This window comes from Peromyscus maniculatus, chromosome 3 (genome assembly GCF_049852395.1).
Source record: "Peromyscus maniculatus bairdii isolate BWxNUB_F1_BW_parent chromosome 3, HU_Pman_BW_mat_3.1, whole genome shotgun sequence".
Taxonomy (NCBI): Eukaryota; Metazoa; Chordata; class Mammalia; order Rodentia; family Cricetidae; genus Peromyscus; species Peromyscus maniculatus.
Genome location: NC_134854.1, coordinates 139,795,830 through 139,867,918, shown reverse-complemented (window position 1 = coordinate 139,867,918; position 72,089 = coordinate 139,795,830).

The following is a 72,089-nucleotide window of genomic DNA, read 5'->3' as shown; positions in this document are numbered from 1 at the left end:
TATAACCCAGGATAAACGAGGGTACCATAACAAACCAAACTGAGATTTAGAAGATAGTAAAGACCATAAATCATGATGAAGACCTTTATGACAACAAGTCCAAAATCAAGTAAAGGAAAAATATTAATAGAAAACAAATGAACAAGAAAAAAAAATCAAGACCGTATCAACCTATGTTTATGGAGAAACATGAACCCTTTGTTAAAAGAAAATCTAACCTTAAGGAAAACAGTTAATTTTATTAGCCAGTTTGATTGGCTGCTGAAGGGATTGAGAATTCTGATTTTATAAAAACTCTGAGAAGGTTCTTAAGAAGAGAAAACTAAGATGTATAACAAAATCAACTCAAAATGGATTAAAATCCAAATTTAAGACCTGCAACAGTAAAATTGCTGAAAGAAAACACCTTGGCAATAATTTTTTCCCCTGGGAAATCTCAGGTGCCAAAAGGCAAAGTTGGGCAAATGGTCAGACTAGACGCTGTGCACGGCAAAGAGGACAATCCACAGAGCCAAGAGGTGCCGTGCATCTACAGAACCACGGCAGAGAACAGGAGGAGCCACAAGATGTCCATCTCATGTCCCACAAGATGTGAGGGACCCAAACAACTCCACACCAGGAAGGCAGCCTGCCTTGAAAAAGACTTTGTTGAGGAAGTTACACAAATATCAGTGGGATGTGAAAAAGTGCATCTGGTAATGGGTTTCATTGTGAAATTTCATGCACAGATCATTGTGTTTTATTCACACACACAGAACTTCTAGAAGGACCTGTGCAGGAGAATATGTTTATGACTTCTGGGGCTGGGGAAACGTTCTCCTGTCTGTAGACTGTCTTTACTCTCCTGTTGGTTTCTTTGATATGTCGAAGCTTTTAAGTTTCATACAAACAATCCCATTGGTCAATTCTTGGAGGTCATTTCCAGTGCTGTTGGAGTCATCTTTAATAGTTCTGGCCTGTGCCCATATCTTAGTGTTTTGCCATGTTTCCTTCTAGCAGTTTTAGTACTTCAGGTCTTACATGAAGGTTTGGGATCCATTCTGTGTTGATTTTTGTGCACTGTGAGCTATTGGATCTGGTTTTATTTTTTTCTGCATGTAGATATCCAGTTTTCCCAGCACCCTTGTTACAGAGGCATCTCTATCTATCTATCTATCTATCTATCTATCTATCTATCTATCTATCTATCTATCTATCTATCTATCTATCTATCTTTCCAATGCGTATATTTGACACCTTTGTCAAAGATGAAGTAGCTGTGTGTGTGTCGGTTTATTTCTGGGACACTTTTCTCTTGTTGCTGTGATGAAACACTGAACAAAAGCAATTCAAGAGTGGAGAGCATAAGACCAGGCACGGTAGTGCACACCTCTAATCCCAGTGCTTGGGAGGTAGAGGCAGGCGGATCTCTGTGAGTTTGAGGGAAACTAGTCTCCATAGTGAGTTCCAGGATAGCCAGAGCTATGTAGGGAAACCCTGTCCCAACCAACCAACCAACCAACCAACCAACCAACCAACCAACCAACCAACCAACCAACAATAACAAACAAGCAAACAAAAGGGAAGTGTATGTTTGACTCACAAGTTGAAGATAGTCTTTCACTATAGGGAATTGAGTCATGGTGGCAAGAGGGTGAGGCAGCCAGTCAGAAAGCTGAGAGGCGAGACCTGGTGCTTAGCTATTTTCTCTTCTGGACTGGGTGCCAGTTACCTGTGCCCAAGATGAGGGATGTCCTCCATGTGTTAAGTTTTAGGGACAACCACAGCATCTTTGGGTAATTGAGACCATCAGAGGCTGATGCAGACAGTGGCATAGAACACAACACTGGCTGAATCGACACAGTGTGCCTCAGAACCACATCATTTCCAGGCCGAGACTCATCCCCCACCACAGCAATGGGAACCTTTACAACTTTCCAAGCTCCCACAGGGCTGGAGGCTCTTGAATGTCACAGCAAGACAGCTTGTCACTGAAGTCCTCAAGGGCAGAGCTGTTGAGAGCTGACCTTAGGGCCATCTGGCCTCATGAGGTTGAGACAGGGGTTCATCCATACTGAAGAACACCCGGACACAGAGAACTTGGCTTTGGTCATGGGTTCAAGCAAAAGGCAGGGCTGTAAGCCTTTGTTTTCAGGACCTGCTTTGTGTAAGTTCAGTCGAACTCTGGGCTGCTGTTGGCTCCGACCAAACTCTGCTGTTCTTGTTTTGTTTTTTTCCTGTGCTCTATGTCAACGATTGCAGCATACACTAAGGAGAGCCCACATGGCGATGGTAATGAAAGCCAGACCCGAGCCGACTAAAGGAAGGGGCGAAAAGATGAACGCTCCGTGTTGCATAAGCAGACAGGTCCTGATGTGCTGGCCCACAGTGCATGCTGGCGGTGGAATTCCTCATGAGGGAGCGTGTCCCTTCGTATCTGCATTCAATAAAGATAGTTCTCCACATCAGTGTGATCTTCAGCATTCTGTGGCTTCTTTCCCAAGATCTTTCACCTACTTTTTAAATGTAAGCAAGTGTGGATTTAGGGCTGGGCTGGGAGACATGAGGGAAAGTTTGTGATTTGGAGTTCCACACTCAAACACCATCTGTACCACACCAAGACAGGCTTCTGAAATCATGTTTTTAGTCATTAAAAAAAATAATACAATTCTATGACCCAACAGAACCACAAGCCCCCATGCATCAGAGAGCCGGGTCCCCCAGGTGGGTGGGTTAACGTGCTCTGCTGTGTATGCAGTAGTCCACCTGTGAGGCTGAGCACTGTCTACAGGAAGCAGAAAGAGGACTCCAATTTGTCATTCCATTTTAAAGTCATCAGGGAAACATTTGAGAGGGTCTCCCTTGACACTCGAACAGAGGACAGAAACGTAAATTTCTGACTGCTCAGAGCCTGTATGATGTCTACAGTAGAGCAACTATCAGCACAGAGGCCGTTGCTTCTCAGGGGGCTCAGAGGGGAATGCTCTTGGGTAATAGAATGCCTCCTCCAAAACAAAGCAGGACAAACAGTGGAATTCTCCTGCATAGCTTCTTTAATTGTTCTAAACTATTAATCCATGTATACATGCAATCATTCAATTATATTCTGCTAGATAATTGCCAGTCCCTAAGAGATTTTCCCCAGACTCTCCCAAATCTATGTTCTAGTCATAAACATGGCACTTGGAAGATAGTAGATTTATATAATTCATGTAGTCATTTATTCTCTGAGCCAATATTTATTGGGTGCCTTCTGTATATTGAAGAATATCAAATGCTCAAAAGAACAAAAGTTCCTTGCTCCTGAAACATACATTCAATAAAATGTATATGAGAGATGATCTCCTCCCTGCAAAGGGACATTTGTAGGCTATGAGACTGCATGTGTTGGGAGTGTCGGAGTTCAGAGCAGTGGCCTGGTCAGAGAGGCTTCACTGAGATTTTGTTTGTGTGAGTTTGAGAAGGTATAAGTTTATGGGGGAAAGCACTGCAGTGAGAGGAAACTCTAAGTCCCCAGATCAAATGTCAGTGCCAGGGCTCAAGAATGGAGACACCAGGGGCTGAGGCCAAGGAGGAGTTGGAACCAGCTCGTGGAGTGTGTGTGGGGTTGTGGCCACTATACATCATTTGCTTTTTTCTTGGTGGGAGCTGTGGGTGGGTTTTGAGCTGGAAAGAAACATGATCTGACTCAAATTTTGCTTCAGTTGATAAGCCGAAAATACATTAGAAGGCTTATGGCATTTGTGTAAGCAGATAGGTAGTAAAAGGCCATTCCAGTGGTCCAGGGGGGAAGCGATGGAAGCTTAGACCAGAGGCATTGGTAAAGTCCCGAGATGTGTACCAATTCTGGATGTTTTTTGGCAATAGCCTTTCTGAGTTGTTGGTCTTGGTGCATAAGAAACAGAGGTGGTAAAGCACCCAGCCTCTGGTATTCTGTTATAATAAGACAGAGTGGACTAACACAGTGTGAAAGGGATATTGTAGAGTTGTTTCACAGATTGTATTTATTTCCTCGATTGTCCATGATGTTGAACACAGTTTATACATTCATTGAGTTTTGGGTTGGCTCTTCTTTGAATCATTGTTCATATTCTTTGCTCCTATTTTATATTCGATTATCTTTTTCTCATTTCTAGTAGACCTTTACAAAGTCTATACATGGATATTATATACACTGTAAATATATCCTCTCAGTCTTTAGTTTGACTTTAAATCCAAAGGCTAGTCATGCTACCTTTCAACATAGAGATTTTTTAACTTTAATAGAGTCAAATTATTATTTAAAATATTTTTTGAGATTTTATTTTATATGTGTAGGCATTTGGCCTGCATAGATGTCTGTGCACCATGCCCACACAGGGCTAGTAGAGGCCAGAAGAGGTCATCAGATCCTCTGGACTGGAGTTACAGACAGTTAGTAGATGTGTGGATGCTGGGGACCAAATCCTGGTCCTCTGAATAAGCAGCCAGTGTTCTTAACTGTTGAGTCATCTTTCTAGCCCCAAGTCATTATTTGTGTTTTCAATTATGTTCATGACCTTGGCATCTAGTTTAAAAAGTTCTCATCTTTCTTGATGTCACAGAGAAACTTGGCATATATGTTCAGTTGAGTCAATAACATTGATTTTAGCTTGTTTATTGACCAAACACATTAGTATATATCAGATGTTGTTCTGAGTAACATACAAAAAATCTTTTTAAATTATTTTATTCTTCCTGATGTGTAAGGAATTTTGTGTTATTATTTGCCTTAGTGTTTCTATTGCTGTGAAGAGACATCATGACCACAGCAACTCATATAAAGGAAAATATTTAATTAGGGTGGCTTACATTTTCAGAAGTTTAGTCCATTATCATCATGGTGTGACATGGTGGTGTGTAGGCAGACTTGGTGCTGGAGCAGTAGCTGAGAGTTCTATATCTTGACCCATAGGCAACAGGAAGTGGTCTGAGACACTGGGTGTGACTTGAGCCTCCACAGTGACACACTTCCTCCAATAAGGCCATACCTACTTCAACAAAGCCACCTCTCCTAATATTGCTACTCCCTATGAGCTTATTGGGGCCATTACATTAAAACTACCATATTATTGTTCTATTTTGTAGATGAGGAGATTAGGGAATGATGGTTATTTGCTAAATATCATAGTTTCTGTAAGTGATAGTAGTGCTTTTAATCCATCTGAAATTAATTGGTGCAACATGGGGTAATTTTTCATCTTGCCTTGTGAAGAGCCTGGTGTCATGGTGCTGTTTATGAAACCACTCCTTCTCCTTCGCTGATTTCTGGGCCATCATGGTCATGGTTCAACTTTCTATGAATGTGTCACCACTTCTGGGTTCTCTAGTGTTAAGTTGGCCATTTGCCTGCTCAGAGCCACTCTCGTTTGGTCACGGGAGCTTTGTGTAAATCTAGGCGTTTGATGCATTGCACCCCCCTTTTGTTTTGTCCTTTGGTGCCAGAACTGCCTGAGCGATTTTGATCTTTGCTCCTTCAGATGTCGTTTGAGATCACCCCAACATGATCTTGGGTGTGTTGACTTGAATTGCACTTACTGTGACGTCGGGGAAAGAGCATCTGTCTGTCACTGTGACTCACTGCCAGTCCAACTTCCCGGGTTTCTTGCACTTTCAAAACAAGTTAAAGATACTTTTCCATCATGATGGTTTTATACATTTTGAGTTTCTCTTTGGTCTCATTATTATAAACACAATCATATTTCTCTGGCCATGCTTTCTAATTTGTTGGCTATACTGTGCATTTCTCTCTGTTGGCCTTGTAGCTGACAGCCTTTCTCTCATCTTGGCCCTGAGCGCTGGCTCAGTGTTTGGGGGAACTGCTCTCTATTCCAAGATGATGTTGTCTTCCATGGCTCCGTGTGTTTCCTATTCCTCCCTGTAAACTCCCGTCTCTTGCAGCTTCTTTCCTTCCTCTGGGTCTTGAGTTCACCATTGTTTTGCTAGCAAACCCTTCCCAACCTTCCCAGCACAATCTTACCAGCTTTGGGGAATTTACTTTTGTGGCTTGGAGAAAGAGACATATGAGCATGAAGTTGGTGGGTCAACCCCAGCCTGACCTGATGCAGTTATAAAATAAGAATTCAAAATTATGCATCCTTCCAACAGAAGAGCATGGTGACAATATGAGGAGATAGAATGGAGTTTCTGAAATGACAGTTTGCAAGCTCTGAGCTGAAGACACAATTACCAGATGCTGATGTGGGTTCCACAAAGCTTTAAAACTATGTTATTTAAAGATTTATTTTATTTTGAATTATACGTGTGTGTGTGTGTGTGTGTGTGTGTGTGTGTGTGTGTGTGTGTGTAAGGAGTAAGTGTACTATGAATGCCTGAGCTTGTGGAGGCCAGAGTGGGCAATGCATTCCTTGGAGCTAGAGTTTTAGGTGGTTGTGAACTGCCTAATGTGGGTGCTGGGGACCAAAGTCAGGCTCTCTGCAGGAACAGCAAGAACTCTGAACTGCTGAGGTCTCTGTTCAGCTCCTAACTGTTATTTTAAGCAAATCACCCTCTTCATTGGTCAGGAAGACTTGGATTTTCTTTGCGTCTTAGGATTTCAGGATATCAGCAGAAACCTTCATGTTTCTGTTCAGTCTTTGGTTACCCAGGTCATCTGCCTTTGTGGTACCCAGGAATAAACACACGTCGCACAACAGCCGCATAACAGTCAGTTAGAGGATGCTAGGAGGAAGACCTGTGTGCATCTGGACTGGAGTTACAAAAGCAACCGACACAAAGAGGGAGGGAAATTGTCCAGAGGCATTCTAGCGAAACATTCGACAGCTCTCCACTTCACTATAGGGTCAGTACAAAAGCGAGATGAGAAATGCATTGGATCACACCCTGGGCTTGGAAAGGCTTATCTGTGGCTGCTCCTGTGAAAAATGAACCATATCTCATGGAAACAGGGGCCAATATGTAGAAGGAAGAACTAATTAGGTATTGGAATTGAAATAATATGATTGTTGTGACTTATATATGGTCTGAAAATTCATGTGTTGGGGTTATGGCCTCTCTGGTACTGGGTGTAGAACCTAGGACTCCATTTTGATATAGCTACCCAAACAGTCTACCCCTAGACATATCCCCAGACCTCTTCTTTATTATTTTTCATTTTGAGACAGAATATTACCAAGTTGCTTAGACTATTAAGTTTACTGTAGCTAGGGCAGGCTTTGGATTTGTGATTCTTTTGCCTTAGTCTCAGGAGTAGCAACAATTATGATTATAGGTCTGGGCCACCAGATTCAGAAGTGTATTAGAAACTTGAACCCCAGTGCAGTAATATTGAGTGGCTGGTGTTGGGGGAGTGAAGTCTAGAGGGCTCTGTCCTCAAGAATGGGCTCCTGCTGTGATGGTGAGAGGGGGTCCTGACAACCTTCTTCCACAAGCTGACACAGCCAGAGGGCCCTCACCAGATGCTGAACAGATGCCAGTGCTCTGTTCTTAGACTTCCAGCCTCCAGAACCACGAGCCAAACACATCTGCTTACAGATTACTTCCCCGTGGTATTGTTATAGCAAACAAGATTGGTAAAGGTAACAGCTATTTTGCTTGCAAAGTGGTACTTTTATTGTGAAGAGGGTTGTTCATGGCAAGGCCGAAACATTATTTGGCAGATAAGGTGAAATCTAATGCCCTTTTAGCCACTAAATCCCTTCATAGAGAGACGATTGCAAATGAACCCATGCAAAATTAAACCTTGACTCAATACCAGCCCTGTTTTCATAGGTCTATGTTACCTGCTGCATAATAAATACCCTTCAGGTAAAAGAATTTGATTTGGTGTGAATGAAGAATTTTTTTCTTACTCTTAATACTAATTACTCTAATTTAGAGCAGGTTTGGGTTTAGAATAAGAGTAGATGGTGCAGAGATTTTCTATATCCTTTCTACTCCCACAAATGTAGCCCATCTTCCAATTATTAGCCTCCCATCAGGGCCGGGGTTTGTTAACACCAATGAGACAATAACGGCAGTTCTTCACCATCACTAAGAACCCGTAGTTTGGGCTACACTGGTGATATGACACCATCTCTCAGATTGGAAATGTGTATAAGAGGATGAGCGCACCGTTATGCTACCACTCACTTACAGCCCTCAGATTCATCATGCTCTGCTTATTCATCAGCCTGATTCTCTGTTCCCTGACAATGGCTGAGCTTTTTCCTGGGCTTAGATTTTTGTCTTCTCAGACTATAAATGTGCAGCATGGAACCCTTTAAGGTTGGCTTCACCTACTTACAAACATGCATTTCTGTTTCTTCCATATCTATCCATGGCTATCCAACTCATCTTTTTTCTTTCTTTCTTTTTTTTTTTTTTTTTTTTTCTTCAAGACAGGGTTTCTCTGTGTAGCTTTGTGCCTTTCCTGGAACTCACTTGGTAGCCCAGGCTGGCCTCGAACTCGCAGAGATCCGCCTGGCTCTGCCTCCCGAGTGCTGGGATTAAAGGCGTGTGCCACCACCGCCCGGCTCATCTTTTTTCATGCAATGGAAAAGTACAGAATTAGCAGACTTCAGCAATTAGAATTTCCCTCAAAATGTAAATAGATGAAATTTAATACAACCAGATAACAAAACAGGCTATTGTTGTTGTTGTTGTAATCCTTGATGAGTTTATTGTCAGTTTCCATGTGCATAAACAGTATAGCCTGTCCTTAGCATTATTGAGAGCACACCTTGAGATCACATACACAAAATCTATGGTGACAGTTATTCTAGACACAAGATGTGGCAATGTTTTAAGTAGCTTCCTTACCTAATAGCTGTTATTTATTTCAAGTTTTTGGAACTTCAACAGCCACATTGTCTTAGGGTTTCTACTGTAATGATAGAATCCATGACCAAAAAGCAACTTGCGGAAGAAATGGTTCATTTCAGCTGACATTTCCAGGTAACATTTCATTGCTAATGGAAATCAAGGCAGGAACTCAAGCAAGGCAGGAACATGGAGGCAGGAACTGAAGCATTGGCTAGGGAGGGATATTGCTTTACTGGCTTGATCCTTATGGCTTACATAGTTTTTTTTTTCTTATACCACTAAGGTCCACCTGCCATGTGAGGCATCACTTACTGTGGGGTGGGTCTAATCACATCAATTGTTAATCAGGAAAATGCCCCACAGGCTTTCCCAAGGGTCAATCTGATGAAGGCATTTTTTTTTCAGTTGAGGTTCTCTCTTCCCAAATGGCTCTAGCTTATGCCAAGTTGACAGACAAAGCAAAACAAACAAAAAAGCAAAGCACAAACAACTCCCAAGCACGATTGATCTCTTGTCAACTTGACACACAAATATGTCACTATTCAGCCACAACCTTTCCTTTCTTGTCTATCCCCAAGATTTCATATGGACACCAATATCTCAATATAGAACAAATAACTTTAAAAGTCCCACAGTCTTTAAAAATTCATGTTAAAAGTTGTTTCTTTAGAACATCCAAAGTCTCTTTCAAAGTTTGAAGCCTCTCTAAAATATCCAAATCCCTTTAAAATATTTAGCCTTTCTAAAATTCTAGAGTCTCTGTAAAATTCTAAAGTCCCTTTAAAATTCCAAAAAATAATTCTTAACTGTGGGATTTTGTAAAATAAAAAATAAATGTCTTAGCTAAGGTTACTATTGCTATGAGAAAACATACCACTCTTTATCACTGAAAGAAGTCAGGACAGGAACTCAAACAGGGCAGGAACCTGGTGGCAGGAACTGATTGAGGCCATGGAGGGGTGCTGTATACTGTCTTGTTCAGCCAGCTTTCTTATAGAATCTAGGACTACCAACCCAGAGATGGTACCACCCACAATGCACTGAGCCCTCCCTCCTCAACCATTAATTAAGAAAATGCCTTACAGGCCTGCCTGAAGCCAACTCTTAGGGAAGCATTTTCTCAATTGAAGCTCCCTCCTCTCAGATGACTCTAGCTTGTGTCACGTTGACATATAACTAACCAGCAAAATAATTTACATGCTTCTTATTTCAAAAAGGAAGAACCAGGGCACAGTTACGATCATATAAAAAACTAAAGTCCAATAGTGTGAAAAGCTCAGTGTCAATGTCTGGGGTTACTTCTGATCTTCTGGGCTTCTCCAAAGGGTTCCGTTTCTTTACCTCTGCCATTGTCGGCATACACGGGCTGTTTCCTGGGCTCAGGCTGGCTCCCCTCCACACCTGCCGCAGTCCTCAGTGGCTGTCCCACAGCACTGACGTCTCTAAAACACTGGGGCCTTTGCTGAAACTGCCTGCACCTTCACCAGTGGCCTCTTCTGGGCTCTCTTTGGAGGCTCCAATCCTGCCACATAGTACCAATCCTCAGCTTCTCTTCGTGACCCCTTCAATCCTGGGGCTTCTCCTGCAACTGAGGCTGCACCTTCACCAGTGGCCTCTTCTGGGATCTCAGGGTGCCAAGCTTACACTGCTCTCCATGACCCTTTCATGCCTAGCTCCACCTAGAGACTCTTTACACCTTACCAAGTTTGGCTGCCAGTACAAGGTACAGCCTTGGATGCTTCTAAACATGGCTTTATATGCTGACCCTGAGGAAATACTCTCAGAGAGTTGACTTCAGTGATGTTCATATCATGTTAATCAGAGCTAAAGTCTCAGCTTCTAGCATTAATTATCCCAGTAAACCAAAGATTTAATTTTAGTAGTTCTTAATTCAAAATATAACTCAAACAGCCCTGATTAGAGTCTTTGCTTCCGCCTGAAACATTCAATGGCTTTCCCAGCATCAAGTTACAAAGTTCTTCTGCAATCTTTCCCAAAACATGGTCAACTCTGTCAAAATAGTCCATTCACTCTCTGGTATCAATTTCTGTCTTAGCTAAGGTTTTGTTGTGATATAACACCATGATCAAAAGCAACTTGGGGAGAAAAGGGCTTATTTAATTTTATACACACACACACACACACACACACACACACACACACACACACACACACACACACTTTGAGAAGGCAATGTCAGTGTGAATGAGGTAGTGAGTGGGGGTAGAAAGGCAGCACGCAATTATAGTTACGGCATGCATTTTTTTTTTCGAGACAGGGTTTCTCTGTGTAGTCCTGGCTGTCCTGGATCTCGCTCTGCAGACCAGGCTGGCCTCGAACTCATAGAGATCCACCTGCCTCTGACTCCTGGGTGCTGAAATTAAAGGTGTGCAGCGCCACCACCACCTGGTTTATGGTGTGCATTCTGTCAAGCTCAGCAAGACTTACAGTTTTGGTAAGGGAAGGAAAAGGAAAACAAATATCCAGCTTCTGTCCCCAGAGTTCCTTCCTGGCAGGCAAAGCCTTCATTCCTCCATCTACCCTGAACTCTCACATCTGTCTATCAGGTGAGTAGACAGGTGGGCCTCTGCTGTGTAAGTTCCTGGCCTGGCAGTGAGTCCCTAGAAACAACGGCTATTTTAATAACAGCACAGTGCAGGGCCATGAGGAGGCAGAGAGATCAGTCTCCGGGCTGTGCCTGACCTGCAGAAGAATGTTGGTAGGCAACGTGGGTGCTTAGAGTTACAGAGTCAGAGAACGTGGCTTTTCCCAAACTGAGGAAGAACAGTGAAGACACAACGCGTATGCACAGCAAGGGGAATGCCTATGTGAGGCATTCTGCAGGAGACACAGGGCAGAATGGCCATGCAGGGGATCACAATGACAGGACATGTCAGTGAGGCTGGGGCCTAGCCTGCTGGAGGAGAGATGAAGAGACTAACTCTGCAGTGCAGTGTCTCTGAGCATCCTTTCTGGGTCTCAGCTCCTGGGGTGGGAACATTCCTGGAGAATGGTTTGGGAGATGCGGTGCCAGAACTCATCCTTGTGCTTCTTCATGCTCAGTATCTATCCCACCCTTCTCCGGACCCAAGGGGAAGATTTCACGTCTTCCTGACTCCAGCAATTAGTTCCACTTAGACATTGGGCTTGTCTGCTGATCTGCTGAATGCCCTGAGGGGTCCCCTCCCTAAGTCCTAAAGATTCAAACTCAAGTCTATTGACTCCGGATGTCTCCTTCCTTTGGGCCCTATCACCTTCCTGGAGTGGGCTGGATTCACAGTTGTTCTGACTGAAAAAAAAAATGTGATTTCACACATTCCATCCACGCATCCATCCAGCTTCTTGTCCTTAGAACCTTCTACCAAGACCCTTTGGCTAAGCCAGCTGAATTCTAATGAGGCGGAGGCCTGACATTTTCTTAAAGGGTCTACACACACTTTCTCAAGTCAGAACTCTGGTTTGAGATTGATTGGTTCCTAGTCAGGTATTTCCATGGGCCTGTCATAACCTGGACATCAACAAAAGTGGATCTGATTAATCACACCTCACCCTTCCTATGCCCCCACCCCTGGAATCCACTCACCTCCTTTTCTTGAACCAAACTGCTTTTTTTCATCAGTGGTTTATGGTCTTTTTTCTTTTTTTCCATTCATCTTCAAAGGAGAACTGGTTATTTCCTGTAAGAGCATCTGCAACATGGAGACATTCTTATTACCTTATTTTAGAAACAGCTCCCAGGGCCTTGCATTTCCCCAAAACATGGAGAGGAAAATGCAAGTGGCCCAGAAGCTTTGACAAGTGACATTGTGGGTAGAGCCTATGTCCTAGCCATGAGCAGGCTGGGTACGTCAGGGCTGAATGAGCACATACCGCACTTCATAGTGTCTGGACCACCCTGTGACCCTATGGTTATCAAGTTAATGAAAATTCACGTGTTGACTGGGCCTAGGGCCATAGTTTAGTTGGTTTCTGTAAGGCCAATCATCCAGGAAAATTACCCATTGCAGAGAGGGACATCTGTCTATGGACATTCCTGGTGGCCATGGTATCCAGGCACAGTGAGCCTTCTTTTCCCCTGGAAAGCCGGTCCTCAGTATTTGAACTCATCAGCTGCTGTAGGGAGACACACAATGGGGTTCCAGCTTGAAGTTCTTCCTGGGGTCATAAGAAGGGATGGGCTTTAGACTCAACAAGGGGCTTATTCTCCAGAATTCCTGAGTGGGGTCTTGTTCTTAGAGAAAAATTATGCCATGCTCTGGTATATTCTATACAGTGTTCCTCCTTAGGCATGTATCTGTCTACATCAAAATACTACACAGGGTTGAGAAGAATCTCTGGCTTCCAGGAAGGGCCATCAGATGCGGGCGTTCAATAACAAGGACAGAGCACAGGAGGAGGAAGCCTCCTCTGCTGGCTTAGGATTTCAGAGACGAGCTGAGAAAAGCATTTGTTCTGGGGTGATCTGGATAGGGGCTCCACAATATCTAGGCGTACGGATGTGTCTGTTTCTGCCTGCTCTCTGCGGGTGTGTGACACTTTTGCCTGTTTCCTGATAGTGGCTTAGGCAGGTCCACCTAGAACTTGGCCTCCTATTTGGGATGGATGCTAATCATTGAGCTGGGCTCACCATGATGGGGAAGCGGCTGTCTCATGTGAGATGCTGGGCTCTATGCCTCAGGCCATGTGCAGAAGGAGAGTGAGGTGGTGGTGCCCTGGGTGGCTCTGCAGTCGGCAGGATTGGCAGAAGGAATGCTGAGCCTGGCTGAGTTCAGCAATGGTAAATAGCCACTCCACACTCAGGTGGTGGCTAGCACCAGGCAAGAACCGCTTCAGATGCTGCAGCAACTATCATAGCTCAGCATCTGGCTTACGGGGATGGAACTTGTAATCTTCCATACTCTGTAAGATTACAGGGCTCCTCACACTCACTTCCAGAGACCTCCTTAGAGAGAAGCTGGAGGATACAGGCTGTGCATTACCTACAGGGAAGCTGCCATCACAGACTAGGGAATAGAGGCACATTACAACCATTTAGGGTTTCCGGGGTGCTTTGAGTATGGATTCTTTTTGGAAATTCGTATGCTGGAGATTTGTTCTGTGGTGCTACCCTCCCGAGAGGATCAGGGCAATCTCCTGGGAGTGGTTACTGATGCTGAGGTTTGTTAGAAAGTAAGATGTGCCTCCTTGGTGCTTTTCTTGTTTTCTCTCTGGCCGTGTAAATCCTTTCTAGCATGAGTGCTTCACCGGAAAATGAGCAAATGCTAGCACCATGCTTTTGGATTTCTAGAACCTTAGGCTAAAAGGAACTTTAAAAAAATACATAGTTCCAGGTTTTAGGAGTTCTGTCATAGAAACAGAGACAACAGGCTATTCTACACCTCACACACAACACCACTTGGTTGCTGTCTATTCTTGAACGTTTGAGACAACAGACTTGTAATGCCAGGTGTTGGGAACTTACCAGAAGCCCCTTTCGGCCGATTCCCCCTTTGGTCCCGTCTCCAAATTGTACTTCCTAGCAGAGCAGGCATTAGGGTTGGGGTTCCCCCTTAAGGCCTGTGGGTGTTACTGTGTGCTTGTCCCCAGCCCCTCAACTTCATAGTCACTTCTGTTCCTTTCTTGAGCCTGGGGACCTGCGGCCATTTGCCTCAGGGACAAACTTGACAGTCTCTCCCAGGATGTGGCGGGCTGGTTGGTTACTTCCTCTGTTCTGTCTGTCTGGGTGGGGGTGCGGGTTGGTTCTCATGGGGCTGCCTGGGATTGTGGGGAGACTGGAGGCCTCTTAGAACCTCAGGTCTGGCCTTCTTATCCAGTGAGCACCAGAGTTCATGGGATTGCAAATGGCTGGCAATTCAATGCTGCTCTTTCCCCATGGGGCTTCTCTCTGGGTATGCGCCCCTCTCTGAATTATTTCATGGGATGGTGGCTATGACTCGGGAAGGATGGCTATACTACTGATTGTCAACCACAGTGCCATTTTTAGAGCCAGAGTCTGCTGTCCACTCCTCTCCCATTTGGCATAAGTGACCATGTTACCTCTCATCAGATCCAGAAGCCCAGAGTTTGGGACTGGGATTTACTTAGAAGTCCAGCTCTGCTTTCGGGCTGTGACTTGACAGGTCATTTACACCTTGACTAAGTTTTCCCCATCATAAATATCAGTTATTATTATTATTACTACTACTATTTTGGCAATAGGGGTAATAGGTGAAGAAGCCAGATGACTAGAAAGGATTTTAGTGTAATATCTAGAATGTGATCACAGGAGGGGCCCACAGTCCAGCTAGTCCCCACCAGTGCTGGAGGGACTTGTGTTCCGATTTAGATCTGAAGAGAGCAACCCAGAGAAACCAGAGAGAAGTGGTGGGAAAAAGAGATTTCTGATGACAGAGCAGTCTGAGTCTAGTGAGTTGCAAGGGATCCTCAGGTTCCCAGGAAAAAGTCTGGAGCTCACCCAAGTCTCAGGCCCAATCCTTTGACCCAGGGGCCTCTCTTTCAGGCACTTTCTGCTCAGCTAGGAAGTGGTTCCAGAGTTTGGGAAGCCTGATCTACAGGGATATCAGGGATGTTTCTGAAGGCAAGAGTGGACAAGACGAGCTGTGGAAATGGGAAGTAGAGACTTGGATCTGGTAGGTTCTGGTCTCCCAGCTCCCTGAATTTACACAAGCATGTGCAGTTAGTTTATTCGTTCAGTTGTTAAGTTCTGGACCTGAACAGCCCCCATCCACTCAGTTACAGAAACAGTTTTGATACCTTAGCGTTCCACGCAGGAAATACCCTTGCAATGTGAAGATAAATTAGAACCAGTCCAGATTTGGAGATGATTGCTGTCAAGTGGGGGAGACTAATGTGGAAAATAATAATTGAATCATCTGAATTTGTTCCAAACATGGGAGCATTTGAGTAGTAGTGGCAGAGGGAAGAAATAATCAATTCGACAGAGAGTTTATAAATAGCAAGATATTATAAATATTTTTAAAGTTGCATTTGCCTCAGCAGAGGGTGATTGGGTATCCAGGGGAAAGAGATGGAGCAAGGCTCTTTATCATATAATCTTTAAATAAATTTCTACTTTGACATTTAAAATGAGAATATTTCCAATATAAAAGAAACTAACAAGTTCCCAGAGCACTTAGAGACTGTGACCGTCTCACATTCATGTACACGCTGGGAATATATTATTTACAATGCCAAAAGACAGACATGCTGAATTTATTGAGCAAAGTAAAGAGAAAATAAAGTTTCCTGGAGTATTTTTTGAAAACACTTGGGATCCAGTGCTATGTATGCCAAATACTAATATGCTGGATAAAATAAATATGCAGACAGAAACTTTGAGTTACGCGTCTCTTGACCAAAAATATCTTTTTGATTTTGTATCATATATATATATATAATATATCTTATGCAAAAATTGTTTATATATTTTTAAAAGTGGATGAAGGAATGATTTAAAAAATAGAGCTTACTCTCACTGGAGGTCAATCTCTTTGCTAAGTGAATGCTCCATCTCCTCCCAGAGAAGGAGACATTTGAAGGGATGGGGACTGAGTATCAAGAGCTCTTGATACTTAAGGCAGAGTAGGAGCTGGACATTTGGACTAATGCAGAGCCTTTCAGAGAGGGGCATCCAGCACTGTTCCTCGCTGCCAGAGGGAGAGGTGGGACACACCTGTCAGGCAGTAGAGAATTTTTTTTTTTTTGTCAGAGGGAGTACAATGGAGCATGGAGTATAACCAAGTCTGAAGAGGGTGCTCCCTATAGCTCATTGGTTAAAAAAAAATAAATGGTCAGTGCAAAGTAGGGCTGACATCCCGAGGTCTGGTGATTTTAAAACAAACTGAGCTAGAATGATTTCTAAAATCTGAAGGTAGTGTTGCCTGCCTTAGGTGGGGAAGTCCAGCAAATGGGCCCAGAGTCATGTAGAGCCAGCCAAGGCAGCCGACCCACTGGCCCTTGCAAGTGAGCTCTCAATTATAACTGAGCCTTCCTGTGGAGAAGGATGCATGGATCAGTGCAAGAAGGTATTTGGTCGTGGGAGGTTGGATGGGGAAGTGTGTGTGTGTGTGTGTGTGTGGCTGGTGGAGAGCTTGACCTCAAGTGTAAGGAATTTGTTTTTGCTATAGACAATGGGAACCTGACAGGCTTTCAGCAGGAAGTCACGTGATCAGACTTCTGCTTTAGAAATCAAGGCTGGCGTTTGAAGTCCTAGAATGAGGTTGTCGGAGCTTGAAAGGACCTTGATTGTTCTTCATGGAGTCCAGTCCTCTCCTTGTGTGGCAAGCACCTGCCAATACCCCCAAAGTCTTCATTTAAAAGTAAAAAGGGAAAAAAGATAAACAGTGTGACTTCAATGCTTCGGGCCTGCCCTGGTTCATCATCTAATGGATACATTTGATCATTGGCAGGGCAGCCTCTGTGCTGTGTCCCAGTGGCATCTTCTAGCCTTTACCACTGGAGAGCCTTCTGGAGTGACCCTCTGCTGACTTACCTTGGTCTTTGTCCCTCGGACTGGACCTAACCCAAGGCAAACTCTGATGTTGGTGACACTTGATTTTAGTCCCAACCCAGTATGAATTTAACATTAGTTAGTTCCAAAAGAAAGTTTAATGAAAACAAATTGCAAAAATGGGCATGTAGGATGAAAGAAGGGTCGAAGTTACAGGCGCCCAACCTAATTTCTCAAGCTAAGATGTCATCCACACAAAGAGCCCTGGGAGACTAAGAGCTGTGTGATCAGCTGGGTGCAGGGCTAAGATGCGACAACCTAGTCCTTGTGTCTTTTTGTCATGGTAGCAGGGGCAGGAGCTGGACACACGGATCCATGCCGCTGCCTGCCTTGGCCTGAGGCGAGCTTTGCTTCAGAGCCCTGCACTAAGTTGGCATAGAACCTTAGCTTCAGCAGAGGAAAGAGACTCAGGTGAATTGGTACACACGGAGCTGGCGTTTATTAGCAGAGATTTCAGCATGTATTTGAAGGAAGGTGTTAATAGAGTGAGGCATTCAGGGAAAGGATGGAGCTTGCCCACGTGTGGCATGAGCTTAAGAGTCACACTTTTATCAGCAGGAGCCGTCTATACACTTGGGAAATTTCATTTGTTTATTATTTATTAATTTTGTAAATGAGATCACAGTGTGGCTCCTGAGCTGCAGGCTAAGGTAAAACAAGGGTCACAAGTGCCAAAGGAATTCCATTTTCATTTGAAACCCCCCTCTCTACAAAAGGAATATTGTATTCCTTTATAGCAAATTGTGTTAGTTGTGCTGAAATTCTCCTCTCTTGCTGGAGAGACTTCAGCCAGACTCTGGGGCGAGGGGCTTCTTCCCTTCCTGTGTCCCGTACCTTCTCCTGACTTTGTGCTTGGCCGCACATCTGCCCATATGTTGGCCTTTCTCTCAATCCTAACATGGGTTAACAACAGTTTTGTTAGCTCTTGCAGCCTAGAAATCTATCTGGGCACTTAGTGGTTTAAAGTAGCACAAGATGCTCTTGCTGCCACTTGGCTGGAGGCTGTACTTGTGCGTTGGCTGGTTCTGTGCTCACCTGAAGGTTTAGCTTGATTTGTAGGTTTGGCTCAGCCGCCGGCCTGTAAGGTGCTGTTGAAACTTAATGACAGAGTGATCCTCACATCTTAAGTGGCCAGTACGCCTCATACACAGCAACGAGGTTTCAAGAACGAGAGCCCAAGAACCACTGAAAAGCTTCAAGGCTCCTCATGATCCAGTGCCAGAGTTCACAGGGTTACTTTCTGCCACATTCTGTGGCCCAAGCAAACCACTCAGATCAGCCTAGATTTAAGGGGAAAGACATCAGAGTCTCTTTCTCATTGTACTAAAGGAATTAAGGCCGTAGAGGTCTGCCACAGGAAGGAAGGAGATAGTAAGGTAAGCAGGGATTTTATTGAGCAACTCAGTTTGAAAATCATTTCAGGATGAGTACAGGGCAATCAAGAATTGAACAAAATTAATAAGTGAAAGGCTGGTGATCTAGATACCCAAGGACCAGAAGGACTCCATCTTCAACTCATCTTTTTTTTTCTTTCTTTTTTGAGACAGGTTTTCTCTGTGTAGCTTTTGCTATCCTGGAACTCACTCTGTAGACCAGGTTAGTAGCAAACTCACAGAGATCCTCCTGCCTCTGCCTCTTGAGTGCTGAGATTAAAGGATGCACCACCATTCAGCAGCCATCTTCATATTAGTAAACAGACAGGAAGCAGTTAGTCCCTTAAATGGTATGTCAAGTGTCTACTAACTTATAAGTCTATCCATCTATCTGCCATCCATCCATCCATCCATCCATCCATCCATCCATCCATCCATCCATCCATTCATCCAAATATTGACTTACCCACCCACTGCTAATCTAGCCACATATGTGTTTAATTTAATAGATACTTACAGGGGTTAGAGCTAAGATCTCTAGGCCACTGGATTTATATTCTGATAAAGAAGAGCAGCACTTTTCCATGCAATGTTATAAAGCCATCAAGACGGCAGAAATGGTTAAGGGTGGGGTAGGGAGGGAGCTGCTTATTCTCTCAGGATAGAGAGTGATGGCTGGAGGATGGTCAGCATTCATCCAGGGAGAACCTTCCAGACAGAGATGATATGGGTTAGGAATATTCTTGAGTGGCTCAAGGAGCAGCAAAGAAGGGGAGCGTGGCTGAAGCCCTGGGGCCACGGAGGGATGGTGTGAGGGGAGACCCTCAGCAGCACCGGCAGCACAGAGCCAAGGGTCTCAGCCTACCTGTGGACAGCTGGTCCTCACAGTCAGGTGACAGGCCAGTTGGGTCTTGAGAGAGAAGAAACCCTAGGTTAATAAATACATAATAAGATAAGAAAACATGACATGGGAATAAGCTATAAATTCTGGAACAAGTCTTCCACGGCAGCACCTATCTTGAGAGAGATGAGTTTATGGCTTTACAAGGCACAGATGTGAGAATGTTGAAATGCTAACCCAAATCACCGTATTTTCCAATGAGAATTTTGTGTGATGCTTTTATTGTTCTGGTCTCAGAACTCTGTTCCTGTGCTTTGATTTAACCTTTCGTCTTGATGTCGCAGTCATCTCTACCACAGAAGTGACAGGGCCTCTGGGAGGTAGTGGGGGCGGGGGCTGCAGCGTCCTGACCTGGGTGCCCTGCATAAGCTTGCACACAGCTGTGCAGTCAAAGCACGCAGCTGTGTTGGAGGTGCCTTGGGGACTGGAAGCAGTGGCCAGAGGCTTCAGGACAGAAGCTCTGGAGAACTGACCAGAGGCTCAGGCCTGGTGCCTAGTCCGCTACTCAAGTTCGCTCATTTTAGCTTCATTTTTGTCTACGCTGCTTTCTCCAAACACTGCCTGTTCCCTTTAGATCACCATGTGTGCTGTGTGGAGTTGAGTGTGGAGCTGCCCTGTAGTTAGTCTCCTCTGTGTCTGAGCTCACGCACACATTCTTCTTATTTACACTCTGCTCGATTTCCTCTTTTTTCTTGGCCTGACTTAAAGATGTTTGTCTGTTTGTTTTTTAAAAATAACTAACTGTTTATTTGACTTCCCCATGAAGTAATTTCCTCCTATATTATTTGAATGTGTGTGTTTATATTTTTCCTATTGATTTTGGAGTGTTTTATTATTTTGCTATAACCTTATGTTCAGTGCTTAATTCATTTACTTCATTATTTTTACTTCCAAGAGGCATTGCTGTGAATTTTCCTCTGTGTGCCACAGTGAATGAACTCTGGAAGTTTCTGGATGAAGCCTCTTGATCACAATTCAGTTTTAGTTTGGGTTCCACGTGCAGCCCTGGGTTTATTTGGACACCCAAACACTAACACTGTTGACCTTTCTTTGTTACTAACTTCGGGCTTCATTGCATTGTGTAGAAGAGAGTGTTCCAAAGAATTTCAATCTTAAAATTTACATTAAGAATTTTCAAAGCCTCAAATGTCCATTTTTGGGTGTTCCAAAAACATAGGATGGAATTTATTTCCTGTAGAATATAGTAACATATGCAAAGCAACATGTACTACCATATGTAAACATATGTAAACATGTGCTGGCATCTGCAGGGATTGTTTCTAGGAATGCCTGGAGATACCTAAGGATGCTGCCCAGACATAATATTTGCATACCACCCCCTCACATCGTCTGAAGTGCTCTAAGTCATCTCTAGATTACTTAGAATGGCTGAAGGCAATGCCCAAGGTGTCTAAACAGTTGTTATGCTGCATTAAGTGAATAATGTAAGAAAAAAGTCTGTACTTGTTCAGCATAGATAAAATTATTTTCAAGGACCTCTGATTCGGAGTTGGTTGACTTTGGATGGGGAGCTCTGGATGTAGAGAGCCAAATGTGTGTCTCTGCACATACCGCTGTGCCTGCTTCTTTGGAGAACCCTGACTAATACGAACATCAAAGTTTTCATATCACTTTTCCTGGTCAGATAAATGAAATTGTCCTGGATCCCTTAATTCTAGCTGTACAATGTCTTTCAGTAAAGGAATAGGGCATTTCCTCTTTGTGATAATCTCCAATGGACTTGGTCTAACTTGTAACATTTTCTAGATGTCTGAATATTTCTGTCATTTAGTTTCTAACACTGAGTTCTTTGTCTGGGAACTATTTAATTTCTTTTCCTTAGCAGGAGTGTTTGAGAGGAACCTGTTTTTTTTTTTTTTTTTTTTTTGATTTTTCGAGACAGGGTTTCTCTGTGTAGCTTTGCGCCTTTTCCTGGAACTCACTTGGTAGACCAGGCTGGCCTCGAACTCACAGAGATCCTCCTGGCTCTGTCTCCCAAGTGCTGGGATTAGAGGCGTGCGCCAACACCGCCCAGCGAGAGGAACCTGGTTTTTATGGTAACCGACATGATGGCCTTTGAGTGCCTCAGGACACTAAGTATGACAATTTTCGTTCACTCATGTCTTCGCACGAACACTGGGCCCTGTGCTTTGACTGCTGTGTTTCCTTTCCACAGTTGAGTTCCCTCAAATTCTGGGTGAGCATTGATCATTTATCCTTCTAAAGAGCTGGAGTGCACGCTGCTCAGTGCGAAGTTCAGAGACCATTTGCTCTGCTTGGCTGTCCAGCCTCACCTCACCAAGTGTTGGGACACGGCTCCTTTTCTGGTGGGGTCACAGCACGGGCAGAAGCAGGTAGGCCGGGAGCCTGTCATACTGTCAGCCCAGTGCAGGTCTGGTCCCGGGCCAGGTGAGCTTGGTTAGTACTGTATCTGGGAGGTCTCCCCCTAGATCCATGAGAAAGGAACAGCTACCAGGTCCTCAGTGTTCCTGCCTGGCCCCAGTGCTCATCCAGGGCATTCCCACGGTGCTTCCTTCTTTGTCCTGAGTCAGAAACTCTTTGGAGCTTTTCATTTTCTCCCATTTTTTCTTGGATATTGGCTGTTTTTGTCATTTTTAAAAAAGTGATTGCAGTAGGATCTGGGATGGGAGAGATAAGTGTTCATCCTAATTTGCTGTGTGGGGTCAGAAGCCTGTGTGTACCTCAGTAGGTGATATGTGCTCAAACATTCTCTGATCACTTTCGTCTTTCCCGTTAGCTCAGCACACAGCGACAGGGCTAAAGTAGAGATCTTTAATTGGGACTGAAGTTAATGAAGGCCAAGCCTGAGGCAGACCTGTAATTCCAGCCACTCAGGAGGAATCACAAGTTCAAGGCCCACCTGCGTCATAGAGCCAGTTCAAAACCAGCTTCAGCAACTGAGCCAGACCCTGTTTCAAAACAGTAAAATTGAAAAACGGGCCAGGAATATGGTTCAGTGGTATAGTACTGGCTGGCTACCTAGTGCCTCTGTCCTACACATACACACACACACACACACACACACACACACACACACACACACACACTTAATAGTTAGCAGAGTTTATCCCTCCCATCAAGTGTAAGACGAATTGTGAAATGGTCTTATTAATAAAAAACCCAGAGCCAGATACTGGGGTGAAAGCTGAGAGATCAGAGGAATAGGACAAGCCACAGCCACTAGTCCTTACCCTAGGAAATTCTCATCCCAAGAGAGCTACTTTCTGTATACTCATGTCTATATCCATTCAGTGCCCTGCCATCTCACTTCCTCTCTCTGCCCAGCTCTGTCACTTCCTGTCTGTCTGTACAGACCTCCAGACCTCTATGGTTAGTGCTGGGAATTAAAGGCATGTGCCACCATGCCTGGCTCTGTTCCCAGTGTGGCCTTGAACTCACAGAGATCCAGATGAATCTCTGTCTCCCGAATGCTAGGATTAAAGGCGTGTGCTACCATTGCCTGAACTCTGTTTAATATAGTGGCTGGGTTTTCCCTCTGATCCCCAGATAAGCTTTATTGGGATGCTACAAATAAAATATCACCACAATCATGCTGTGACACTGTAACATCCCTACTCATATAATGTAAAAACTTCACTCCATGGTAGTATGAAGTCAGTTCTGTCCCTTCAGCCCGGCATCTTCTTGGCAGCATTTGACTGGCTTGTTGGGGGAGGTGAGAATAGTCTTGCTGGAGGGCTGTAAGGCCGGTAACTGGGAACAAAGGAGGTGACAGTATTCAGGGCAAATGGCAGAGGCAGGGAGGTGTGGGGCTCACTTGAGGAAGAACCTCACGTGACTAGATCCTAAATGAAGGCTGCAGGGGTGAGGCTGAACTGTCAGGTGGGTGCAGGTTTTTAAAGCCTGTACTGATGGAAGCAGTCGGGCTGTAACTAACAGGCAGTAAGACTTACCGGAGCTCCTGGGGCAGCAGCAGCAGCAGGGTCCGGAGCCAGGTATTTACTTCTGCTATGTGTGGGATGCTGAGGTGAGCACCAGACCTGGACTAGGATTCCAAGGAGGACAGACATGGCTACTTGGGACCAACATGGGAGTGTCCCTCAGGGGTCAGAGCTGTGCTGTGGGTGGAACTTCTCAAACAAGTGGCTTGACAATTTGGATCCCGTGAGCTGTCAGAGACCCCAGGGTGAAAGCAGGGCATGGTGGGGTCTTCCTTAGAATCGATGCAGGCTGAGAAAGAATGGCAGGAGGAGATGGGAGAGTCTGGCCAGAAGCAGCAGGAGGAGCCCATTCACGCCCCCATTATGCCCACAACTAGGGGTGAGCAGGTACGGCAGGACCTGGGATCCAGAAACACTACTCGGCATGGAGCGGTGCCGCTGGGCACTTTCAGCTCTGTAGCCAGGGCAGTGCAGGGCCCAGGATGATGGCCAGGGCTTCCTATGGCCATAGAGAGAGTTGACGAGGACAGAGACGGGAGGAAGAGTGGCCACTTATGGGGAAAGATACTAAGTTTAGTTGGGGACACGGACGCCCCGCCAGCGATGCTCAGCAGACAAGCAGGAGCATCCGGTTACGTTTTGCAAATGAGGCTCTCGGGCCTTGTTACTGAGTGACAGGTGGTTTAGGTGGTGATAGGAACCTGAGATCACTCAGTTCAAACAAAGAAAGGATGCCAAGGAAAAACCCCGCCAAGGTCAAGGTGAGTCCAGTGGAAAGATTCCCTCCAGCCTTGAAGTACGGTTTGTCTACATGAGATGTTCCAGTTGGTGTGTGATGAGGATTCCAGCAGCCTATTGAAGTGTTTCACACAAGTGGCTCGGAGGGAATTCTGGCTGGCTCAGTGGATGGGGTGAGCCTCACAGACCCCTTTCTCAGTTGCTTGATACAATTGGACCATTCACCCCGTTCCGGTGCTCTGCGTTTCCTCTTTTCTGGATTAGACCTGTTTGCTGGGGAAACAATCCGCTTCTCAGGCTTTAATTATGTATACATTGATCTATGACTTTATTTCCCTAACTACTTTCCCACAGTCAACGGTTTTTACTACCTGGAGCTGGAGCAATCCACAGGATGCCAAAACACAAGTTAATTCATTTAGAACAAAGAATGTATCTATTATCCCCGTGGCCGGAGAGGCAGGACCACAGTCTTGGCCAGAAGGACACGTGGTTTCAGCAGCTATTTGACTTTGTATTTATTTTTCTGCTAGCTCTATTTTATGCTTTTTTTAAAAAAATTATTAAACAGTAGATCTCTTTAACACATTGAAAAATAAAGATCTCTTCTCCCCGAGTCCATGAATCAGAAAACTGTAGGTGGGCAAGCCGTACGAGTTTCAGTGGGAGTGACTTTTTAGAATATCAGGTTTGGTCCCTAGAGGCTGAGAATACTCTATGTGGTGAGCAACAAATTTGAATTTTGATGTGTTTAACTAAGGTAATTTCCTTGCTCAGCTCCAGATGTGGAGATGAGACTCAAATTTTTGTGTGCCTAGAAGAACACGCCCTTTCACACATGCGTGTCACTGGAAAGGAATGTGGCTGCAGATCAGCAAGATGCTGAAATCCTTCTTTCCTGGGGGCGGAGGGAAGAGCAGTGACAGGGACACAGTCCAGCCCCCTCCTCTTGCTTCTGGGGGTTTTCCTTTTGCTGAAGTATGGCTTGAAGGTGATGGAGGCCTACATCACAAGATGGGGTGTCGCAAGAGCAGAGAAAGGCGGGAAGGGAGTGAGCGGAGGGAAGAACATTGGGTGTCGTTCAATTGCTAGGTGTCCTATGGGTGAATGGGGACTTTGATCTTCTAGAAAGACCAGGGATGCATAATCCAGCCCCCTTAGCGTGTTGAATGGGAAGTGAATCGAGAGCCCTAAGGGTGTGTATATGGATATGTATCAATGTGTTAATGGACGCTATGGGAAAACAGACTCACGGATACAGGATAAGGGGAAGCCAGTTGCAGAGTCCTTTCGTTTTGCCCAGGAAATACGGGGATCAACACACACCACTCCATGCCACCTGACTCAGTCTCCACCACCCAAGAGAGCCGACCCTCTTTCTCTCTCCTCTTAAGCAGTCACGGATGCAGACAAGAAGCCATGCCCCAAGGCTTGTTCCCTAAAACTTTTGGTGGGATTTATTCCCACAACACACAAATGTTAAGGGGACAGCTGGGTAGCGCCTTACCGTCTGTGGTGGTTAATTTTATGTGTTCACTTAGGCAGAGGATACCCAGATAGCAGGTAAAACATTTTTGGGGCATCTGTGAGGGTCTTTCCAGAAGAGACTAGTCTCAAATGAGTAAAGAGGGTGGACACTTGCTAGTCTTGGAGGGCATCCAGTTGTTGAGGACCTGGAGAAGCCAGGGAAGGGCCAGTTCTTTTTGTGGCTGTCATGTATATCTTCTCCCGCCCTCTTATGTCAACATGTCTAGTTCACAGGCTTTCCAACTGACCTGGACTCCACTGACACTCAGGCCTTCATACTGGAATGAGTCGCTCCATCAGCTTTCTGAGCCTCTAGTTTGCAGACGGCAGGTCTTGGGACTCTGGGTCTCTATAATCTTACAAGCCAATTCCCATGATAAATCTCTGTCTACACGTTATGTATATCTTATTAGCATGCTTCTCTGGAGAAACCCGACTCCGAAAGCAGGAACAGCCTCACCAAGTGAACTCTAGGAGTCCCCCCATAGGATCCTGCTACGGAAGAGACCCGAGTCACGGTGAATGTGTGGGAATTTTCTCCACAGACTTCTTGCTAGGAGGCAGCTTGGCCCCTGCTTGACCATATCCAGGAAAAGGGAATACTCTCTCCTAAAGGTGAGCCCAGTCCACTGCTTGAGAATTTAGGCTGCCTCTTGAATTCAGGCTGCCTCTTGAAAAGGCCTTATATCACTTTGGCAAATTTCTCTTCTATGGTTTCTTCTAGGTGTGGGGCTATTTCATTCTAAGTGTTTTATAGAATAACACAAAGGATGTGAGGTGTCCCATACTAAAGTTTCTCTCTTAGCATCTGTGGATCAATAGCATCCTTGTCCCCAAGAGGAGTATGGTTGAATGGAGAACAGAAGAAAATCAGAAACCCAGGCCCCCGAGGACAGTACCATTTTCATCAGTGGTTCTAGTGGCTGGTGTTATACCCAGCCCTGGAGAGGAGGTCTGAACGCTTCTGCAAAGCCAGTAAGCAGCCACTGTGGTACTTTTCTGTGGTGATTTCTTGTCTCAGTGTCACATGTGGGGCCTTCTTGTTTCACTAGTGACAACTGTAGCCCTGGTCTCTGCTCCCTGCTCTCCACCTAGTGACCCCTACACCTTGCAAGGGTGAGCGCCCCCTCCTGGCTGGCCATGCTCTGTCTGTGTCTGTGCAGAGTCTGCTGAGGTCTCCATCTGCCCTGCTCTGATGGCAAGTCACCTGGTTCAGAGCCCGACTCCAGTGGTATTTGATGGCTGGGACACTTGGACAAATATCCCAACACTAATCAATGCTCATTTCGCCTGGCTGAGGGGACCAGGAAGTAGTTTCTGCTCTGTCGAAACTTACCCAGCTTGAGAGAGAACATTGATAAAAAAGGAACTGAACATAGTCATGGTGAGGGACAGAGAAACAGGGCTAACTACCTGGGAATTGAAGAGAAGAGCAGTGTAGCCCATTACTTGTGGTCCAAGATGAGTCTTGATGTGGCTGTGGACATTTTGCACAGGCATGTGTCTTCCCAAGCAGTGTGTACCAGTCTTCATTAGTATGTAGAGGAATATGCTCAAGCTTCCATGGGGGAGTCATTCTTTCCTACAAGGGCCGCACAGTCTACTACGTACTAGGTGGGGCTGCCTGTGCTAACCTAGGTCCTGCCTTCTGAATAGGTGGGAATATGTGCAACTAAAACCACACATTAAAAAGCTATTAGTCGGCTTTGGAAATGACAAATATGGATATCGAATCTCGGGTTGTTGGGTGTTACTATAACAGGATACCTGAGACTGGATAATTTATAAAAGAGCAGATTTATTTTGTATAGTTCTGGAGTCTAGGAAATTGAAGGATGAGGGTTCATTGCAGGCAAGAGCCTTCTTGTGGGGTAATTCTATGGTGGAAGGCAGAAGGGCAAGAAGGCAGAATGTGTGTGTGTGTGTGTGTGTGTGTGTGTGTGTGTGTGTGTGTGTAAATCCTTTCCTGATGACCCTGTTTCCATGAGGAGCCCTAGTCTATCCCATAAACAGAGGCTGCTGCTCTGATCCCTTTCTTAAGGGTTTCACCTAAACACTGCTGCACTGGGGACACATTCAAACCACAGCAGCAGAGTGGTCAGGTGTGGTGGTCTGGGAAACCCTCAGGAGGTGCCATCAGAGGAGACATCAGAGTGGGAAGTGGACAACAACAGGGTGGTCAGTGCACTCAGCACACAAGCAGAGGGATGAGATGGACATGATGCTCCCATGATGCTCCCGTGAGGGGAAGAGTGCCATAGCCCATGCCCCTCACTGTGGCCTTTCCCGACTGTTTAAAGAGGGTGCCATTCTTCAGTGTTGATGCCAAAACACAGCTCAAAGAGACAGAGTTTTTTCTAGAGTCAAATACGAGTCACCATGTCTTATGAACACAAATTCAGGTTACCCCTAATACCATGTTCCAACATGGTAACAGTTTCATGATTATTTTTTTTATATAGTAACAGAACAGAGAAAATCATAAACCAAGGCACTTAATAAATACGCTGGTGGAAACATCAGGTGAGAGGGATGCAGAAAATGAGAAATCAGTTCACAGTCCCTGAGGCTTTAGTGAGCCATTCAGCCTTGCGGATTGTTTAACACAGGTGTGGCCCGACCCCTGGGCACTTCAGTTGAAGTGACCAGTGTGAATAGGCAGAGATACAGGCTAAACTTAAATTTAAGATCTCTCTCTCTCTCTCTCTCTCTCTCTCTCTCTCTCTCTCTCTCTCTCTCTCTCACACACACACACACACACACACACACACAGAGAGTATATGTCATACAGAAAATGAAACATTGAATCCCTGTTGTGGAAGTAAATATTGAAGTAGAGAAAAGGAAAGAGAAGTTACAGACAGCCTTGGAAGAGGGAGGTGCCTGAGTAGAAGCTTCTGGGATCATTGGCTTCTCCTTAGCTTTGCACAGAGACCCGCATAACCCATGGCCAGTGATGGACTCGACCCCAGGTACAGTCTACCTGTGTGGTCTGGGGAGTGTGTGAACCACCTAGCCTTGTCCTCCCCTTCTTAGGACCTTCAACAGAAATGACTGCATAGGACTCCAGACCTCAAGCTGGTGCCAACATGCCAGTGTGAAATAACAGCGGATCAGTGCCAGGTGCCAGCGCCCGTTAACTAAGAGTAGCAATCCCTTAGCGTGTCTACAGCGGATCGGGGGACCTGCACTTACCACTGTTGGGATGTTAGACAAAATGATTTGATGTAGCAAAAGGTTCCAGTTAAACTCCTGGCCCACAGTAAGCACTTTATATATAAATTCCTAACATGTACAGTGTCTGTTTGTTTGTGTCGTTGGCTGGACCGTACAGCAGATGACTTAAGAGCGGGCAGCGAATTTGAGGTGGAGCCATGGTTATCACAATGGGCTGCCCAGACCACAAAGCTGATTTATTTCAATCACAACAGCAGCAAATTCCTGTTGCTGTAATGAATCACAGTGGGTAAGCACACAGATGCAGGGGCTGGGATCGTGGGCTGGCTGGCCTTGCAGCTATGGTAACACAAAGCAGACTTGCAGTACTCCAATGATGCGATTTCTGTAGCAACCAAACTGCAGCCTGGTCACACCAAACAGGCTGTAATGAAATCCAGTATTTTTATGGAATATTTTTCCTAAACGATAAGGATTGCATATGGTTCCTTTCCCATTGTGTAGCCATTCAGTCCAAAGCAAACATTTTAAAGATTTTTAACTGAGGTTGGCAAACTCAAACTTACTTCAGCCTAAGAATGTCTAGGCCATCTGCTACAAACTCTGCAATAGAAAACACACGGAGCTGTACTGCTCAAACTAATTTAATCATGAGATACCATTTCCTGGATCCGAAGGGGAACATTTCTATTTGCCCACTAGGGTTTTCTGGGGAAAGGGACTATATATTTGTAGCATGGCGTATTAGTCACTTGGAATTTCAAAGAAAAAAAAATAGAACAGGGATTTTGGAGAACAACCATTGAAGAGCTCATCATCTCAATGCTTTGCAGATGATTTTAATAGAAGAGTTTTCATTAAAATGTTAAAATAGCTCTGACAAAAAATTGAGAGACATGGCCATCATTTTGTAGGACAACGATTGATTTGTGCTGTTTGTACTTTGTTTTGGTCACATTGAACAATTAAGCGCTCTCTGTACCAGGACAGCAGAACTCAAAATACACCGATGTGATGGTAGAGAGTCAGGATCCAAATCTGGAGACACACAGGGGCCTGTGTTCACACAGCATGGGCCACTCACCCACTTGCATGTGCCATGCATACACTGCCATGCTCCCCCTGGACCGCCCCCCCCCCACAGAATCTTCTGTTAAACTTTCAACTAGTTGGTTCTAGCAATGGTTCTGATATAGTCCCATCCATTGGGACAGGCTGACTGTATCCTATCCTAATATTAACCAACAGCTATTTTCTTAGCTTTGGTTTTGCACAAAATGGTTGTTCAGGGAAGATTGAGGGGTTTAAAACATGACCTATGCTCACATTCTAAAGGAGTTCGTGCCTTAGATATGCCTGCTAATTTAGTGAGTATGGATTTAATGCTTTTAGCATTTTACCTATAAATATGCACATATATTAAGATCAGATGTGTACATTAACTAACAATGAGCATATGCACAAAATGGGCCTCTGAATTGGGAATTTAGAAAATCTTTAGTACTGTGTTAGGTATTTGTTAACCTGGGGAAGGGCTCCAGGAAGCAACTGACATGAATCTTGTCATTCAGCCTTGGTCCCAGATGCAGCCCATCTCTCTAGGTCCAGTTCCTTCGTCGTGTATTCACCACTCTTCCGACATAGCCCTGCACAGCTTCTCCAGCATGCTCAACCCGCACTCAAGAGCTCCATCCTGGATGTCACCCACGCACAATGCCTTCTCTGTAGCCATCACTTTCACTTTCTGTTCCCATCGTGGAAGGCAGCGTTAGTATCTCCTCGGCTGAATCACTGCCTCCTGTTTCCAGGAAACTGCCACATTCCCTTTAGATTTTAATCTGGATGAAGCCAGAGCGTCTCCTCTAAATTCAGCATGGGGATTACTTCACAGACGCAATCATTTTGTTTATCATCACTCCTTAATAGGTTTCACACGTGTGCCACTGGTCCTATCAGATCGGCGGCAGAGGTCGGGGTTCTGTGCCACAGATAGACCTCTCCAGTGCCTGGAGCTTGAAGTCTGCAGCCTGTGGTTTGGGTGGAGGCAGGTTTCCCATGGATGCTGGCCTTGCCAGGAGCTCCGAACAGCACCTTCCTCTAGAACCCAGCACGGGTAAACTGGCCCCTGCCTAGACTCCCTGTGCTCGGGGGTTAATATAAACTGGAGTGAACTGAGCAGTAAACTCAGCTCAAGAGCTCTGAGTTTGTCTCCATGAAGTAAATCCTAAGCAAACCTGGGTATGAGAACGTCAATCTTCTGGAAAATTCTAAGAATTCATCTTAGAATACCTGGCGTTCTTTTTACATTTTGCATCACACTTGCCATCGAGGATTAAAAATCAGTGTTCAGACCGACACGTCCTGGATTAAACTATCCCAAGGTGTTGGTCATCGTGTAGATTAAGATTCTGAGTCTCAAGCTGTGGCATGACCGATGAAAACCATTTTATAAAAAATTATTTTAGTCTTATGCACCAACTGCTGTTTAGCAAATCAGGCTTCTAATAGGTTACTTTTACACATTAGCCAAAAATAGATCTGTATCTCTTCCCGGCTTCTAGGGGTTAGAGATTCACACATGAAGTTTCCATTCGTAGGGCAAGAATAAGTCGAATCATAACACAGGGCTGGCATTGGGATTCAATCCTCTGCCCGCTGCCGGGCTCACAGTCCTCAGTCATGGCTGGCTCCTTTCATGTAGGAGATCTGCTGAGACTCTAGATCAGATGATGTCTTTCTTATTTTTCCTTTTGACGAACAAACACAAGCCACAAGAACTGTGCACAGTGCGTGTGACTTTGGAGCCTCGACTGTAGCTATGTAGGAAGCACAAGCCAATTCACAAAACATAGTAGGTACGTGGGGGCAGGGTCCTTGAATCCCACAGGAGACGATGGCATGTTCTTTAATGCACTAACCTTCTCAAAGGTGCAGAGCTCTCCGCATTTTTTCAACATGTGATGATTCCATTACAAATGAATCTGCTCTTGGCTTCTTCCTTTCTGCTCATTGGCATCTGTATGTCTTCCCATATTCTTCTCTCCAGTCTTTCTGCTTGGGTACCTCTTGCCTACTTGTGGGAAAATAGTCTCCTATCTCATCAATTTACAAAATTATAAATTTAATGATTCTATTAGTATTTTTATGACATGTGTTTTATAAACACCTCCCCGTTTGTTATATGCACTTAAGTGTCTTGCATTCTAAAATATGCAACTCTTCTCAAACTGTGTATTTTTCTCTTGTGGTCGTCTTCCTTTTGTGATGTGCCTGGGAAACCTGTGAGAACTCTTAAATCAGTAACTGTCTCCGCCTTGTAATAGAAAAGCTTTCAGAGGACGTGTTTAACCATATCCAAGTCAAGTTAGGTTGTTGTTTTTAGCGTTAAAGGTTGGATTCCCAGACACTATTTATTCTTTTCAGGTCAACCTGTGCTGTGGAACCTATTAAACACACGAGGTAGACAAACAGCACGTGGACCTCCTGCCTGTCTCCCAGGCTGCTTCAGTAATTATCAGCACTTTGGTTGTTTTTTTCTTTTGAAGAATTTTGAAATTCTAGATACCATATTTTACTCGCAATCCATCTGTATTGCTTACAGAAGAGGATTTAAAAAAAAAACCATCATATTATTTTTCACACCTAATACAACAACCATTAACACCAAGCAGACATGACACATTAAAACTGTTCTTTCGTGGGTAAAAGACAGGACGCAGACAAGGTCTTTATTATGCATTTCCTTGAGGAAACTGGGTTATGCATCCTCGTCCTGTAGGGACATTTAGCTGACTGATCTCTTATTGAAGTGTTTTTATCTTCCCTACTTCCTGAAAGCTGGTAGTCATATCTAAACCCTGATTAAATTCAGGTTCTTTTTCTGGCAGGAGCATGTTATATCTCTGCTAGGCACTTCCTGTTACATTACAATGGGAAGCAATAGTGTCTGGCCCTCTCTCTTTTAATGCTGATAAGACTGATGAGTGAGTAGACTGGCCCAGAAGCCCTTGCGTTTCTCTTGGTGCTCTCTCTCCCCTAGGGTTCAGAGCCTGGTGCTCAGAAGGCGGGGGTGGGAGTCCAGTGTGGGCTCTGTGTCTTACTTGTCATGCCTAGGCTGGGTGCTTTTCAGGCTGACTCATCTCATCTCTGTGTGTGGGACATCTGGGACAGGAGTAGGGAGAGCAGGCATTGGCACAGCCCGGAAGAGTAGTAGCTGTGATTGACTGGTATGGGTTTCAAGCAGATGGAATTTGTTTACATGACCTTCGAGGTCTGCCCAAGTCTGATGTTTTAGGGTGAGCGATCACAGAGCCCTCTCTTGGGCCAGTGGTATATTAAGGCTGAGTGTGTGGGTAGAAGTGCTCATCATCCCATTTAATAGCTCAAGAGACATGACAACCTTGCCAGATTTGGGTCCTGTGGGCAGAGCCGAGAGGTCTGCAAATTCACATTCACTTTTTCAGTCCTGGTTCATTATAGCTTGCCAAGTGTGTCACAGAGATGAAGATGGATTATAATGACTACATTTTGGTAATTCACTTACTCTGCTGAAGTCAGTGTTCAACTGTATTACAGCTGAGAGCCCATCTGGATCCAATCAGTGGTGAAGGGAGATCCATGTCTGGACAGAGGGCTGGGTCTGAGTCTGTGCAGGGAAGCTGCCTGGAGAGCTGCAGCTGAACAATTACTAGCCAGGAATGGGCGTGCAGACCACCAGGTGGGTCTGCTCAGGTCCAAGTCAGCTCACCTCCCCCGCAAACACTGTGAACTCCGACTAAGTGCCAAGCATGGCCCCAGGTACTGGGGTCAATCGGGGGAGTTGGGCAATGATTCTTGCTCCTCTGGAGTTACAGAGTACCTCAGCTGAGGGTGGGGTGGGACAGGGGCAGGCAGCCATAAAGTAATTGATATGATTCACAAATTATAGAGCAAATCTGAAAGTGATACAGACCATGGCAAAGAAAGTAGAGAGCACATGAGGACGGGAGTAGGAGCCTCTTGGAGGATGTGGCTGCAATGGTAGATGGGATGTTCAGGGTAGGCCAGGCTGACAAGACCGGTTAGGACAGTCATAGATTTTTCAGACCTCATCTATCTAGTAAGCTATTTACTCAGCATGATCTTTTTTGGCCTTGAGTGTGTAGTTGGTCCTGATATCCATGGGTTCGGCATCTGTGGATTCAACCAAATTCTGATCAAAAATTTTTTTTTTTATAATGTTGCATGTTTACTGTATGGAACAGAGATAGACTTTCTTCATTATCATTATTCCCTTAATAGATTACAGTATAGTAAAATAGTTTATATAGTAGTTACACTGTATTCATTATAAGTCATCTGGAATTGATTTATAGCAAGTGGAAATGTGTGCATGCTATATACACACAGTGCCTTATATTTTATGTAAAAGATTTCTTCTCAGTGTGTCAGTCAGCTTTCTGTCACTGTAACAAAATACTTGAGGTAATAAACTTACGAGGAAAGGTTTGTATTGGCTCATGGATTCAGAAGTTTCAATTTCATTCTATAATTGGTTGCTTTAATCCTGTGGCAAGCAGCATATGATGGCGGTAGCATGTGGAGGAAGAACAAGCTGTTTGCCTCAGAGAGAGAGAGAGAGAGAGAGAGAGAGAGAGAGAGAGAGAGAGAGAGAGAAACAGAGAAAGAGAGAGAGACAGAGACAGAGAGACAGAGAGAGGGTCCAAATAACATCTTCAAGGGCACAACCACAATGACCTAATTCCGATTAGTAGGCCCCACCTCAGTCACAATGGGATGGTGACTAAGCCTTCAAGATATGCACATTCTGGGGACTGAAGGGACCCTGGCCAGCTATGGCTAACATGGCTCTGCCAGGCCTTGCCCTCCTCCCCATTCCCTCTTCCTTGCTAAAAGCCATGAGATCACATTCCTGAAGCTAGCCACCCAGGTCTATTCCCTTATTTGGCCACTTCCTCCTGAGGCTGACTACCAAGGTAAAGCTATCAAAGTATTGAAGTCCAGCAATCAAAAGCCCCCTTTGGCCGGGCGGTGGTGGTGCACGCCTTTAATCCCATCACTTGGGAGGCAGAGGCAGGAGGACTTCTGTGAGTTCGAGGCCAGCCTGGTCTACAAAGTAAGATTCAGGAAAGGTGCAAAGCTACATAGAGAAACCCTGTCTCGAAAAACCAAAAAAAAAAAAAAAAAAAAAAAAAAAAAAAGCCCCCTTTGGCTTGCCTAATTAACATGCCCAATTAAGATTAAACACCTCATCCTTACAATGGGTTTCCCCCTCTATCCAGAGGCGGTCCTTTGTCCCCCCACTCCTGGACACATGTCCTGCCCCCTCTCCCTTGTTCCTTTCCCCTTCTCCCTCATTCTCTGTCTTTTGTCTTTGTCTCTTATTCACCGTCCTTTGTCCCTCTGGGGTAAATAAATTTCTTTGTGCTGAAAATTTGGTCTTGGGGGTCTTGAGCTGACCCACTTTCTTCATCGATGAAGATGATGAAGCACAGGCCCCCCACCCCCCCACCCCCTTAGCTCAGTTGTCCTGCATTTGGACCTTCAGGTGCTAGCCTTCTCCATCCAACACTGCGTTCCTCCGCCATAGTCTTCAGATTTTGGTATCTCGGGGGTGGGAGGGCGGGGGTCCTGGAATGAATTGTTCATGAATACCAAGGCACAGCTGTAATTGCTGAGCTCACAAGATTAAGTTCACCCGAACATAACTACCCTGATGCCCCAACCCTGCTGAACCTACTTCTCTGTTCTCCAGATGATTCTGGTTCCCAGCCCAGGCTCTCCTTCAGGCCATGGCTTTTGCTGTAGGTTCCTCTAGGGCCCCACATGCTTCCCCATCCCTTGAGGGCACCTCCTCTCCTTACCCCTTGCCCCGTGGAGAACTAGATGCCGTTGACCTATTGCTCTTCTGAGACAATGTTGGTGTTCTGGCTAGCTTTCTGTCAGCTTGACACAAGCCGGAATAATTTGGGAAGGAGGAAATGCCTCCATCAGAATGACCTATAGGCAAGTCTGTGGGAATATTTCTTGATTAATTCATTTCTATCATAATGATCATTATCGTCACCATCATCACCACCACCTCCCCCCACTCCTCCTCTTCTCCTTCACTGTCATCTTTCCATCTCCTGCAAGTCTGCGCTCACAGTCACACAAGACATCTGTGGGCTCAGTGAATGAGCACTCACCCGCCCGGCTGATGGGTTGGGTTGGGATTTGTTTGCTACAGGAAGACCACTGTGTGCAGGGCCTTGTTTAACCCGACTTTCTCTCCTTGGAAAGAGAATTTTCATCACATGAATCATGCCTAACACGCTCACTGGAGCCAGAGATGTTTGGCTCCTAGGCTGTTTACTGCCGCACCGACTTTGTCCCATAAGGGTTCTTAGGAAATGACAAGGGTCAGAATTGTCATTGTTTCTGCTTTAAAAAGCTGGAGACTTGGAAATAAGCCAGTGCTGGGTAGAAGGGTGTTCCTACCCATGGGGCTGCTCAGTGTCACACAGATCAACACCTCCTGGACTCCTGAAGCAATATGACTCTGGCCCGGAGAGACTGGACACTTCTCTTGGGTTGTCTGGGAAGCCCTTATTGCAGATGAACAGGGTCAAACTGCTCATTTCCACTCACAGGTGTGGGTTGTAAACGTATGTAAGGTCTTGGCTCTGAAAATCTGGCTTGTTCTGTCACATCCCTAGGTTGTTCTTAGTAGGCCTTTAACATGTAGTTTTTAGCACAGTGTGGTTGGGTGGACTGGAATATATTTCTAGTGTTTGACTTGTAAATCTTCAAGACTAAGAACAATGATGATTATCAGTGTTCTACCTGTAATTTGGAGTCACTCAACAACTTGGATTCAAAGCCTGCAGAGCCAGGGAGGACTGTAGATCTCACTTAAGCCTTCCCTCAGCTCCTGTGTACAAATGGAGGCCAGAACCTGGTGCAGGTACAAACTGGTTCATGATGCTCCTTACTCGATCCACCCCTCAGGGTCAGCTGTAACCTTGTCCTTCTATCCTCGCTTTGATGACCTGTGGCACACTACTGTTTGTTCCAGGGGCCGACTGGTATACAGATGATGCATGTGTGCTGATGTCACATGGCTAGAGCTGTGCCTTGGTGGCGTGGATGGAGCTGGTATTCAGCTGGCTTCTTTCCATCACCTCCCAGCAGATCTTGGGGTAGGAAGTGCTCTCAACACAACGTGGTAGACTCAGAGAGGCAGAGGAGTGTTTCAGGTGGGGTCTGGGTTTGACTGCTGACATCCTGTGGAATCTGGTTCTGCCTTTGCAGAGAATGTGACGTGGACACATGACTCCATGTGTTTCATTCTGGCACATGGTTTTATCAGACCTTGAATATGGATCCTTTGGTCCCCATCTGCCTTGCTTAGATACAACCTCTAGAACATCACAGGCCATGGACCTTGTCCTTCTGCCTTACACAGAAGCACATCCCTAGGTAGCTTCCTGGAGCCATAGTAACCTGGCAACCTCTTCAGTACTCATAAGTCCCTGCAGGTTGCTCAAGCTTTACTGCTCAAAGTAAACAGGGAGCCACAGGGAACAAGAAAACTAGACAACGCTTCCAGGCATGGGCCACCAAGGACCAGGAGACCTAATACTGTGATGGTGGCACAGTGAAGTAAAGGAAAAAAATGCCCATGAGAAGTGATCCTGTTTTTAATCACAAATGACTGGATTATATTCAGCATGTTGGGAGGTGGAAATAGCTCAGTGTCGTAGTGTGCTGGGCCATACTGCAATCCATCTTTTCCTTCCCTCTCTTCTTCATGGCTGAGCCAAAGCTTCCCACAGGAAACATCCTAGGAGAAGAAATTCTGGTGACCTAACGTCCACTCTGGGACCATAGAACTGCTGGGTTACATCCTCGCGTTCTGCTGGGAGCAGCTCTCCATGGTTCTCCCCACGCAGGAGAGTGAGGTGACAGATAAGTTAACTAGCTTTCTTCTGACTGCCTCTTTCAGGACCCTGGCTGTGGTGGGTTCCCGAGTGTGACTGACATGGATGTTGAAACCCCTTCTATGATCGAAGTGTGAAGATGGTGGGTGACAGCCATTGCAAAGGCCACTGAAGTTTCCTTGGACTGAGTCAAGGATAACTGAAGAGCAGCTGTCTTAGGAAGCAGGTGACAGCGGAGTCACACTAGTTGTGGTAGTGAAGAAAGAATGGAAACTTAAAAAAAAAACAAAACCAGAACAGGACACAGTCTAGAGCCCATTCCAGAGGACTCAGCCCCACGGGGGAATGTTCTCCCAGGGTGAGGGCAGCAGCCAAGGGTCAGGACCACAGCCTCAGAGAGAAGGAGCCTCACACTTTGCCTTGTAGATCCAGGAATGTCATTTTAAGAGGATGGGAAGAGAAGGGGGCGGGAAGGGAGGAGGGAAGCCACTGCGAGCAGGGGAACAGGGAGAGGGACAGCCTGTGCTAGGAGGACCCTCCTCTTCACACATGAGCAGTGACCAACTTCTCAGAAGGCCTCTGCTGACGCAGTAGCTAGGCAGCTCCTAGGCCCTCTCTGCATGGCTCACAGTGGGAACCCAGAGCAGGCGTCGTGGACCTACGCTACCATCTAGCCTACAATGTATGTCTAGTTAGAGGGAAACTCTGGGTCGGAACTGCACAGCACTATGCAAGGCAGAGATCTGCTCTGAGCCACACACTGGAGTGGACCGTGTGGAGACATACCCAGGGTCCACAGGGAGGCAGGCCCTGCGCCTGTACCATGCCAGGAACACTAGGCAGGCAAGCTCTGCACACATGCGTATGCCAGGGACCCCACAGGGGCAGGCCTGCTGCCTGCACGCATGCGAAGAACCACACAGAAACAGTTGTGTTCTGATCTTTATCGTTCCTTTCTTCATTTAGGGTTAGTTAATGCTTGTTTTCCCAGTTCCTTAAAGTACAACGTTAGGTTGTTGGTTGGAGATGTTGTTCTTTTGTTAAAATAGTTCTTTTGAGATAAGGTTTCTATGTAGCCCTGGCTGTTCTGGAACTCACTATGTAGACCAGGCTAGCCTTGAATTCACAGAGATCTACCTGTCTGCCTTTTCTTCCTAAGTGCTTGAATCCTTTTTTTTTTTTTGATATAGTATTTTAATTGTCGTAAATTCCTATTAGAGTTTCTTTTCCTGTGTTCCGTAGTGTTCCTATTTTAGCCTTGGGAAATTAAAAATTCAAAGATCATGATGATGCCTTTGTCCTTGCAGACAACATTGATGGTTCTTGCTGTGTCCAGGTGAGGGTCCACAGACCCTTTACCCACTCAGTTAACTTTCTTTTACTTCTGCACTTCCGTATTTAATATCTTAATACTGGCTTTCAATCTGCTAGGCCTGCTCTGGACTGCCCTGCCCCTTCTCCCTGGCTTATACTTTATTTTTAGCTTTTCACAGGCTTTCCCAAAGAACACAATTTGTCTTGGAGTTGGGCATCTCATCGCCTCAACCCCTGAGAGCTGGGATTGTGTTAGGTTTTCCCATTGACTTTCCCCCCACTTTCTCTTTCCTTCTCCACATAGCTGGAGGTGCCTACCCCTCCTTTGTCTTTATTGCCCCTAACTCGTCCCTCTTCTATTTTCTGTTTCCCCAATATTAATCGCAAGCCTTGGTCTGCTTATTTTCTCCCTGTTCTCACCTTTGGTAGCCTGTGTCTCACCACACATCGTGTTGTCTTCACCCTTTATCCCTCCAAAATGACGGGAGTTGAGGGGTGATGGTTTTGATCAGCCAGGACTGCATTTTCACCCACAGGCTGTTATTGCCTCTGCAGTTACTCCTTTAGTCTCAGGACAGAATAAAGTTACCCCTAAATTCTCAGGGTGAGCACAATTCTGCTACGACCCGGTCCACCTGAACATTGCAAATGCCCTACCGGAAGAGTACAGGTCACTGAAAAAGTCAGCCAAGGGCCGGATCCCAGATGTGTAAGAAGTAAAGGACAGGATAGTGTAGTCATGGTGCTGAGGCACAAGAATTGAAAACTCACCAGTAGTGTGAAGAGGTAGCATACAGAGAGGAAGAAACATTTTGCCAGCTATATATCTGACAGAGGATTAATATCTAGCATATGCAAAGAACAACAATAACAAAAAACCTAGAACATTAAGGAAATAATTTAATTAATAAATGGGCCCTAGATCGGAAACCAGACCTTAAAAAAAAAAGAAATACAAATGACCAATAAACATTTTAAGAATATAATCAACATCATTAGTTGTCATGGAAATGCAAATGAAAAGTATTTTGAGAGTCTATCTAACCTCAGGCAGAATGACTATGATCAAGAAAACATATGACAACAAATATTGGTGATGGGCAACCTTATTCACCATTGCTAGGAGTGTAAACTAGTGTAGAAATCAATGTGTTTTCTCAGAAAGGTAAAAATAGTACTATGGCCCAGTTATATCACTTCTGCTCATGTACACAAAGGAGAGAGACATGTATGTCCATATTCACTGCTGCTCTGTTCACAACAGCTGGGAAATATGATGATCATGTGCCTACCAACGGATGAATGACTAATGAAATGTGGGACAGACACACAATGAAAAGCGATGGAACTGGGAAATGTTATAATAGAGTATTAACCTAGGCCCAGGGAGACAAATACATACCCAGTCATATGTAGATCCCAGCTTTGAAATGCCAGATTTCTCTGTTTATATTAGAGTGACTATCATAAAGGCCAGGGAGCAAGAAAGAGCCACAGGGTAGGGGGAGGAGGATCTCTGTAGTTAGACAGTAAAACACATGTGATATGAAAGTAGAGAGAGGGAATAGCAGAGGTGGGAAAGGTTTAAATGGGGATGGAGGCATAGGGAATGTTTGAGGTTGTGGGGAGGTCAGTCAAAACAAAGGAGATATCATACAGAAATGTAGTATTTTACAAATGAACTAACATATAATTTAAAAAAGAGTTTAAATTGATGTACTTTGCAGGGGTGGGTAATGAAGTCTCCAGAAGCCACATGTTTTTAAGTAAAAATCTTAGTGCCAAATGCAGAGTACTTCCCGGTGAGCTGTTTACATTGCTCTTAGTTGCCCACCAGAACTATTTCTGAAGACACTTATCTTAGTCACTGTTATACTGCTGGGAAGAGACACCATGACCAGGGCAACTCTCATAAAGAAAAGCATTTAATTGGGGGCTTGCTTTGGTTTCAGAGGTTAGTCCATTATCATCATGGTGGGGAGCATGGTGGCATGCATGGCACTGAGTAGTAGTTTAGAGCTTTACATCCTGATTCACAGGCAGGTAGGCAGGCAGAGAGAGACACTGAGCCTGGAATGAGCTTTTGAAACCTCAAAGCCAACCCCCCAGTGACACACTTCCACCAATAAGGCCACACCTACTTCAATAAGGTATACCTCCTAATCCTTCTAATCCTTTCAAACAGTTCCATTCCCTGGTGACCAAGCATATGAACCTACAGGGACCATCTCATTCACACCCACCACAACACCATACACTTTGATTCAGGCATGAAGCTGGAACTGAGCTGGAGACTTCCTCCCTTCTGGCCACCATTCATGGTGCTGAAAGTTGAAGGCTGCTGGGGGAGAAAAGGCATTAATGACCTTACTTCTCTGTGGCCATTGTATGTTACAGTACCCATCTGCAAAGAAAGGTATGTCTACTGGTGCAATGGTGCATGAATATTTGGGGGATAACTAACAGATTCCTGATTGAATTTGGAGTCTGCATGGAGGGAATATGTACCTGTTACTATAAAACTGGCCAAGAGCTTATGGCTTGGGAGGTTTACCACTTCAGGGGGAATGTAGTACTGACATTTTGTAAGTATACGTGTTGTCAAACTTCCTTGTGCCCAGAGACTCTTGCCGCTCTCAGCCTGGGTTAGAGGTGCTTCTTTTCGCAATGGGCAATGGTTAATGCAGTGACTCATAGTTGGTCATTGCTAAGAAGAAGTGACTGTCGAGTGATCAGCATTGAATGGGACATGTATATAATACCCTCCAACATCTAGTGAGCATCATGGAAGAGGAGGAATAAAGACTGTAAGAACCAGATGATGGGGAGGGGTTCTAGGAAAAACTGTCTCCTGGATCTGAAACGGCCGTCACAACCATGAACACATATCAGCTGTGGCTACCTGCATGGGGTCTACACAAAATAAAAGCATGAAGTAGGGGCAGAGGCTAGTTGGGATGGTGAAGAAAACCAGTAAGAGTGGGAGAGAGACAAGAGAGGGTAATACGTGGTATACACGTATAAGATTGTAAAAAAATTAAAAATTGAATGTGGACAAAAAGGAACTCTTAAAATACTGATGGTGGGAATGTGAGTCCAGCCTCTATAGACATCAGTATGTAGGTTATTCCACCTTTTGTCATTTATCCCAAAGACTCCAGTCAACATATCACGAAGATACTTGCACATTGATGTTTATTAAAGCACTATTCAAAGTAGCTAAGTTATTAAACCAATCTTGGTATCTGACAGCGTATGAGGAAACAAAGAAAATGTAATTTACATAGAGTTTTAGTCACTTTTCCATTGCTGTGATAAAATAGAGAAGGGAGGGATTATTTGGGTTGTGGTTCTAAGGGCTTTAAGTCTGTCAATAGCTGGGGAGCCTGAGAGCAGGCAGGCTCGGCCATTGGAGCAGCAAGCTGAGAACTCACATCTTAACCTGCAAACACGAGGCAGAGAGATGGATGGGCAGTGCCGGGAGCCTTTGACACCTCAAAGCTTGTCCCCAGAGACACACTTCCTCCAGGAAGACTGCATCTTCTAAACCTGCCCCAAACTGGGGACCAAGTATGCCCTAGACTAAGGGCACGTCTCATTCGGTTTATTTCTTTAGCTGTAAAGAAGAGCCATTATGCCATTTGTAAGAAAATGGAAGAAATTGGTGACAATCACATTAAGCAAATCAAGTCCACCCCAGAAAGACAGACAACATGTGCTTTCTGTTATTTGTGGGTCCTAGGTATTGCATGTACATAGCATGAAAGTCAAAGGGTAATTATGTGGGAGACAAAGAAGGCTAATAAGAGAAAGTGGAGATTGGAAGGGCTTGGGGAAATATGCTCTAAGTACATTAGATTCTTATATAAAAACAGCCTTGTATATAGTAATAAATAATAAACATAAATAAAATATCAAATGTAGGAATAATGAGCACAGAGGGAAAGAATTTTAAGTAAAGGCATAGATAATATATTTAATACAATCATAGAAGGAATGTCTCAAATCTAGTGAAAGACTTTGTGTTGATTGGTTTTTCTCAAATTGGCACAAACCTAGAAATATCTGGGCAGGGAAACTCTTACTTGAGAAAATGCCAGCACATAGGTCTTCCATTAAAAAAATCACAAAGAAATATCAGAATTATGTTTTGATATTATAGATAAACTCAAGTTAACATATATCTGCAGAATTTTCAACCCAACACTGTAGGATACACATTTTTCTTAGAAGCCGTAAAACTTCTCTGAAATAGAACAAAAATATTTTAAAATTCCTGGAACTTAAAATATATATATGACCAGAACCTGTGGTATGCAATGTAAGAGCAGGAGTCTAGCTCTAAGTGCCTACATTAAAAATTAAAGAAATCTTAAATAAATAACCTAATAATATGCTTCAAGTCTTAGAAAAACAAAAACAAGCCAAAACCTAAGCCAGTTGATAGAAAGAAATAATAAAATCAGCAAAGAAATTAATTAAATTCAAACAAAAATGACAATGAAAATAATGATGAGCTGAGTTTTTGAAAAGATAAGCAAGATTGAGAAATGTAACTAAACCAACCAAAATAAAGACAGAAATTAATACAGTTTGAGACAAAAAGGAGACATTGCAATAGATATTAGTGAAATTCAAAGGATTATTAAGACATAACTTTGAAAATACATATTCCACCATATTGGGAAACCTACAAGAAATGAATAAATTGCTAGATACACAGATTGCTGACCAAAATTAAACCAAGAGCATGTAAACAACTTAAATAGATATATATGGATGAGAATGAAACAGCAATGAAGTCTCTTCATCATTCACAAAAAAGCAATGCAGTCAGATGGCTTCACTGCAGAACTATACCAGATCTTTAGAAAGGAACACTGGTAGTCTTCAAATATTCCATCAATTAGGCAAGAACCACTACCAGGTTCATTTTATGAAGCCAACATTAATTACTCTGATAACAAAATCAGATTAAAGCAAAAGAAGTATAGCAAGACATCCCCGGGAGTCTGCTTAAAGGGCAAAAGGAATTTATTAGGAAAGAAAACTCACTAAACAGAATAGGAGAATCGTTGCAGGGTCCTGGAAGGCTGATGTACAGTCCCACGCTGTTCTGCTGCCAGAGTCAGTCTGCACCATGCAAGCCCAGGAGCGAGAGAAGAAACCAGTAACAGGTGTAAGCTCAGGTCTTAAGGGTAGCCCCAAGACCACGCCCCAGGGGCAGGCTACATCTCAAGGGGCTGTACCTCAAGGTCATAGGTAGAACAGATAATCCACTACACAAAACAGAAAATCATGGATCACTCTCAATGATGAATATGGGTTCAAAAATACTCAACAAAACATTTGCAAGCTGAATTCCTCAATTCATCAAAAGGTCATTCACCATCACCTGGTCTTCATTCCAGGGAGCAAGAGTGATTTAACATCTACTAGTCAATGAAAGTAGTACATCAAATTAATAGAGTCATGTGTTCATCTTGAAAATGCAGAAAAAGACTTTGACATAGTCCAATATATTTGATGATGAAAACATTGGAGACAATAGATAGGTCATATTTCAACTCAATAAAGGCTATATATGACAAACTTATAGTTAATATTATACCAAATGCAGAAAAACTCAAAGCATTTCCACTAAAATTGCTATTTAGCAAGACAATTTTATCTGTTCTTATTAAATACAGTCCCATTGATATAACAATAAGACAAGAGCAGAAATAGATACAAAAAAGAAAGGAAGATATCGAAGTATTTTATTTGCAGATTATATGTAAGTATTTGTGTATGAGACTCTAAAGATACTATCAGAAAACTCTTAGATCTGAAAAATTCTTTCAGCAAAGTGGCAGGACACAAAACAGAATAGAAACCAGTAGCTTTTCTATATGCCGATAATGAACATGTTAAGAAAGAAAACAGGCAATCAATCCTATTTGTAACAGCTTACAAAACACAACCACATGGGAACAAGCTCAACAAAGAAGTGGAAAAACCTGTACAACAAAAGATTTAAAACATAAATAAAAGAGATACAAAAAGACACTAGAAGTGGAAAAACTGCCCACATTTCTGGATTAGAAAGATTAATGTACTAGAAACAAATATATCACTTACTTACAGATTCAATACAATCCCCACCAAAATTCTGATGACATTTTTCACAGAACTAGAATAAACAGTAGTAAAATTCATACGGAACCATCAAAAGCCCTAAAATGCTGAACAATGCTGAAAGTATCACAATGCTTGGTTTCAAGTTACACTACAAAGCCGTAGTAACAAAAACAACATAGTATTGGTACAAAACAGACATGGAGATCAATAAATGATCTGGAATAAAACCCACAGTTACAGCCACCTAATGTGGTGGTATTCTAATTGTACTGAAATGTGATTTTGATTGTATGTTAATAAATAAAGTTGCCTGGGGGTCAGAGCTATTAGAGCCATAGCAAGAGTGTGGCGGTGGTGGCACACACCTTTAATCCCAGCACTTGGTAGAAGAGCTAGGTAGATCTCTGTGTGTGTTCAGGGATACAGCCAGCATTGGAGACATATGCCTTTAAGACCTGGGGGGCTGTACATACAGACAGTGACAAGGCAGTCACGTGTTTGGTTTACAACCAATGAGAAGGCAGAACAAAAGACTATGAAAAGACTTACACACAGGAAATAGGTCTCTTTCGGAGAGCTAGGACCACCGCAGGATGAAGGGTGAGATTTTAGCTCTGAGCTCTGACCTCTCAGCTTTCTCTTTTACATTGGTTCTGTGTTTCTTATTTTAATAAGACGGTTGGTTACATCTACAACCTGATATCTGACAAATATGTCAAAAACACACATAGGAATAAAGGCAGACTCCTGAACAAATTATACTGGGAAATCTTGATACCCACATGTGTAGGAATGGAATCAGTCTAAGGGCTTGTGAGATTTCTCAGTGGGTAGTGGTGTTTGAATGCAAGTGGATATAACTTGATGACTTGAACTTGATGCCTGGATCCCAAAGTGATCAGGAGAGAATCTACTCTTGAGAGTTGTCCTGTGACCTCCACATGTATGCCATGGCCTTTGTGCATCTACACACATTCATGCTCATGCATCCATGGGTATGTGTGTGTGCATGGTTGTGTATATACACACCATCAATCAAAAAAACTGAAAATCAATCCAAATGGTCCAAAGTCTGTCAAAGACCTATGAGTCTTGTTTAAACTTTTAGAGGAAAACAGAGAAAACATTTAACTGTACAGGCATAGGGGAGGACTGTGGTGATATTGTGTTCCCCAATGTATCACACACCCTAATAAACTTATTTGGGGTCAGAGAACAGAAAGCCACTAAACAGACATAGAGGCCAGAAAATGGTGGCACACACACCTTTAATCCTAGCATTCCATAGGCAGAGATCCATCTAGATCTCTGTGAGTTCAAAGCCACACTGGAAACAGCCAGGCATGGTGACTCACGCCTTTAATCCCAGGAAGTGATGGCAGAAAGCAGAAAGGTATATAAGGCATAAAGACCAGGAACTAGAGTGGTTAAGTTTTTAGGCTTTTGAGCAGCAGTTCAGCTGAGATCCATTTGGATGAGGACTCAGAGGCTTCCAGTCTGAGGAAGCAGGATAAGCTGAGGAACTGGCGAGGTAAGGAAGCTGTGGCTTGTTCTGCTTCTCTGATCTTCCAGCATTCGCCCCAATACCTGGCTTCAGGTTTGTTTTTATTAATATGACCTGTTAAGATTCGTGCTATAGAGGACATTTTGAAAAGGACTTATATAGCTCAGGAAATAATTTCAAACATTGACAAGTGGGATTACACGAAGTTCAAAATTGCACAACAAAGGAAAAAGTCAACTGAGTGAAGAGAGTAATGTTTGCTAGCTGTATACCCGACAGAGGAATGGTACCCAGAGTACATAAGGAATCCCCAAACTGAATACTGAAAAACCCAACCTCAAAACCTAACAACACATTGAACAAGTAAGCTAATAAAATGAAAAGATTCTCTCTCTCTCTCTCTTTTGAGACAGGGTTTCTTTATGTAGTTTTGGTGCCTGTCCTGGATCTTGCTCTGTAGACCAGGCTGGCCTCAAACTCACAGAGATCTGCCTGGTTCTGCCTCCTGAGTGCTAAGATTAAAGGCATGTGCCACAACTGCCCGGCAAAAAAGATAATTCTCAAAAGACAAAGCACAAATGGCCAATAAATATTTGAAAAGTATGGGTTCATTAAACCACACACACACACACACACACACACACACACACAGACACTCACACACACTCACACTAACACACACACACACACACAAACACACACGTACACATCTGATATGTAAGTAGAGTGGAAGAGGAAGGAAACTATTGGGGGTACAAGAGGGAGGGTCCACAAATGGGAAGGTTCAGAGTGGTGAATGTGATCAGGGAACATGACATACTTGAAATATATTGTCTATGAAACCCATCACAATATGCTACGAATATATGCCAATAAAAACAAAAATGATAGTTTTTTAAGTGGTCGCTATCATTACACAATGCATTTATGGATCCAAGCATCATGCTGTACCTGTTCATATTTATAATTTTTATGAGTTGGCCAAAAGAATGAAAATAGTAGAGACAAAAAATTTAAAATCCTTCTATATCCAGGAGGCTGACTGGAGGGGAGGGTCACATAGTCGTACCCCCCCCACCCCCCACCCCCACCCCACCCCATCACCTCTGGTGCCCTTCTGGAACTGTCAATGCATGTTAACTTGGGTGATGACTAGGCCAATGGCAGCCTTCCTTGTGTTGCAGGGACACACCTATTTCTTCTCAACTTCTCTAACTCAGCTTTAGCATCACACAGACAGGGCTGGGTTGTCCTCTGTAGAAGCTACTAGGACTTTGATAAATAAATACCCATCATCAATGAGGAATATGGGGGTCAGACTCAGCATAAATCAGGCAAAAACATGAAGGCTGAAGCTGACAGCCCAGGAGAACCGGTGCCTTGAGCTCCCTGCAGATTCCTAATTTGGCTACCATTTTCTGTCTGGGCAAAGCTCATGAGGAGAAGAGGCCAGGCTGGGGACAGAATGACTCACCCTTGGGATCTTCATTGTGCCCGATTTACCAGGAGGAAGCCTTGAAGGAACAGTCATTGCCTGGATGGAGTAAGAATAGGGTTCCTGAGTTTGTTGTGAATAAGCTTCTGGCTCCCTTCTGCCCTGCCCACCACCCCTGTCTGTCTCCATGGCTTCCTGATTTCCTTGGTCTTGGGCCTTGTGTGGAATAGTCCATGGCTTCTTCCTGGTCCTGCTGTGTCCTGAAGTCTTCCTGCAGCCAGGCTGCCTTGGACTCTCCCCTCCCACAGGCAGCTAGGGAGTCCTCCCCTGACCTGACAGAGCTGCATCGCTGGAGACAATTACTGACCGGCCTATACAGAGGTTTAGAGAGGTATCGTGTTACATACTTAATATTTTACCAGCAATAAATCCAACCCTTCCCTCTTGAGTAGATGTCAACTCTATAAATTAGGAGACTATTTTGAAGGAGGAAGATTTCATAGGCCCCCAGGTTCCCTATAACCAGATCATATTTCTAGTGCTGTCCCAGAGTTATACTGAAGCCTTCAGGGGAAGTTATTCTCAGAGAGTTGAGATTTGGGGTCCCCATCTACTTCTTATAGCACCTCTGGGCATAGTCAACATGCACACGTATGCTGGACTCTCCTGGGATTCAGGCCAGAGTGAAGCATTACCTCCTCTCAGGTACTAGGAAGGACCATCCAGCTGGGTGATAGGCGGGCTGAGTGGGAGGGTGGTTTGCTAGCACAGTCTCCCTGCAGTTGGGTTTATCCTGTAGGGATGCTACAGAAGAGGAGACCTTGGGCTGGCAGCTGGTCAACACCTGGCCCTCATCAGCCATTCCTTTGTCTCTCTCTGAATATTGTTAGTCTCAGGGCCTTCTCCACTTCAGCCTTCAAAGTTCTCATTTGAATATTTGCTACTACCACCAAGATGTGCCCCTGTGGCAGCTCCAACCGGCCCACACTCTGGGCTTCAAGGCTCACTGCTGCGGCCCTCCTACATGTCCCTGCATAGCTTCCAGTGTCTACCCCAGAAACTGCATGGTAGCCCTATTGGGGAAGACCCCACAGGATAGGGTCAGGAATGTGTCCTGTGTGGGGTTAGGGTAGCTCATATGAGAATACTGGCTTGGGAGACAGTGTTTTCATTAGTTCCCAGTACAAGTTTCTGCCCTGATGAAGTGGGGTCCTCATTCCAGAAAAGAATGTTGGGGGATATTCAATCACACTGTGAACCCCGAGTTTGCATTTGCATTAATTAAATAAAACTAACCTTGGGTCAGGAGGCTGAGTTAGCAACTAGTTGACAGAAAGTAATCATAGAGCAGTAGAGGGCATCTGGAAGAGATAGAGAGACACACTGGAAGTAGTGAGAAGGGATTTGGAGTGGTGGATTTTTTTTATTTGTTTGGCAGAGTGGAAGGACATGCTTTTTGGGAGATGCCAGCAAGAAGAGAAGGTTAGCTAGTTGCTACTCAACCTCTCTGAGCTAGCAGGTTTTCACCCAGCTTCTGAATCTCAAGTCTTATTTATAAATAGACCTATAGAGATTTAGTTAAAGCTACCGTTAGTGGCAGTGGCAGAGCCAATGCCTTCAGGAACAGAATTTCCACCAGGCTATGGCCTGACTGGCCAGGCTGCTGCCAGAGAAGCAGGCCAGTAACTGTGGAGTCACGATTGCTGGCTGAAATATCAGTAGATTAAGGCACAGCCACTGTGCTGAAGATAATACAACGCTGTCCCAGATCTATAGGGATTATGGACACTGAGTTCTGCACAGACACTTCTCCAGGATGAATATCTGGTGTGTGGGGAGGGGGATAGTCAAATGACCACTGATCTGGGCCTAGACAGAGGAGAAACTAGTGATTTTATTTATTTATATTTTGAGAATTTCATATGAGAATTTATATCAATTCCCACCTTCCCTATCTTCCCTCCAGATTCTCCTGTGTCATCTTCACCCTTTCTCAAATTCATGGACTCTTATTCTTTAAGTGAGCGCGCACGTGCGCGCGCACGCACGCACGCGCACACACACACACACACACACACACATTTAACCCATTGAGTTCGTTTAGCATTGGTCATATGTGTGTGTTTAGGGATTGTGACAGGGGCTTGTCCCTGGAGAGACTGGCTCTCCCTCTTTTACCAATCAATTGCCATCAGTTGCCTATAGCTCTTCATCTTGGTAGTTGGGATGAATCTAGGAATTTGTCTGTTTCTTTCCTATTTTTTAGCTTAAATTTTCTAACTTTAAAAGCATAATGTTTTTTTGAAGTATTCTTTACATTGTTTGGAATTTCTTTGATGTCTGTTGTAAAGTTTTCCTGTTTATTTTTAATTCTGCTAATTGATGTCATCTCTTTCTTTATTTAACTAGGCCAAGGGTTTGTCAATCTTGTTTATCTTCTTAAAGAACCAGCGTTAGCTTTATTGATTCTATGTATAGTTTTTGTTCTCTGTTTCATTTTTTTCCCTTCTGATTTTTATTGTTTCTTGCTGTCTACAGGATTTGGGTTGGTTTGTTCTTGTTTTTCCAAATTCTTGAGTTGTGCCATTGATTTATTTGTGCCCTGGTTTTTTAATGTAGTAGCTTAGGGCTTTGAATTTCCCTCTTAGGATTGTTTTAAATGTCTCAGAGGTTTTGTTGTGTTGTGTTTCCTTTTCATTCAGTGTCAGGATTTTTTTCCTTTTCATTTCTTTCTTGGTTCCTTCTTTGACTCACCATTCAGTAGTTTGTTGCTTAATCTCTTGAATGTGTATAATTACTATAGATTCATTTGATGTTGATTGTGTATTTTATTGCATTGTGGTCAGATAGGATACATGAAGTTACTAGTTTTTCTGAAGTTATTAACATTTATTTTGTGTCTGAGGATCTGCTCTGTTTTACAGAAGCTTCCATGGGCTGCTGAGAAGAATGCATACTGTTTGGTGTTTGTGTGAAGAATTCTGTAGATTCCTGTTAGGTTCATTTGCTCTAAGATGCTATTTGGTTCTGAGGTTTCTCTGTTATTTTTTGTCTAGATGACCTGTTGTTTGGGGAAAGTGTGGTATTAAAATCATCTATTACTGACTTAGATTTAATTTGTGTCTTTAAATCCAATAGCTTACTTTTTATGAAACTGAGTACACCAGAGTTTGGTGCATATGTGTTTGGGACTGCAATCTATTTTTTTTATTAATTTTTCCATTATTAGGATGAATTGTCTGTCCTTATCTATTCTGGCTAGTTTTAGTTTGAAGTCTATTTTGTCAGATATTAAGATAGTGACACCTACTTGCTTTTGGTCTCATTAGCTTAGAATAGTTTTTCCCCTTTCACTTTTACGTAGCTCCTATCTTTGAAAATATTATGCGTTTCTTGTAGACAACAGAGATATGAGATTCTGTTTATGGATTAAGATCCATTTAGCTAACCTGTTTCTTTTGAATGTGGTATTGAAGCCATCAATATATAAAGTAATTGAAAGATGTGTGATGGTCACTATTATTTTTTCTGTTTGTTATTGTTTTGATTTTGCTTCCATAATTATCGCTTCATTTGCTTGCTTTCTTCAGTCTCTTATCTATCTTGTTCCTCTATTCAGACTAGAGTATTATTTCCAGGATTCTCTCTAGGTTGGTTTGATAGACATGAATTCTTTTAGCTTATTTACATCATGAAAAGTTTTTCTTTATTCTTCAACTATGACAGATAGTTTTGCTGGGTAAAGCAGTCTAGGTTTGAATCTCTGGCTTTTAGAACTTGAAGTGCATTTCTGTAGGCTCTTTGGTTTTTAAAGATTCCATCGAGAAATAGTTGTTATTCTGATGGGTTTTCCTTTATGTGTGGCATTTGTTTTTTCTCTTGCTGCTTTCTGTAAGTATGCTGTCTTTGTTCTGCATATTTAAAGTTTTCACTATAATGTGCCACAGGGAGTTTCTCCTTTTCTGGTCCTATTTGGTGTTCTGTGCTTCTTGTATTGTATGGGTATGTCTTTCCTTAATTTGGGGGAAGTTTTCTTCTATGACTGTTGAAGATTTGGTCTATGACATTGATCTGGGATTCTTCTCCTTATTATATGCCTTTAATTCAACGAGTTGATCCTTTCATGATGTCCCACTGTTCGTTCACGTTCCTTTCTTGAATGTTTTCACATTCTTTGCTTGAGTAGCCCCATTCTACTTTATCTCTTTTTCTTGATCCCCTTGAGTTTTCTAGTTGGGTCATTGAGTCTTTCAATTCCATATTCATTTCATCTTGAGTTCTCTTCAATATTTCTACCTCTTTACTGAATTCAGTTTTCAAATCTTGAATTGCCTTCTTCATTTCTTTCAGCCATCTATTTGTGTTTTCTTGGCCATCACTCAGGCATTGATTTTTATCCTCTTTACATCCATTGAGCTATTTTTCATGTCTTTTGATTTCACTGACAATGAGTCATGACTTATTGACTTCATTGACCTGCAGGAGAATAGTTCTATTTGCCTATTTAATTGTTCAATGCTTTTTATGGAGCAGGTCATTGGCTATCAGAATAACTACAGAAATATTATAAAACCCCAATATCCAGGACCTGGATGATGTGGGAGAGCCTGGGGCTCTGTGGCCTTTATGATCTTCCAGGTGACATATACATATATATTTGATACAGATATATCAAAGTATGATCAGGTATTCACTGCTATTGTATCTGTGGGAGCAATCTGGTCACCTGAGCACATAGAATTGTGACCAGACACTTACAACAGCACAGATTTCAGCTCAGTGTCTCTTTTGGGCCCGATTCAGACTGTCAACCCAAGCTGTCTGCAAAGATCATGTGAAGAATTTGAAACTGCTCTCCCTCCATTGTCCTTTCTCTGGTCTGGGGAGAATGCTGGCCTCAATACTGTTATAGCTCTTTAGGTCTTTAGGGTATGTGGGCAGGGTTTAGGCTCATGAGAATACCTGACCCATGTTGATATTCTGATTTTTTATGTTGATTTGTTCTCTTATTTTTGTTTTATTGTGTGTGGGGCTAGGGAATTGAACTCTAGGCTTCCTGATGCTAAGCCAGTGCTCTGGGTTTAGATGTCACCTTTTCTCAGAGGTGTTGCTTGGAAAGACTACATTCTTAGCCCTATACTTTGAAACTGAACCAAAAGCACTGAGAGTGGTAATCAACCCCCCCCCATAGTTATTCTGAGGAAGATTCCATTGTTTGTAGATAGAAGGTATTCCCTACAAGTTACATTTTGTTTTCATATGCATGCAGCATGCACAGATATTATATAACAGACACACAGACAGGCAGAGGAGGCCAACTTCAATGAATGGACAGTTTTGATAAGATCTACCCAAGGCCCAAGAATAGCCTGCCTTCAGAGAGGTGGTGGGTAGTAACGCAGCTTCAGCATGACTCATTTTGAGTTCAAAGCCCTCTTACCCAGGATGACAGGTCCACATGTCCGTGTGGTAACACCCTTGTGTTTAAAATGTGTTTGTGGCCCTGGGCTCTTGTGGAGAGCTGTTTTCATAGGCAGCATTTCCACCTGTTATTGTGCGCTTGCATTCCCAGGGGCTGAGGCTAGGGGAAAGTCCGAGAGCAAAGGAAGAGCTGTTTTCTATGTGAGGCAAACGTGCTCCAAAACCACATAGGGCGGCGCCTTGGCCAGTACAGCCTGGGGCCTGCCAATGGTAGAGTGGACCCTGGAGGCTCGTTGACCTGTCGACCTCCCAGAGGTCACACCCTTAGTCTTCCGACTCAAGTAGACTTCCTTTGTGTACTGGCCTCGGAGTTGAGAGCAGAACTGAAGGCTGACTGAGAGCCAGAGGAGAGCATCCACGGTCACTGTGAGGACTGTACCACAGGGCAATGTGAACACCGAGGCCTATGTTGTCCGTAGTTGACGTTCTGCTCTGGTGGCTCTGTCTTTTCCTTCACGGGTCCCGTGGAATCTCATGGTTTCCCTAAGTCAGAGGCCAGGAGGAGGGAAGAGCGGGCTACGACCCTTAGTGAGACTGATGGAAGGTTCAGTGCTATGCGGTGCAGTGGTTGGGAAACTCTGTTCATGTGTGTACCATGTCAGCTTTTTCCTGAGACCCGCTCCCACAGGTTGTTTCCTTGGGATGGAGGTTAAAGGGCAGGAATGGTAGACAAGGCTATCCCACCCCCTCAATCTGGTCTCAGCTCTCTTCTTACACTCAGAGCCACTGAGATGGGGGACCGCCCACTCTTCAATTCTATCCTCACCTCAGGTGGGGTGATGTGGTGTAGAGAGCTTATCATCAGGGCCCCAGGTTGTTATTTATTTTGTGTCCCAGTTTACGACCAGGGTTTTTTTTTTTTTTTTAATGGTGATGCTGGGCTGGCAAGATGGCTTAGTGGGTAAAGGTGCTTGATTCCAACCAAGTCTGATTACCTGACCTTGACTTCTAGAACCCACATGGTAGAAGGAGAAAGGACTGACTCTTTCGAGTTGTCCCCTGACTTCTGCACTAGCACTCATGTGCAAACACACAAATAAATGAAATGTGAAAAAATTAGTGATGCCATATTTTCTTTATTAAAGCAGCCAATGTCATAATGACTCACCACTGAGAATATTCCTCATAAGCCTCCAATGAGGAATATTTTCTCTTACGATGTAGAATTTGCATTTATTTCCACACAGTTCACACTCCTTTAGACCCATGTATGTTATTACTAGAGACCATCACACGAGGACCAAACAAAGGGCAAGCCTCATGCTCATAAACAAGGTAAAATGCAATTGGAGTCTTATTAAGTTATATTTGATACAAACATAAGGCTGGTTTTATGGATTGTTGCCCTTCTATCTCTTAAAGACAAATATTGCCCAAATATTTATGTTCTCCACCAGGTAAAGAACACCAAGGCAGGACCTTTAATTTTGGTGTTTCAGTTGTCTCATGGAGTGAGTCTAACTCAGTGATGGTTTAAGTATCCTTTTGCCCTTTAGTGTAAACATCAGCAGGGTTACATCTGAAAGGTCCTTGCCCTTGGATGCCTTTGTTTCCCGCTGGCCAGCTCTCCTGCGCATCTGCTTTCCAAGTGAATGGGAAGGGCTTTCAAACTGTATTCTGAAGGATGGTTATGCCTTGTCTATTTGGAGAATTGTCAAAGAGAACAAAAAACTACAAGCTAGAGCTAAGTGGAAGGCCAGCAGCCGTGAGTTCCACTGGAGCAGTGAATGGTGGTATTTGTGAAGAATGAGCTTCCCTAGCCCCAGACCTTCATCTGGAGGGAGGAACGAGCATTATGTCACCCAAGCCAAGACTCTGCTTTGTGCCAGGGGCTGAGGGGGAGCAGAGGGTGTCAACAAGAAACAAGTGGGTCATCCTAGGTTGGGACAAGTACCCAGGGAAACAGACAGAGTACAGGGACGGGGGAGGAGATGAGGGCTAGTTTAGACATGGTTGTCAAAAGACATCCCCGAGGAGGTGGCAATGGAGCTGATCATAACTGCAAATCGTGATTGTGAAATCCTGGGCTGAACCCCGTATTGGAAGTGACTAGGGTAGACATACACTGGTCACAGCTGTGGAGAGATGGGGAAAGAATGAGCCACACTGGGGTCAGGGACAAAGCCATGGCTAGGATCTAGGGGACTGGAAACCCTGGGGCTCATCTAAGATTCTGTCACACAAGTCAGATTCTAAGGTTTTAAGAGCTCGCTCCATCATTACATCGGAAATTCCACCACAGCGTGAGGTGTTCTGCACACCTGGTGTGTGAGACAGTGGAAACACATTTTAAGTCATGAATTCCATTGTGAACCAAATTTTCTGCATTGGCGTATTACATTGGTTTCGAATTAGATGGCTATCAATCCATTTTGGCTTGGGATTGAATTGATTCAGCCAAGGAATTAGCTCACCTCCTGACTTGAAAGATGAGAAGTTAAGTGGTGGATGCAGGCCGAGGCTTACAAAAATCTTTTCAGGAACAGGTGGCTTTGCTAGTAGTGTTATGGTTTAACTATGTAAAAGGCTTGATCTCCAGGTGGTGGTACCACTGAGAGGTGATTGGATAAGGAGGATGCTGTCTACATCAATGGGCTAATCTGGTGATGAGGTCATAGGCTATTAAGAAGTGTGGCCTTTTGAGGAAGTAGGTCACTGGAGATGTGATTTTTGAAGGCTTTGTCTTTGTCTCCAGACACTTCTTTGTTCTTGCTCTCTGCTCCCTGGATGCCTCATGTGAGCAGCTTTCTTCCATGTATTCTTCTGCCACAATGTTCTACATCAGCACGGTCCTAGTAACAATGGAATCGTGGACTGATAGTGCTGAGACCAGAAGCCCAAGTCAACCTTTCATCCTTTAAGGTGATTTTCCCAGATGTTTGGTCACAGCCTCAAGAGGTGAGCCACCACAGTGAGCTCTGCACTCTAGGCTTCTCCGTCCTTGTCCTGAAGACAGTTTCAGAGTGGACCCATCACATTGGGTTTCCTGATATCAGAAATGGATGCTTGCATTTGAGCCTGTAGTTTTGTCTTTTCTATTTTCTAAACTTTTTTAAACTTAGCATACAAAGTAATGGATTTCATGGAATTTCACATACATACACGCACATGTACGCATGCATGCACACACATACAATTACAATTACTCTGGGTTCTTATCACCTCCCTCAGACTTCTTCAGTGTCTGCATCATCAGTCAATGCTGGTCCCATTCATTCCCACAAATGGTCCCTACTCTGCCTTCGTGACACATATATTCTATTTCCTTCTATTTTCTTCCATAGCTCTCTTCCCTTTAGATTTCTTCCTCCCCTCTCACAGTGTGTACGTGTGTGTGTGTGTGTGTGTGTGTGTGTGTGTGTGTGTGTACATGTGTAAGTTCAAATTTAGATTCTTTATATGAAAGAAAATATGACATTTGTCTTTCTGTGTCTGGCTTATTTTGCTTTACATAATTGTCTCTGTTCCATTCATTTCCTCAAGTATGCCATGTTTCATTCTTCTTTATGAGCGAATAAAATTTCATTGTTTACATGTACCACATTTTCTCTATCCATTGTTTTAACTGGAATCTGCTGGTTCTGTATCTTGGTGTTGTAAATGGCACAATAATTAAATATGGTTGTGCAAACATTGCTGTGGTATGTTGACTTAAGAATCCTTTCTATATATACTCAGAAGTGACGCAACTGGATCATGTAGTAGTTGTAGTTTTAGTTTAAGAAATCTATGATTTCCATAGTTGGTCACCAGCTTCCCTTCAGATAAGCAGTATATAAGTGCCACCTACCCATTTGTGTCCTTTGTTTCCTTGGCAATAACAATGTTTCTGACTGGGGCGAGATGGAATCCCAAGGCAGTTTCAATTTGAATGTCCCTGGTGGCTAAGGATGTTGAACAACTTCTAAAGTATTTGTTGATCATTCATCCTTGAGAAGTAAATTCAATATTTGACTAATTTGGGAATTCACTGTAGGTGGCAAAGATTTTTTTCTCCATTCTTTATCTTGAGCTTTGTTTTGTCTATAAGGCCACGTCTACACTCAGGCATTATATGGAAGAAGCTGGAAGGGAGGATCTGAGTTGGGTGGCTGGGGCAGAAAGGACTCCCACAGTCTAGGATCTTCACCCATCCTGGCCCCCAGGGATGGCTGGAGTTATGCATAAAAGGCAAAGCCAAAATATATTGAAGCTGCTTTTGATATCCCTGGTCTCCCTGGGCGTCTTTGCTAACCCTGGTATTCCTGGCTTCTTTTACTAACCCTGGTATCCCTGGGCTTCTTTTCTAACCCTGGTCTCTTTCCCAGCTTCAAGACTTGCTTTGGAGACAAATCAGCAAGTTCTATGGCAGATGCAGAGCTGAGTTTAAATCTAGTCTTTGCAAAGAGAACCCTAGAATAGAGTGGATTCTTGAAACCACACGGAAGTCTAGATGCATTTTACCTGGAAATGAGATGGTCTGAGGGGCGAGGACTATGATGCAAAGGACCAGGACTCAACAGGTGAATTTTGTACCTGCTTTGCCAGGACATAGTTTAGCTTCAGATGGAGTATGTGACAATAAATAAAGGGAAGATATGGTGATATCAGAGTGACAGCGCAGCCTGGAACACAAAGATGATGAAATAGAAGATCACAGCTCTGGGGCTTCCAGACCATCGATGCCTCTGTGCTACAGTGTCAGACGAGAACTGGCGGATATGAAAGAGTTGCCCATGATGCGTACAAATCAAGGGGTACCAAACAGGACAAGTGTCTGAATATCTGATGATTCTAAAGACACTTCAAGTCAGAACCATCAGATGCAAAGTGTGAGTGAGTAGGACGGTGCCTGTGGGCGATGGTTCTGTGGTCACATTGGAAAGTCTGGAATCAGTTGCTCAGTGCAGAGTGTTAAACAGGTAGTTGTTGAATTGTATTTTTGTTAATGAAGAATGACTTATGTAGGAGAACACAGGGCACTTCTGGGAACAGGGAGAACACAGGAGTCCATTGAAGAGTTGGAAATCATAGTTTTGACCTGGAGGTGGCCAGATAAGGATATATTTATTCATTTAAATAGACCTATGCATAATATGATTAGACTCAGAGATCAGATGGGAGCCTGTGGTAGAGCCAAAACGCATACCTCATGTTTCCACATTTTCACTGAGAAGCAGTATGATGGAGTGCATGGTGCTCAGTATTTGTGACACATGCCTCTTCTTGAAGGCTGTACGACACAGGACCAGATCCGGAGACTTTCATGAATGGACCTAGATGTGAATAGAACCTGCAGTCGCTGTACCGCCTGCCCAGATGTTGTTGCTCATGGGTTGCTTGGAACAGAGCCAGCTTCCCAGTGCATCAGTGCAGGGAACATCTTTGCAGAGGGTGGTAGGAAGGAGTTTGGACTTAGAATTTGAGAGCCCCTTGTCCGTTGTGATGTGGCATGATTCTGTACATCCGTTACAGCTATGTTTAGGCACTGATACCCTTGTGGGGAAGAGACAGAGTTAGATGTTTGCTTTCCTGAAGCCTGCCCTGTACAAACGGCGCTTCCACACAGGAGCTGACAGACACCAGTACAGCACATGCCAGTAGTTCTGTGGGAATCACAGACTGATCTGCCAGTCACGTGTGGTGGCCAGCTCTTTCCATGTGCTGAGCTTTATTAAATTATCCAATATGCCTGACACACAAATGCCTTTGTGCTTTAATCAGTTTCTAGTTTATGTTTTGTTTTGAAGAGAAAGTGGCCTTTGGAGATAAGGGAAGTGAATTTGGTCAGAGTTTACTGTCATTTAAAAGCAGTTGTGAAACGGGTAACCAGATAAGGGGGTGGCAGTTAATTAAATTGGTTGAGTGACTTCCATGTCACCCCAGTTCTCAGCACAGAACGCCCTCAGCTTAGGTGGTTGCTAGCAGGAAGAGAAAAAGCCCAGTTATCTGGAAAGAGAATTTTTCAGATTCTGGATTTATGTTAAACAGAGCCACATTCTGAAATTCTGTAGAAATCGTGTCACATGTGGTACCTGATGTTCTAAAGTCAGGGCCAAGGGACCCACAGATTAAAAGGTGCCTGGGCCCTCTTGGGTCTAGCATCGATGAACTTCCAAGAAGTCTGATGTTAAGGCAGACAGAGTCTTATCAACAAGAAGACGGACAAATTTGCACCTAATTCCACTTACAAGAGATCGAAGAGCATTTCAAACCACTTCTTCAGGATTTTACTGGCATGTCTTGGGAGCAGCACTGGCTTGTTTTGTAGTTTCTGAAATAATCCCCCAAACTCCAACTTTGGCGTATGATATAGAGCACAGAGCACGTGTGTCACTAGAGAAACCACAGTCCCAGCCAGGACATTGCCACCTTTTTAATTTTTGGCAAAGTAGACATTCAGAGTTCCTGATATTCTTGTACTGACCAGCTCGGTTTCTTGGAAATCACTGTCTCATCTTGATTCTTGAAATGAATGCTGAATGAACTTGCTAAATACCCATGTTCTGAGACTTCACTTACTCCATTTGGGAAGAAAAGACAAAATCACTTGCTCTTTTAAAACTCCTCAGTGGCTGGGGAAAATTTCAGAGTCATAACATGATTTGATACGTCAACTAACACAAGCTTTGAAATTGTGTTTCTAGTCACAGTAATGAAAATGAGTCGTTCTGTGGTTTATCTTAGCTGTTAGAGCTAACATAAAATAGACTTAAAAAATGATGCTGTCTGAGGGCATTTTGACTAGATTGCTTCTCTTTCAACTAAAGGTTAGAATCACAGACTCTGGTCCCACCAAACTGAGGTCCCTGCTCAGTGTCCTGGTCAGAGACCATATCCTGTGTTCCTCTTGCTTCAGGAATAATTGCACAAACAGTTATTAGAAATATCGTGGTGTGGCCTTTCAAAGGTGTCTATGCTACATGCATTTGAAGTCAGCAGAAGTTATGAACTTGGATGAGGTGTTTATGTCTGTCTTTAATGGAATGGGTGTTCCTGTGTTTTGTTTCAGTAATTACTGTCAGGCTACAGAGTGATGAAGTAAGTGTATACAGTTTGCTCCAATTCTGGGTTTCACACAGCATACACAGTCAGGGTTGTACACAGCATGCGTGCTCAGGGTTGGAGCGCTGTGGAGGATGGTTTCTAGGCCAGTGCTAAGTCTTGCTCCTTCCGTTGTAAGTACAGAAAGTCCATGTTTAGGACAGCATGGTGCACGACTTCCCACTTCACACAGTGAGAAAACCCTATGCACTTAGTAGAGGCCATGCCTTAGGCTTCTGATCTTTCCTCAGGTTAGTACTGTGTGGGGCCATCTGCAAAGGTTAAACTTCAGCACAGATCTACAGCACAATAGGTATTTTGAGAAAAGATGGAGAGACCGCATTCACATCATTACAATAATGTTTTGTGTTGTGTTTTATCATTGGTTTTTGTTGTTAAACTCTGCTGGTGCCTAATTTATAAATTAAGTTTTGTCATAGGTAGAAGCAGAAACTGGAGACATGGACTTGTGGCTCCAGGCATGCACTGGGCTCTTGAAACACATCGCATCAAGGATAACGGTGATCTCTGAATTAGGATACAGGATTCCTGACTGGACGCTGAGGATCCTGAGGTAACCTGTCCTTCTCTTAAGAGCAACACCATTGGGAGGGTTTTCTACCTTTCAAGGTTTCAATGACAAACCAAAGCACAATTCCACCACAGCTCATTTTGGGGAATCACTAAGGTTTTGTGTATCCTTATGCACATGGGGGAGGGATTATTGGTGGGAACGTGGGTGACTCCAAAGCAGACGCATTGGCGACTCTTCACCCAGTGGTGATGGCTTCCTTGGAGCCATGTAGATGAGCCTCCTTCCCCCAGTATTCCTGAGTCTATATACTCTAGGTCCTCCCTAAGACCCCAGAGCCCCATGCAGATAGGGCAGGATTGCATACACACGGCTTAGGGGAGAGGCTGGACACCCAGGTGGGGTTCCAGGGACCCTCCATCCTCACTCCTTCTAGGAGGGGATGTCAGCAGTCAGGAAGGCCAGCTGTGAGAACCTTTCCCACACAGACACAGCTGCTCTTGGGAGGATGGTGTTGTGCAATGCTACTCATCGTGAGACCGTTTGAAGAGTGTTGGAGACAGCTGGTGCTGCTTCAGACGGTGTCATAAGTCATGAAGTCCAGTCACTGTCCTCTGAGCCTTCTGCAATGAACACGCTGCCTTTCAGGCCAGGGAATTTGTAAAGTTCATTTTCATATACCCCTCCCCGCTAAGTTGAACTCACACAATACCTCCAGTGGCATTTTATTTATTTATGTATTTATTTATTTGTTTGTTTATTTATTTATTTTGAGACAGAGTTTCTCTATGGATATCCCTGGCTGTCCTAGAACTCTGTAGACAAGGCTGGCCTTCTAACTCAGGGATCTACCTGCCTCTGCCTCCCGAGTGCCACCTTGAATGCTCTGGATCTTGTCTGTGGCATTTTAAACCACTCAAGCGATCTTTGTGTTTGTGTCAGGAGTTCCCTGCAGAGCTCTTACATGAGAACACTAGTCACCACTCAATGCTTAGCAGGAGCACAGAGACCCAGAGCAAGGGTGCCCTGGCCTCTGCTCAGCCACAGCAGGGTGACTGTGCAGTCTGACTTCCTGTAGCCATGGGTGCAACATGAAGGGACGGCTGTCAGGGTGGCTGAAGCTGCGGATGACAAAGTCACAGCTCACGGGCTAGTCATTTTGTCTAGATATTTCTATCAAGGTCAGGAATGCCAGTCCGCAGCAAATACAGGAAATTATAAAGATAAAGAGCAGCTGACGGTAAAACCCATTCTGGGATGTTTTTAGCAAAACAATCAAGGATCTAGCACTTTCCGGGGCTGAGGGGACCAAAATGGAATGTGACTGGCAGCCAACACCAGCTCCCCCATCTTGCACGTATGCTCTGAACCATGAGGGACGGTCTAAAAATAAGTCGTGGAGCCACACGATTGGCACTTTTGTTGTTTACTCTGGTCTCTACAAAGTGTCTTTATCAGAGCCGAGAATTTCCTATCATTTGTATTTATAGAGTCCTTGATTCTGACGATGTCAAAATGTCTATTCCCACTGCTGAGAACCAGGTCTTCTCTGCGGGTAAAGTGGCTGGAGGTGGGCTGTAAACAGAGCCTGGGAGGAAGTGAGAAGGCCAGGCCTCTGTTCATTCCTAAGATGGTTCTCCACACTAAATGAAGGAAGACAATGGCCCTGGAGCAGCTAAGCAGCCCTGGCAACCTGCAGATCACTTTTCTGTGTATGGCACACGAAGCCTCTTACTTCGTTCCATGGATTCACCTGCACCGCAATATGATATTGCAGAGGACTGTAAACTTAAACAGTACTGGAAAAAAAAAATCCTCTCCATGCAATAAAAAACAAACAGACAAGCAAATGTGCTCTGGATCGTCTGGGTTCCATGAGGGCTAATTTGAGACTTGGGTCTGCATGAAAAGTCTTTCCCTGTCTCCTGGAAGCTAATGCTAGTCAGGAATGGGGTAAGGAGAGCTGGCTCCTGCTGCCGCTGCCCCGGCTCTGCTGGTTGCTGCCTCCACCTGGCAATGACAAACTGCTCCACTCACTTGAGTACCACATTCCTTTACTGTCCTTGACGTCACAGTCATGGACAATGGCCTTTCTGAAGTGTGAGGTTATCTGAAGATTCAGGAAACAGTTTGGTGAGCCTCCACTTCCCCAGTGGGGAGCTCTGGGCCTTCGGTTTGAGGGTGTCTGGCCTGCAAGGGAACACTTGGGGTGTTCTTGCTTCTCCTGGCTTTAGCTAGGGAACCAGCCCACATCATGGAGCTCACTTTCCCACTGCGCCTTCCGGGACCCCGCCCTGTTGAAAATGGGCTCCACGTCCAGTCTCATCTAAGAGACCAGGATCCTTCAAACTTTTGTTAGCCTGCCCTCAACACGGAAACAAGTCCATCCCCAGGTTTTGTAAAATTTTTTCTTCTACCTGATTCCGCTGGCAAGTCTGAGAGTGTGATGGAGAGGGCTTCTTAATAATGCTGAGCAAATGGAAGTGGACCAGCACTCACCCCCAAGTTTTGATTGTTACTTTTTTGACTACACCGATGCCTTCAATACTGCTAGATTCTTTTACCCTGACCCCTCCAGCAAAACATCTCAAATTGCTGCAGTCACCAATTATGGGTCTGTTATTATAGCGAACTCTCAACGGGTTCTCATTCCCAAGTTCCTGAGGGCACCTCACGATGGCTATGGTCTCACTTCCTCCCTCAGTCCTTTGCCTCTTATCCACTGGGGCTATTTATCTTAATAAAACAATCTGAAATTGTGATTTTACTTAAAACAAAGCAGAAATAGAATGTGGAGAGCTGCGTAAATGTTCACCACAAAGGGCTGGCCGGTGATTGGGTCATATGCGAGAGGTGACGATTTTGAAGAATTCAGCAACTTGGGAACTGAGTCTGCTATAATGATTAATGGAAATTAAAACAGAGGCTATTAAATTGTACCACTTACTCTGTAATTTCATAAAAATAATAACAAATCATGTCAGGGTGGGGTAAGTGCCAACATGGAAACAATACTTTTGTTTCAATTATGGGATTAGGGTGATTTTTTTCCCTCTACTATTCTCTGATTTCTCTGGAATGTGGTTAATAGAATGGAAACAATGCTCTTTCCCTCCCCTTCTTCAGGAATTAAATGAGGTAATGATTGTAAGGTGGCTTCCCCTTTGTTCCTACCTTTTCTGTTACCTCATTGTGTCCGCATGACCTTGTCCTGAGGAGTGATGGAGTGGCCGGGGCTGGTCCCCTCCTGCCTGCAGCAAGGCATGCTTGTTTTTCTTTTTTTTTTTTCTTGTCCTCTGACCATGCCAACCCCAGCCTCAGATGAGGTGCTACAGGAGACCATCCTCAGGGACTCATCTTGGGTATCATATGCACCTGCAGCATGAAGGTCTCCATATTGTTTTCACGGAACTTCAACCCTGTCAGAAACAGCTTTGCTGGTTGACAGTTTATTGGGGAAGGAAATGTCCCAGGAATTTTTAGCAGTTCGGCGTGTTACAGAAGTTCACATCTCCTCTCTGACACCCACTCGGATTTCCAGCCACAGCGGTGGTCCAGCTCTCAGCATGGCCCACTGGGATTCCCACTCTGGGTTCTGCAGCCATTCTGGTTTTAGCCTCTTTGTGATGGATGATTTCCAAGTCTTCAATTTTATGTTCCTAAATCATTTGTGGAGAAGAAAGAATGGTCTCTGTTTTTGTTTTGTAAAGATGAATCAATCATCTTGCCTTCCTGACCGAGTGAAGGCATCTTTGAAGGTCACCTCGCCTGGTGGAGGCTTCGAGAACACCGGATCCCCTACAATCCTGTGCTCACAATTGGAAAGGCTAAAATTCTGTTTTGGAGATCCTGAACACATTTCCTATTTTCTTCCAGGAGTTGTCTAGACCTCGAAAACTGACCCATTACAAACATGCCCCGTATTCTAGCCTCAGTTCACTGATGTAAAGAGCCTTGGGAATATATCTCAGATCCTGACATTAGCATTGACTTTAGCATGACTTGTACACTGTAGCAGACCACTGGAAACCTTCCAGTGGTCCCCAACAGGGACTTGGCTTAATAAATTAGAGTTCATCCCGGGAAAGAAGATCCTAATGTTTAGAGAGCCAGGTGCAGAGCAGTGTGTGCCATTGCACTGAACTGTACCTACATGTGCACTAACTCAGATCTAGTGCACAGAGGAGTCTGCACATAGTGGAGGCTGGTAAGTGGGGGGGGGGGGGGGGCTAGAAGGCGGAGGAGAAAACACCAGCTTTCCCCGCATTTCTTTAGTCCTTTCTGAGTTGTTTGTACACACATCCAGGCACATCTATTTGCTGCTGCGGGAAAAATGTCTACTTGCTGGGAATGCTAAGAGACCTTTCCACTTGGTCGGATTTTCTCTTGGGACTGCAGTTTTCTCATTTTCATCCATCTGCATTAGAAGGGGAAATAATTTCCATGCCTAGATCTCTGGCAAGTCCCCTCCCCTTCTCTCTTAAATTGCTTCAGGCTGCTGTGAAGGCATTTCAGGTTTTCTTTCTTTACTCTTCAGCTGCATGTTCTCTGGGGATTCACTTGGAAATTTTTCTGGCCAAGAACTCACTCTGGCCTTCCCTGCCCCACCTGTGAAAGGTGGCAAAAACTTTAAAACACCATTAGCAGAAAACTGATTTTTTTTTTTCTCCACAGGAATTTGAGATGCGACATTTCCCTAAACTATGGCTCTTGTGAAGGTGCCTTGAATATGCTGGGTTTTGAGAAACAGGGAAACTGTTTGCAGCAGCTTGGTTACAGGGACCTGAAGTTGTTTACATGTGACAGGTGTTAATGAGTGCCTGATGTAAGTGGTGAGTGAGCCAGTCCTTCACACTCAGGTGCAAGCACACCCCCTTTCTTTATTTGTCTGCCTCCTAACACACCTGGCAGAGCATCTGCTCCCAGAGTTACCCAGAATGCATGCTGAGATTGCCCCCTCACCCTACCCTCATCCATTCGATGAGATGGCTGGCATCATGGGTCTCAAGGCCTCTGGACATCTAAAAGGTACTTCATCCACTGCTGCATCCCTTGAGTGCGTGACCCTAATGCCATCCCTAGGACACTGGACTTGAGGGCTACAGAAATGCTGCTCATTCCACATCACCAGCCAGAGGGAATGCGTCCTTCCAGTTTTCTTTGTGGCCATGAACTTTATGCACAAGTGTCCAGGATGTTTCCTTTCCTTCAACAGAAAAGGAGACAGAGTTTACTTGTGCACTTGCTCGCTGTTTAACTCTGACCTGCAGGTCAACTCAAACAGACCTGGCTCATTCTTCGGAGACTGTCTCATAATATTTCACAGGCTTTACTGTAATTTATGTTTTAACCTCTTCCTTTCCTTCCTCCTCCTTTTCTCTCTTCTTCCTTTTGTCTTTCCTTTGTCTTTTCCCCCTAGTTTTCGCTGCTTTCTTTCCCCTTTCCCCCATATTTCCCCCAGGTCTTACAAATATTCTTCTACTAAAATCCCGTTATCTTTCAGGCCCAGTGCTGGCCCCATTGGAGACCGCGGCTGGAAGAAAGCATCTCTCGAGACTCTTATTGCCAGAAACTGTTGTAAGCCACACAGATCCTCAGTGGCTAGCGGGGAAGTGATGAGTCCTAGAGTTCACAGCTGCACAGCTTTGCGCAGCACATCCTTCCATATTAATATCAGTATTTATACAAGATCAGGTTCCCAGTCAGTATGTATATACACACACGCATTAAATTTTAATAGCTTCTGTCAAATTATATTCCAGAAAAAGCTCTACTACAACAATGCATGCAACTCACTGCCCACACCCTCAATAGCATGGCGTTCTAATATGAAGATAAATGCTGCAAAAATAGCTTTATTGTTTTTTACTGTAAAATGAAATAAGCTCATTGCCAACAATCCCCAGAGTTCCAGTAGCCTAAGACACTCATTGTTAACACTCAGGTCTTAATCCACTGTTTCTTATGTCCCTTGACACAGATGTCAATACGTGCAGCGTAACTGGAACACCCACTCCGTGCCGGGTCTCTGGCCTCTTTCTGGGTTACAAACAGAGATGTCATTTTTTGGGGGGAACATGCACTACCCCTCATCCTCTCTCAGGAAGCGCCTATGCCACCTCCTAGCCTCTCTCTCCTTTGCAGGTGTATGCCCTCTTCATTTCCATGTGTGGTGAGGCAGCTGCCCTCTGTCCAGGGATTGCTCATGTCCATGTACCTTCCCCTTCTCAGGACGGAGGCTCAGCAGGCTGTGCCAGTGGGTTGTGCCAATGGTGGGCTTTCAAGTCTCTCTTCTGCCCCTGCCTTCTGCCTGCTTTCCCACGGGGCTTCATTATCATTTTCCTCCGACCTAGCTTGAGTTTCCCTTGTTCTCCCTTTTCCCAGTTCCCTTTCCAGCGTCGGGTGAGTCCGCAATATTCTTTGTGTCTAATCTGTTCATTTATTTTAAACTGGCAAAATTCTGTATACTTACTATGTACACCTGATGTTTTGAAATACTTTTTCCCTCTTCCTGGAAGGAAGAGCTGAGGTTGTTGACTTGAGACTTTTTTTTTCTTTTCTGATACAGGATTTTATTGTGATAAAATGTTCACAAATTCTGCTTTAGCCAAACACCACAAATTTCAACGTGTTTTCTTTTCTTCTCTCTCTCCCCTCTTTCTCCTCTCCCCGCTTCCAAGCTCTCTCTAACCCTTCTCCCATCCTGCTCCTCCTCTTCTGGTTCTGGGCCATGCACACACTAGTTAAGTACTCTTCAATGAGGTAACCCCAAGCCCTGTGTTTTCACTTTCAATCACTTCAGAATCTTCCAGATGCTATTTTTGACTCCTTTCTTGCCCCAGGAGTCATTGATAAGTGTGTTACTTATCTTAAAAAATGGGGATTTTTGGAGAGACCTTTCTCGTATCCGAAGTAGTGCCAGGTGGTCAGAGAACTTTGTCTGATGTGTGCACATTTGGATCTGGGGGACCCTTACTTGAAAAGTTTGTACGTTCTGTGCCTATCGATTAGTTCAAGTTGGTCAGTAGTTTATTTCAAATCTATATTTTTTACTGCTTCCTCTATGTATTCTAGTAGTCACTGAGATATGAATTTGGATACACAAAAGTCCAATTGCCAATTTGTCTGTTCCTTCTGAAGGCTGTCGGTGTTTCCTTGGATATTGTAAGCTGCTGCCTGAGCTGTGGACCATGTCATCCTAGCATTGTGAGGAGATGCTCTTTGCCATTGCCAGACCTCATCACTATCTTTTTACTTTTTTGTGTGTGTATGCAAGTATGTGTATATATATATAGGTATGCGTACATATATGTATGCATGTGTATGGTGGCCAGGGGTCAACCTCTGGTGTCATTCCTTAGGATCCACCTACTTTGTTTTATGAGGAGGAGTCTTTTAATAGCCTGGGCCCTGCTGGTAGACTGGGCTGGCTGGCTGGTGAGACCCAGGTAGCCACCTGTCTTTGCCTTCCTAGCACTGGGATGGCAAGTGCATGCCACCAAACCTGACTTTTGGATTCTAGTGATCAAACTCAGGTCCTCATGCTGTAGGCCAGCAGTTCAGAGACTGAGATGTCCACAAAGTCCAAATTTTTCTTGCCTTTCACTCTTAATCCTTTCTTGGATGTAGTAAATCCTACAGAGTCCGTCACTGTTCAGCTTCCCACATGCTATGGCCATTGTCTCCCTTCTCTTCTCCAGTTCCCCTACACATTCTATACCTCCTCTCTCTCCTCTCTCTCTGTTCTTCTTCCTCCACTGGGTAAAGCTTTACTGAATCCCGGACAGTGTGACTTTAAAGGCACTGATACTGTCTTTGAATCTGATGATAAGATGACGTGGGTAAAATTTTCTTGACTTTTGCAGTGTTTGTCACCTCCTTAGGGCAGGCGCTGCAAGACTGCATTAGACTCTGGGATGGGCTTAGAGTCCAAGAGCCCAGGGAGTGAAACTGACACTGGAATTCTGCTTCCTGTACAGTCCTCTGAAGTCCGCGAGAAGATACTTGTTAAACGCTGCTCCACTAGGTACCTGCCTGAACCATATTAAAACACATACGAAATTACCATTGGCCTGTAGATCTTAGGCTGAAGGTTTCAGAACTGACCAAGGTGATATTTGTAGAGCAATACTTTTTTTTTTTGGTCAAGGCATTGCACTTTGTCTGAGTTATCACAACCATTTTGTACTAGGACACTTAGGCTCTCTTGAATGACCTTAGACTAATGACAGTTATTATAAATTAGAAGTCTGCGGCTACAACCAAATTCCCAGAAGGGTGACTTTAAGGCCCCAGACAGACATCTATGCTTCAAGGAGCAGACTGGGGAGGAAGGTCCCCAGGCAATGCTGCCATTGATGAAACATATCTGTGCAGACGTCTAGTACAAAGTTTTCCTTTCCCAAACATTTCCTGCCCTGCTGTGGGGGAGTAGCTCCCATGAGAAGCATTAAATATACACTATGCTGGGAGGCCCGGGACTCTCAGTGGCCCTTAGAGGCAGAAAGTGATTTGAGGAGGTTACTGGGTCCCCAATCACTCTTGTTCCCTCGGCACTGTGACATTTTATGAGGAGTTCACACTCATGCATGTCAGAGCTAAATGGTGACAGGCTGATGTGGTGTCGTTTGCTAATGTCTGAGCTTCTTTATTGCTATAGATATACACATGTGAGAGACAGTTCAGGCTCCCAGCTGCTTGCTCTGCCTGGCATTTTGCTCCCTGGATGGTGGACAGAAAGCCCATTTCTTTCCTTAGCTGTCTTCAGAGCAGTCTTGGCCACCACCCTAATGTCTTTGATTGCTCCTCAGAAATTGACTGAACGTCTCTTCCTAATATTCTCTTGCCCCTGCTTGATTGAGGCCTCGATCTTCCATTTTTAAAGACAAAATGGATCAAGAGAGAACGACTCATAAATGACTTACATATAAACATGTAGTAGATACTAGATTTGCATTGCTGAAATTAGGTTCAATTTGACTGTGGGAGCCTCAGTTAGAATTAAAACAAAATGAAAAACCCTTCTGGATTGTTTAGAATATAGAAAGTGGGTTGCTGTTGAGCTCACTGTTCTACCAAGGTGTCAGCATGATCAGCCTTGCCTCTGGCCATGGCGGACTGATTCTAGGGAGAGAAAGCTAACCCATGCCCTTTCTCAGGACTGTTGGCATTGGTGGGGTTGTAAGCATGGGATCCCAGGACAGAAGCCTAGACTCAAGTTACTGGTTTCTATTTTGGAGGCTTTGAACTCTCTCAAGGTCTCACATTCTTACTTTTTCCTATCTGGGCGTCTGGGCTTCAGAATCTAATGACTGCCAACCCTGGTTCCTGCTGTGAGTCATTTGTTCCCATAGCCACCTGCAACACAGCTCCACCAATCTCCACCCACCGAATCCAGACCCAGTGTTTCAGGGTGGTCAGGAGGCACTGGAAAGGGTCACAAACACAATTTATAAAATACAAATGCAGACAGAAGTATGTGGGGCATTTGGCATTTTGAAGTTCAACAAAGTGGACATAGATCTCTTTGGTCCAAGGAGTTAAAGAGGTATGTGAAGACTTTAGAATTACAGTTCTGCACTGAGCTGTATGCACTCGTCTCATCCACTTAACAGTGGCTAATCATGTTAAGGTCCCTATGTTAAAGACTCGGCCCCATGTTCCTGCTGCCATTAGTGACGGCTGAGCCTTTGAAAGCTGGGACTTCAAAGTGGGAAGTCCTACGTTACTAGGGGTATGGCTTTGAGGGGATTGCGGGATTGTGGACCACACGCTCTTCCCTGACCTTTCCCCTTCCCCGCGAGGTGAGCAGCTCGTCCCACCACACGCCGTCCCTCACATGCCGTCGTCCCACACACGCCGTCGTCCCACACACGCCGTCCCACACACACCGTTGTCCCACACACGCTGTCGTCCTGCCACACGCTGTCGTCCCACCACACGCTCTGTCCATGATCTGCTTCATCTCAGGCCAGAAAGCAAGGGCCTCAACTGACCAAGGACTAAAACTTCCAAAACTGTGAGCCCAAACAGACCTTTCATTTTCAAACCTACTCATCTCAGGTATGTGTGTACACACACAGTCACACACACACACACACATACACACACACACACGCACACAGACACACACATACACTCTATAATAATGAAAAATCTTGTCAACACAAATTAATCAATACAATTGATTAATCTTAGTGTTATGGGACATAAACAAAATAAGGATCGTTAGTCATTCTCAAGCAGTTTAAACTAAATGGTTTCACTTGTTAATTGATGGATGGATTCTTTAATTATTCAGTGACAATTTATTCTTTCAATGAAAGTTTTCTTGTGGTTTATTGAGACAGGGTTTCTCTATATAACAACTCTGGCTGTCCTGGAACTCCCTCTGTAGACTAGGCTGGCCTTGAATTCACAGAGATCTGCCTGTCTCTGCTGGGATTAAAGTGCTACCACCTTATGGCACTCAATAAAACTTTATTGAGAACAAAATTTCTCAGTAGGTTATGCTTTAGAGGAGACAAAGGTAGGAGTAAAATGTAGTGCTGGTGCTGAGGAAACTCAGGGGTGGAAGTCAATCCTGCAGAACATGTCAAATGTATTGATGACGTGAGGAAAGATTTTGGGTGTGAGCTGGAAGGAAATTAATTGAATGTAGTTGTAATGGAGAGTGAAGAGACTAGGGGAGTTTTGCTGTTGTGTAGTGGGAATTCTGGGCTATGGTAGTGGTACTGGGCATAATCAGAAGCTAATGTCTTCCAAGAGACTGATGAAGGAGAAATGGAGGGAGGTTTGTGGATGAGGAAAGATAGAAATGCAGCTTGTATTCCTGACTTGGTGATCTTAGTA